The sequence below is a fragment of the Nicotiana sylvestris genome, chromosome 9 (assembly GCF_000393655.2).
Source record: "Nicotiana sylvestris chromosome 9, ASM39365v2, whole genome shotgun sequence".
NCBI classification, from domain to species: Eukaryota; Viridiplantae; Streptophyta; class Magnoliopsida; order Solanales; family Solanaceae; genus Nicotiana; species Nicotiana sylvestris.
In genome coordinates, this window is record NC_091065.1 from 136,649,608 (window position 1) to 136,721,696 (window position 72,089).

Sequence of the window (72,089 nt, forward strand, 5' to 3'; positions counted from 1 at the left end):
AAAAAATCTGCACCATTTGCAAATATTGAAACCAACATATCTCATTCATTATAAGATCAAATTGAGTGATTCAAAAGCCTAACTTGACTAGAATTTCACAAGGAATCCATTGGAGGCATAGAAAGCGAGTTTTGAGATCGTTTGGCACGAGAAACGATGCAGAATAGCTGGCAAAAAATATATAAAATTAGGGTTTGTTCATTCGGTCATATTTTGAGTTGGGGAGCTCGGATTTGGGCGATTTTGGAGGCGATTTTCACCATATGGATTGATGTAAGTAACAGTTTTAACTCTGGCTTTGAGGGTATAAACCCGGAGAATTTGATATCATGTGATTGTTTGGAGGTGATACTCATGCTAGGTGATGGGTGTGTGGGTGTATACCCCGAGGGATTGAGACTTGGACTGTGCTGTGATGCCTCATGGCCATCATCTGTGTTTACATAGTTACTTGTTGTTGAACTTGTCTGCCTTCGTGTTAGAGATCATGTTTAGGCTTTATTCATGCTCACATTATTTGTACTCACTCATAGAAATTATTGTACATGTTTACCTCAGTCTCTATTATTTGCTAATATGTTGTGATACTTGATGTGGGCTGTGTTCCCTTATTTGTTGATGATGGTGAGGCTAGTGAGGTACATGACTGAGTGAGGCTGAGGGCCTAGTTGTGAGGATATTGATACCATAGTGTGTGAGTTATTCGCGTAGCACGTGAGTTGACCGTGCGGATCCAGGTATTGATACTATAGCGCGTGAGTTGTCTACGTAGCACGTGAGTTGACCGTGCAGATTCAGGTATTGATATGGTAGCACGTGAGTTGTCCGTGCTTAGCTCTTGGGCTTTGGGAGCCCCTCCGGAGTCTGTACACACCCCAGTGGCATAGAGTATTGAGTGTTGAGTGCTGAGTGATGGAGTGACATTGCTGTAAAGTTGCATTTACTTTTGCTGTTGCTGCATTTATCTGTTAAATTTCTTTGTGGTATTTACAGAGTTATGGAATTTACCTGTTTATTCATGTTTATTTTTTTAAAAATTATGAAAATAAATAATTAGACTGTTTTACTTAGCTCGTCACTACTGCTCAGTTCCTTAGTTATTTATGTTACTATTGAGTTGGTTGTACTCATACTACACCCTGCACTTTATGTGCAGATCCAGGTGTGTTAGAGCACAACGATCGTTGATTTCAGGCCGGCTATTTGTGGAGATTGCAAGGTAGCTGCTAGCGTCCGCAGGACCTTGTTACTCCTTTTGTCATCTCTTTTTTTGGACAGTTAGATAGTTTATATTTCCTAGTTCATAGTTTTAGACGCTCATGACTTAGTGACACCCCGATGTTTGTAACTCATTTCCGTATTTTATATTATTTATATTTAGAATTGGTTTAGTTTATCAGGAATTAAATTATTAAAAATATTTTATTAAATTTTTATAATCAAATTAGTAGTAATATTTTGGGAAATAGGCTTGCCTTGTAACACGATAGGCACCATCACGACATGGTTAGATTTTGGGTCGTGACAAGTTGGTATCAGAGCCTAGGTTATCTAGGTCTCACGAGTCATGAGCGGGTTTAGTAGAGTCTTGCGGATCGATATGGAGACGTTTGTACTTATCTTCGAGAGGCTGCAGAACCTTTAGGAAAATTTCACATTCTTGAATTCTTATCGTGCAGTATTAATTCAGCTTGAAGTGTAACTCTTTGAATTTCTTCCACGCATTCGTATGCACACATGAGCGCTCGATATCATATGTGCATCGATGGATTATGATTCCCTGAATGAGGTGCGAGATGTAATTTCTGTGTGTTGATGTTGGGTCAATCTGGAGGACTTGAGGCCGGGTTTTGACTGTAGATTAAGCACTGAGGTGTTGATTGTGTGAGCGCGTGCTTGTGGACCTATATCCGGCAGTGTCCCTATTAGTAGAAATGGTGGCTGGATAGATATGTGATGAGTATGATGTGACCGCGAGATGAGTTCATATGATTTGAATGTGACGAGAAGGTATTGCTGAAGGTTTCACCTATTTGAGACTCCAGGTATGTTTCTAGACTCGTTCGAGGACGAAGGTTTGTTTAAGAGAGGGAGGATGTAACGACCCGGTCGTTCGGTCTGAGAGTTATAGCCCTGTTTCCCCTATTTATGTTCTTTGTGTGTTGTTCAGCTGTGTTGTGTTGTATCAAGTTGGTAGGTTTGGGTTCAGAATAGTTTTGGAGTAAAATGAACACTTAGTCTCTTAGTTAGAAAGCTGAGTTAAAAAGTCAACCGAAAGTTGACTTATGCGCAAAAGAATTCGGATTTGGATTTTTATGATTCGATTAGCTTCGTTGGGTGATTTTAGACTTAGGAATGTGACCGGAATATAATTTGGAGGTCCGTGGTAGAATTAGACTTGAATTGGCGAAAGTTGGAAGTTTAGAAGTTCTTAGGCTTGAATCTGAGGTTGATTTGGTGTTTTGGTTAGTGCTGTATTCTGGGTCGGGCCCGGGCCTTCGTGGGCCAAACGGGCCGGGCTTTGTGGGCCTGGGCTCTGGCGGTCTCGGGCTTCGTGGGCTCAATGGGTGGAACCGGCCCCGTGACGGGCCTAAGCCCACATGGTCCTGTGCTTAACGGGCCGGGCTCGTGGGCTTCGCGGGCCTAGCGGGGGATTTTTTTTTAAGGCAATTTCTTGTAGTATCATGGCTATATTAAAAATATATATGTAGTATATATGTAGATCTAATTATTAAAGTGCTTGACGAAAAAGAAAATAACAAAACAATAGTAAAACACTAAATTGTCATGCATAATATATTGTCTTGTAGTATATATATTGTATCTTATGTATATATATTCTCTTATATATTTTCTTGTAGTATATATATTGTATCTTATGTATATATATTCGCATAATATATTGTCTTGTAGTATATATATTGTATCTTATGTATATATATTCTCTTATATATTTTCTTGTAGTATATATATTGTATCTTATGTATATATATTCGCATAATATATTGTCTTGTAGTATATATATTGTATCTTATGTATATATATTCTCTAATATATTTTCTTGTAGTATATATATTGTATCTTATGTATATATATTCTCTTATATATTTTCTTGTAGTATATATATTGTATCTTAAGTATATATATTCTCTTATATATTTTCTTGTAATATATATATTGTATCTTATATATATATATTCGCATAATATATTGTCTTGTAGTATATATATTGTATCTTATATATATATATTCTCTAATATATTTTCTTGTAGTATATATATTGTATCTTATGTATATATATTCTCTTATATATTTTCTTGTAGTATATATATTGTATCTTATGTATATATTGTAGCTTATATATTTTCTTGTAGTATATATATTGTATCTTATGTATATATATTCGCATAATATATTTTCTTGTAGTATATATATATTGTATCTTATGTATATATATTCGCATAATATATTGTCTTGTAGTATATATATTGTATCTTATGTATATATATTCTCTAATATATTTTCTTGTAGTATATATATTGTATCTTATGTATATATATTCTCTTATATATTTTCTTGTAGTATATATATTGTATCTTATGTATATATTGTAGCTTATAAATAATTCTAAGTAAAGACAAAGAAATATTGCGAAAAGATATTCAAGGGTAGAAGCAATAAATTTTATTACCAAAAATGGCATATCTTTCTTAGTCATCCTTCCCCCAATGGAATGAGCACAACAAGGTACTAATACCACCATTAGAAGGAAAAAAAACTAAGGAAGATGTGCCAAAATACAAGTTACATATTAGTCTATGTATTATCTCTAACAAATCTCATAAATCCTTCAAGGTTCGGAGGAGGTTGCGTTGGTGGTGGTGGAAAAGAAGCTTGTTCATCACCACTTCCGGGCGAAGCCGAATCCTCCGCAAGTTCCGCTATCATTTCTTCATAAGCTTCATCTATCGCCGGTTGTGCTTCTGCAATTCCAAAGTTTCTTCTTTCCGAGCGGATCCAATCTCTAAACAGTACTGATTTTTCCAAGCTATCCCTCATAGACGCTCTATGATCACCTATTTGCAGTCTTGCTTGACTGAAAGCGCTCTCTGATGCAACAGTTGAAGCTTGAATTGATAAAATATCCCGAGCCATCCTTGCAAGAACCGGAAAATATTTTTCCCTTGCCTTCCACCATTCCAAAAGATCAAAAGAGCCGTCTGGATTCTCCTTTTCAAGTCCCTGAGACAAATAAACTTGAAGCTCATTTAGATGTGAAGTTTCATCATAATTATCACCTTGAGAACCCCTGAACTCCGTCCAAGATTTAAGAGCTTTTAAGCCCGCAACTCTTTTAGACGATTGTGAGCTAGACGAAGTAGGGGTTGGAATAGTTGGCCTAGCATGCTCTAAGGCAAGTTGATAAGCATTATAAACTGTTTGAGCATTAATTTTAATTGAAGCTTTTGCATCTGCAAGTGTAGCAATTTCCTCATTTGAAAGATCTAAAGCCTTATAAATATTTGAATACCAAAAATGAGGACCTCCCAATTTCATTGTAGGATTTAGCATTGCAGCAAGACCATAAATAGGAGGGATAGGAAAAAAATATTTTTTAAACTTTTGTTTCATTTCATTTATAGCAAGTTCATAAATGTCCCCACCCTCACCAAATTCAACAAACAAATCAGATAGTGCTGCAATATAAACTAAACAGTTTGAAATAGTAGGATAATATTGCCCAGAAAATGCATTTGTAGCAATTTGAAAATGTTCTAAAAAATCTAAAAGAATTTTAACATTCGTCCAATCTTGAGTAGTAAGCATTTCATCATCATCCTCACCACCTACCCGAGAATTAAACGTTGCATTAATTGGGTTTCTATATTCATAGGCAACTACTAAACTTTCGTACATACAATTCCATCTAGTCGGGCAAGGTTTAGGAACCTTTCTTTCTCTAAGGCCATATTCATCACATTTTTTAAAATACTCTCTAAGTCTACTTCTACGGTTTGAATAAAAAAGCCAATTAAGAGCCATTCTAACCTTTTCAATTTCTATGTTTAAAATTCGCATACCATCACCGACAATTAAATGATAAATATGACAAATACATCTAACATGGAAAATATTAGTAAATGCAGGATTTAGTGTTGTTGTAAGCATGCCTATAGCACTAGTGTTACTAGAAGCATTATCCATAGAAATTGCCATTATTTTATCGCTAAAGCAAAAATATCTACAAATATCTGCAACAGTGTTAGCTATAAACTTACCTGTGTGACGCGAATTAATTATTCTATATGCAATTATGCGTTTTTGCATTATCCATTCCTCATCTATCCAATGACTTGTAACAGTTAGATAATCACAATCATTACCACTTCTACCAATATCAGTAGTAATAGAAATCCGATTAGGTATATGAGTAAATAAATACCGCAAATATTGTTCATATTCATGTTTGAATTTATAAATATCACTCTTAACTGTTGCGCGAGGCCAACCTTTATAAGTAGGATTAAAAACTCTTCTAATATAATGAACCCAATTAGGATTAGAAGCAAAAGTATAAGGTAAGCACATAACAGTAATCATCTTTGCTAATTCTTCACGATCTCTATTTGGATCGTAATATAAAATACCTCCGGTGACAGTGTTAATTCCTGGTTGAACTAGATTTGAACCTGTACTAGGGTTAACCGCAGAATCTACACTTGTCCCCTCTAGTTGCGCTTTCATTTGAAAAAATCTAGCCTTATCTCTAGGGTGTGTTTTTATGTGCCTAGTCAAACTACCCGTGCCGCTACGGTCTCCAGTATATTTATGCACCATTAATTTCCCACAAGTTTTACACTTAGCCTTATTTTGTTCTCTTACTTGAGTAAAAAAATTCCAAACTAATGATGTTTCTAGGCGTTTAGCAGGTTCTCTATTAAAAGTAGGAGTTTCTACAGGTGGGTCGACCGGTGCATCAGTTGGGTTATTAAGAGGACTAGTAGGTGTATCATCTAAATCCGGTGCTTGGGTTTCATCATCATCCTCATTTTCCTCAATATTTTCTAAGATGGTTTCATTAGGATAAAGAGCATTCATAATTTCATCATCTAATCTTTCACCTGGTGCAACATTATGGTAAAATTCACTATCGGTAAATTGAAAACAAGGGTGATCACTATCAAGAATTAAAGAAGGAGGAGGACGTCTAGGTTGACGACTACTTTCAACTTGCTTATCTTTTCTAGGTCGGGGAGCCGGGGGAAGGGTAGTTGGTTGGCCACTACTTTCACCGGTTTTATCTTTTCCTTTACCAAACATTTTTTCAAAGAAAATGCCATATTAATTATAATTATGCAATCTAAGCCACACAAAAATATATTCTTAAAACGTAAGAGTTGAAACGAGTTTACCGGATTGCCGAACAACTTCTTGAAAATTGAAAATCGTTGAACACTTGAAAACTTCAATTCAACAACTTCACAATTTTTCACGAAATTTCAACAATAGATTAAGAAATTGTAGTAGAGAGATTGAGAGAGATTGAGAGATATTGATGAATTGGTGAATAAAAATGAAAGAATGAGGGGGTATTTATAGTTGAGAAATGGGGAAAAGTGTTATTATATAAAGTTTGGGGTTAAAATAAAGTTTGGGGGCCAAATGACCATTTTCTAAAATACCAAACGGTCAAAAAAAGCCCCAAACGGCTACTTTTTAAATATGGCCGTTGGGCTGTTTTTTTTTAAAAAAAAAAAAAATTAAATTATAGTTGTTAGGCCCCTGGGCCCGGACCAAGCCCGCCAGCTGGTCCCGGGCTAAACGGTCCCGGGCTCGTGGGCTTACCAAACAAGACCAGCCCGCCACGGGCTTAAAGAGACCACCAGGACCGGCCCACCGGGACCGGCCCACCAGGCCCGTTAAGACCGCGGGACCGGCCCACAGTGCAGCATTAGTTTTGGTGTTGGTTTGGGTGTTCGGGAGGTTCAACTAAGTTCAGGTAGTGATATATGACTTGTTGGAATTATTGGTTGAGGTTCCGAGGGCCTCGAGTGAGTTTCAGATAGGTTTGGGTTGTGTTGCGCTCGTTTTTCTTATGTTTCGACGCCGTTTCTTCAAGCATAAATGATATCATATTGAATAAATGAGCTCCAATTTCTTTTTTGATTGAAGCATTAGATCCGTATCGTAATTACGGACCCGTAGCAAAAAGAATCGTCGAATGTGGACATCGTATGTGAATTTTATGGTCATTTTACTACGAAATAGGTTGGCAGATTTTTCAGAGTAATTACGAAATTGCCACTGACGGCGTATTTAAAAATCTTCACTATTTGCAAATATTGAAACCAATATATCTCATTCATTATAAGGTCAAATTGAGTGATTCAAAAGCCTAACTTGACTAGAATTTCACCGATAATCCATTGGAGGCATAAAAAGTAAGTTTCGAGATCGTTTGACACAAGAAACGAGGTAGAATAGCTGGCAGAAAAATATATAAAATTAGGGTTTGTTCATTCGGTCATATTTTGAGTTGGGGAGCTCGGATTTGGGTGATTTTGGAGGCGATTTTCACTATATGGATTGAGGTAAGTGTTCTCTACTCGATTTTGGTTATATTTCATGAATACATCATCGTTTGTGGGATTTGATTTATGATTTCAAAGTGAAATTGAGGGAGTTAGAGTTTGAGTTTTAAGGGACCAAACGGAGTCCGATTTTGACGAATTTTATATGGTTAGACTCGGGAGAGAACGAGGATTATTATTCTGCCATTTTTGCCTGATTTCGAAACGTGGGCCCGAGGGCCGAATTTTGGCCGATTTCGAATTTTGGCCGATTTCGAATTTTTGGCATATTTTATAGTTTTTATTGTGGAATTTGATTCTTTAGCACATGTTGATGGTATTAATCTGATTATGGTTAGATTCGGAGATTTTGGAGACCGAGCCCAAAGACGAGGGCATCTCGAAGTAGAATTTTATGCTGTTGAGGTAAGTAACAGTTTTAACTCTGGCTTTGAGGGTATAAACCCGGAGAATATGATATTATGTGAATGTTTGGAGGTGATACTCATGCTAGGTGACGAGCGTGTGGGTGTATGCCCTGAGGGATTGAGACTTGGTCCGTCTCGTGAGGCCTTATGGCCATCATCTGTGTTTACGTAGTTACTTGTTGTTGAACTTGTCTGCCTTCATGTTAGAAATCATGCTTAGGCTTTATTCAAGCTCACATTATTTGTACTCAGTCGTAGAAATTATTGTACATGTTTACCTCAGTCTCTATTATTTGCTAATATGTTGTGATACTTGATGTGGGCTGTATTCCCTTATTTGTTGATGATGGTGAGGCTAGTGAAGTACATGACTGAGTGAGGCCGAGGGCCTAGTTGTGAGGATATTGATACCATAGCGCATGAGTTGTCCGCGTAGCACGTGAGTTGACCGTGCGGATCCAGGTATTGATACCATAGCGCGTGAGTTGTCTGCGTAGCACGTGAGTTGATCGTGCGGATCCAGGTATTGATATGGTAGCACGTGAGTTGTCCGTGCTTAGCGCTTGGGCTTTGGGAGCCCCTCCGGAGTCTGTACACACCCCCAGTGAGCGCAAAGTGTTGAGTGTATTGAGTGTTGAGTGCGAGTGATGAGTGATGGAGTGACATTGCTGTAAAATTGCATTTACTTTTGTTGTTGCTGCATTTATCTATTAAATTTCTTTGTGGTAATTACAGAGTTATGGAATTTACCTGTTTATTCATGTTTATTTTTTAAAAAATTATGAAAATAAATAATTGGACTGTTTTACTTAGCTCGTCACTACTGCTCAGTTCCTTAGTTATTTCTGTTACTATTGAATACTACACCCTGCACTTTATGTGCAGATCCAAGTGTGTTAGAGCGCAGCGATCGTTGATTTCAGGCCGGCTATTTGTGGAGATTGCAAGGTAGTTGCCAGCGTCCGCAGGACCTTGTTCTCCTTTTGTCATCTCTTATTTTGGACAGTTAGATAATTTATATTTCTTAGTTCATAGTTTTAGACGCTCATGACTTAGTGACACAAAAATATTTTTATAGCTTTACCACTTAATTCGAGAGAATTCAACTATGTGCTTCATTTACAGAGATGTTAATTGGTTTTTGGTGAAAAACGTTACTCCTATAAGACTAATTTATCATGCTTCTACTCAGTGATCAACATGTTTACTATTGATAGCACTTCATATAAAAATGTAGTTAAGCTACATTGAGAAACATGTCTACTATGTTAGACAGGGAATGGATGGAAAGAAGAATACAACTAATAAGAATATATATTTTGGCCCTAGCCCCCAAATCCCTTCTATGCAATCACGAGACATAGCTCCGAGATCGTGATGAACTGCTGTGCACCAGCAAACCAGCCATCCAAACTTAACTCAAAATGATTCGAAACCACCCTAAAACTCATCTGAACCTCCCAGGACCGTCTAATCCCCCTAACAAGTTCGTATACCATATACAAACTTCAAATGCTTAAAACACTATAAACAACATTCAAACCAAGAATCAAACATCTCAAACTTTCTTAAGTTCAAAATCCAACTTTCAACTATTAGTGTGGGCCACCCGAGCCCCAAGAACATACGTACAAATCCAAAATCATCATACGAAACCTATTAGAATCTTCAAATTAGCAATCCGATGTTGTTTACCCATAATGTTGACTTTGGTCAACACTTCCAATTTATGCCTCTAGTTAGCAACTATATTGTCCCAAATCACTCCCGAACCCTTCGAAAACCGAACCATCTATCCCCACAAGTCATAAACGTCAAAGCAACCTATGCAAAGAATCAAATACGGAAATGGGGTTCTAGAACTTAAAACAACCGGGCGGTTAGTTATATTCTCCATCTCCTAAACAAATTACTATATATTGATAATCCACCATGAAATAATAAGAAAAGTCACTCACACATGATAATATTTCTCAATAATTTCATCTCTAATTCTATCACACAACACCTCATTAGTAGAAGACTTGCCTTGCATTTCTAAAGGAATACCAAAAGGCCCATCTCCTTCCTCAATCTCTACAGCAATGTTTTCATTAACATAATAGTTTAATTCCTTATCGGTAGAACAATGTCATCAGATGAAATTATGTATAGCCATGGTAGCTGTAACAAGATGATTCCGAATGTCAAACTTGAAAGATGGCATTGAGCGTAAAATAGAAATAATTTTAAATATATATAAAAAATTATTATTTTCGTAAAAAAATAGTTAAGTATGTTTAAATTAAAGATAAAAAAGAGTAACTAATTATTAACAACACATAGTGCATATTTAATTTTTTAAAAATTCAAATTAAAAAATAAACTAATTATTATTACCTAACCTAACTAACTTTCTCCCAAATTGCAAAGTGACCTATGGTGAGACTGTCACTTGGCTTAATGTGGAGGCATTTTTAAAAAAAAATAATATATAGATTATGCGATGCAATTATAAATTTGTTACCTATTTGTAGGTAATTTTCACAAATTGGATTTGCTAACTATTTTAATGATTCGGGAAGTAATAGCCTATAACAGCAGAAATTATAAATGATTATTTGTAAGAAGAGAATTGATAATCCAAAGAAGGATGTAGATAATTTGCTTTCGTGTGAAAAAAAGAAGATAATTTGGAAAGTAACAAGACATGACACAAATAAAAAAATCAAAAACAAAAAAAGTCAAACAAGAATTTGGAAAGTTACAATATATTCATATATATGATATCTTTAATTTTAAAAGAATGATAAAAACTAGAAACAAAAAGAAAAGAAAAAAACTTAAATTAGTAAGGAATAATTTGAAAAATATAAATTTATGGTGAGGATAGTTAATGTCTTGAATAAATTAAATTTCTGCTTCTGCTTCTTGGAAGAAGCTAGAATTTTTTTCTTCTTCCCAAAAGCAGAAAAACTGCTTCTGCTGCTGGCCAAAAGTACTTCTCCGTCTTGGCCAAATAGGTTAATTTTTTTAAAAAGGACTTTTTTGGAGGAAGAATATACTTTTAACCTCCCAAAAGCTTGGCCAAACATGCTGTAAATCCACTTGCAGAGAAAATTATTGTATACTTTTTTCTTTTTGAAATGGTAATAATTGTATTCATGATAAGCACAAAAGCAGTGCCGGAGTTTCTGAACAAGTGAGCAGAAAAAAAAAGAAAAGAAAAAGCCAAAATCATAGCCCTCTTCTAATCCTAGAGGGACTCGATGAAAGAGTAAAATTTCTACCTCATTTACATATTCCTTTTCACATCAAAAGTGAAATAACTAAGATTCAGGGTGTGTTTTGGTACGAAGGAAAATGTTTTCCTAGAAAATATTTTCATGAAAAATGAGTGATTTTATCACTTATTTTTCCTTGTTTGGTTGGTGAGTAGAAAATTTTTTTCGGAAAATATTTTCTAGTGTTTGATCAGAGAGTAGAAAATATTTTTTTATGTTACTCTCCTCACTTCCCGTTCCCCAAGTTCTCATGTTTCCTTACCCCCCCCCCCCCAATAACCCAACGTTTTCAGGACTTTTTTTTTTCAAGAATTAAATTATTCTTCTAAAAAGTCACACAAACTCAAATGAACTAATGTACTGCTTTATTGTTTTACACAAAAATAACGTTGAAAATTGTGCTTCATAATTAAAAAGAATATACTCTTTTTTTGGTTGAAAAAGAAAGTATTCTTTCTACAGCATGAAAATAAAGTACTCATATTATTAAAATAAGAAAATGCTTTTTCTACTTCATGAAAAGAATATACTTTTTTGTTAAAATAAAAAAATTATTTTTTTATATCATGAAAAGAAAATACTCATTTGTTGAAATGAAAAAAAAAATTCTATCTATAACATGAAAAGAAAGTACTATTAATAATATTTTTATTTAGGGTGGGGGTGGGGGTAAGGGGGTGCGTGGGGGGGGTAGGAGTAGGGTGAGTAGGTGGGTGTGTGGGGGGTGGGTTGGTGGGGATGGAGAATATGGTGGGGAAGGTTGAAAAAGAGTTTTGGAAAATGGTTTCCCTTCTCTTGATAGGGAAAACATTTTCCTCCAATTGGAGAAAAATAAATTAACAAGAAAAATATTTTCCAAAACATTTAAGCAAACCAAACATGGGAAAACATAACATACCAAAGTCCAAACACATCCTCAATCTAACTTAATCGTCTGGACTGATTTTTGCTTCTCTTCAAAACATCTTGTGTTTCCGTTCTATCCAAATCACTGATTAGGCACAAGTTGGAATCGTGTACCACCAGCAATTTCAAGCTTTATCCAATTAAGGACAGAATTGCAAGACACGTATCCCGTGAAAGATGCATTCCAGACAGGAAAAGAGGTCAAAAGATAAAAAACAAGTAATGTTACTGAATAAGCCAATGCCAGTGATGAAGTTGTATATGAGATTTTGGCTTACATGATCGTTTACAGCAAATCACCCCTTGTCACTCTATGCATAATGGCCTCTTGCAAAAATTCATGTGTCTGGCTCCCGGTTCTGCGCTGCACTCCTTGAGATGCCCCAAAGAGATATCCTTGGTAGGGGTTTCTCATGAAACTTCTTCCAACCGATATTGAATGGATATAAACAATTTTACTATCAGTATCAAAATAATGAAGTGCAACAGCAGGATATACCAGGCTCCATATAATAAGAAGCAAGTTAGAAGAAAAAGCAAATAACTACAACACCAGAAACGCACCCTTTCCAGCAAGAGGATTAGGAAGCAGAGGGACCAATCACTAAAAGATACCTGCAGAGCATAATGCATGCCACTTCATCAATGCAGTTTCCGAAGATGGACCCTCCATGATTAAACCGCAACCACTGCTTTTATATCCACAGTAAAGCTTTTATGTGCAATCATTCCAATCTTCAATCTGCTGCCAATATACTCTCTAGATGCTCTAGTGCACTTCCATAACCCATCTTGCTAAACAAATGACGGACTAGAACATTCCACGTAGATATCTTGGGTGGAATGCCATCATTTATCATCCTTTGAAGGCAACCGATTGCCGCTTCCAAACCAATCCAACTGCACAGTCCATCTATCAGACAAGTATAGGATATGAAATCTGGACGCAAGCCCACTGGACTCATAGCATTCAGAAGTTGTTTTCCAGATTCAACTTTACCACCCTTACAGTATGCATTCATAAGTATGTTGAACGTGAGAACATCAGGCTTAATTCCCCTAACCAGCATTTTTGCCACAACTTCTTCAGCTTCCTCAAGCATCCCCATATGGCAGAGACCAGATGCTATAGTGTTGTATGTAACTAAATTAAACTCAATATCGTTTTCCTCCATCTCCCTAACAAGTTCAAGTGCTACCGTAAGGTTGTTACATTTGAATAAGCCATCCAACAACTCATTATATGTGGCAGTATTACCTGAGCAGCCAAATCTTTCCATTTGATTATATAGCACCATTGCCCATTCAACTCTACCACTAAAACACAAACCTTTAATAAATTTATTAAAAGTAATGGTATTTGGTGGGATATCTTCTATTATCATGTTATCTAGAAGACTATAAGCTTGTTCAAACATGAAATTTTTGCAGAGTACATCAACCATACATGTATATACCACAACATTTGGACGACAACCAAGAGTTATCATCCTATTCCATATCTCAGATGCTTTAATCACATCTCCAGATTTAGCAAAGCCATTAATGAGGGTGCTGTAGGTTGTCGAATTAGGATGGCAATCACTTCTCTCCATCGCATTACAAACAGACAGAGCCATATTCATATTACCAGCCAAACACAGACCATGGAGAAGTGCATTATATGCTACAACTTTGGGCGAAATTCCCTCTTTGATCATACCATCCCACACGTAAAGAGCTTCATGCCATTTGCCCCTCAATGAAATTCCCTTAATCAAACAAGTAAATGAGTGAACATTTGGAGAACAGCCACTAACAAACATCTTGCTCAACATGGCAAAAGAAAGACCAATATCTCCTTGGTCAGCAAATGCATTTAAAATCGTGGTGTACGTGATGACATTAGGATCAACCCCCTTGTCAGCCATCTCATCCAACAAATCAACTGCCTCCTTTGTACTATATATCTTACAAAGCCCATTTATTAGAGCATTATAAATAGGAGCAGAAGGAGTAAATCTCATCGCTACTTCTCTAGCTTCTTTTACTTTACCAAGCTTACACAAGGAAGAAACAATTGTTGTATAGCTCACTTCATCAGGAGAGCACCCCCTGTTTGACATTTCCACAAGTAACTTCTGAGCGCCGTCAATCCTATCGTTCTTGCACAATGCTTTCAGAAGAATGTTATAGGTATACACATTGGGAACAACACCATCTTTCTTCATGTTACTGTAAATAGGATTAATCATGTGAAACCTATTCTCGCTGAGCAATGCATCCAAGAGATGGTTATATATCCTGACCGTAGGCTTACACCCAAAATCCTGTATCCTATAGAAAGTCTTTAACGCTTGCTCTGGCGCATTTGCTCTCCTATACGAATCGATCACATTGATAAATATATGCTCGGAACAACTAATACCCTCCAATTTCATCTGTTGTAAAAGGTACTGAACACTATCCATCTCCTTGTGCTGCCCGAGTTTTTCCATCATTATTTTATATGTTAAAGGGGTGTGCTTGAAAGATGTTGAATTGGCAACCCATTTGAAATACTCCAAAGCAGTGGAAATATTTTCTTCATATTTCAGTCTCTTCAACACATCAGATTCCTTGAGCTCAACTGGGATTTTACCATTAAGTTTATCAACAGTGAGGATTAAAGGAACGGACTTTTTGTGGACTTTTAACAGCAATGAACATCCTTCTTTCAAGTACATAGTACAATCAAACACAATTTTTTATCAATATTAAATGCAAGAAGAAACCAAAGTAGGGCAACTGGGTATTGAAAAAGAATCCGAGTGACTCAAATCAGGTTATCAAAAGCACAACATAATCAGGAGAGTAATTTAAAGAAGAAGAAATTGATACTGAGTTTTTCGGTAGAGAAAAAGAAATTAAGATCAAATTACTGATTTTCACGTTTTCCAGCAGTTAGGGGAATGCCGGACCGTCCGTTAAGAGTCGGAACCCGAATATGCTAAGGCCTAAATAAGGGTGAGAACCGATTGGCCCAATGCAGACCCAGAAATCTATACCCATTTTTAATTTTTTTTTTTAACATATATCCAGTTTTTAAACAACTCCAGCCCATTTCTCCTCCTCATTCTCTTACTTCGTTTTCTTCTTCTTCTTCTTCTATTAACAACTGAAAGGCACTATGATTAATTCTTTAATACTACCACCATTCCATATGTTTGACCAATTACAAAATTACAAGTTAACAGTTGACTATGACAAGACTTATTTGCTTCGAATGGTGAACACTGTAATGAATAATCAATGTTCTTCTCTGTGGCAAATCATCAAATTACAGTAGTAAGATAAGATGCTGCCTATTTAAAGCCATTTAAAACTGATTATATCATAATTTCCCCTGGACAGATCATTGATCTATTACTTGAAGCAAATCAACACCTTAGCCACTATTACATGGCTTCAAGAGCTTATAGTAGCAATCCTGGAATTGGATACGATAACACAACCACCACAAGACTCATTTTCTCTCAAGTCTCACAAGATGTTAGGAGCTGTAGACAATGCACCCACAGATATCCAATAGTATGTCTTCTTAACTATCGAAAAAGTGAAAGAAACAAATACCTATGAAGAAGGGGAGAATTACACTCATGGTGTAAATAGGTTAAAACCAGTTACAAACAAAAACTTCGCCAATTACAAAACAAAAATTTCAGCTCTAGAGCTGAACTTCAGGCCCGGCTACTAGAATGCTAAAGTTTTGCGTGATTGCCTTTGCTACTTCAGTCCCATATGCTGAAGTTATGCGAAAAAGCGGGTACGCTTGCAATTTTTTTTTGCAAAGCAGGCACAAGTTAAAACGTGACACAAAAAGCGGATATAGATGCAAATGCCCCAGAAACGGCCTTTATTTTTTGACCCCAATGATGGGATTAGGCATATGGATTTTGTAAGCAACTTTTACCTCTATCCTTTGTTTTAAACATACTAGTTAATCGGGCCGGGCTGATCCATTTTCAACCCGTTTCACCCCGGTTCAGCCTGTTACTGTAGTATATTAGGGCGGGCTGGGACGGATTGGACGGGGAGCGAATTTTAGACGAACAAATTTTGGATACCGGTGCACCAAAACCCGCTAAGCCCGCTAGCCCGTTAACGGGCTGCAGCCCGGTTCAGCCCGTTATCCTCACATTTTTTTATTTTTTTTTTAATTTTGTGGACTGTTGCCAACGGTCAAATTCAAAAATGACCGTTGGGCAATGGCCAGATTTTGCACAAATGGCCATTTCGGCCTCCCCCATTAAGAAAATAGCCCTCCCACCCCTAATAATTGATAAATTACAATTTAATTCTTCAAAGTTTGCAAATATTTAAGTATGAATAACATTGAATGAGAAAAACAAAATTTATATAAAAAAAAAGCTCGATCCGGCCCATTTAAGCTCGAACTCGTACGTGCCCAATAAAACTACAAAAATACAACCCACTAACAGCCCGGAACGATAACCGTACGGGTTGATTTTTTTTGTATACATCCCGTCTCAGCCTGCCCGTTAAACACCTCTAGTTTTAAAAGGCAGAATTGGGACTCGCCCGGAGCTCGCCCTGAAACGGAGCACTCGTAAAACGTTCCTGGCTTTTGTGTGGGGCTTAGTTCTGTGAGACTTATGCCTCGGACGCCGAGGCTTACGCCCCGGACATGCCCAACGCATGACGTACTGAGCTCACCTAATAGAACTTTATGCAATTGTGTGCATCTAACCTTGTAAATCCTCAAATTTTCTTAATAAATCGTTAACTATTCAAAATTACTTTTTTCTTAATCATAAATCATTAAGTTGAGAATATTTTATGTCATAATTAAAATAAAAATTATTGCATGTTATCCACTAAAACTGCTATGATAGTAAATTTGAAATAAATCATTTATTTAAAAGTATTTTATTTATTAACTTTTGTTATGTCTTTATTGTATAATAATCCATAATTTATTTTTATAATTATTTTTTAAAATATTATTTTTTTCACGTTTACGAGATACAATACTTATTAATTTAATAGCTCGGTATTAGCTTGTAACTATTTACAAATAATTAGGTATCATGGTATAGTATGGTGAATTATGTTACACTTATTAACTTGTTGAAACTTAAAAATAAATGAAGCTAGAGAATCATATTTAAATTGTGAATTATGTTTTTTTATATAAATTCTCTTTCAAATAGAAAGTATATTAAATAAAAGAAGTATTTTTAATAAAATATCAAATTATAATATTGAAATTCTTTCAAGATTCATTACTCCTTAAGAGACATATAAGATTTCGCATCGAATATATAACTTTTGATGTTTGAGTTGTAACAACGTTGCACCTAATTTGCATATTATGATATATGTCATACTTTTCGTATTACTCGTAGTTGAATTATAATTTATAAATATTTTAAATAAATTATTTATTATAGTTTTGTGATTTTAACGTAATTTTTATAATTATTTTTTATTTTATACTATCTTAAAATTCTTGAAATTAGTAAAATTTAAAGATCCGTGAGACTTACGCCCCATGTCTCAGGGCTTATGCCTCGCCTCGTTAGAGTTAAAATGCCCCGCCTCACGCTCCCGCCTTTTAAAACATTGCTCCTATCAATACTATATTATCAATTTATTTATCTCTTTTAGAGAGATTGTCATTTTATTACATTAGTTTATATATTTATTACTATATAACAAAATATATATTAGATTCTAGTCTTACCCATTTTAGACTTTATTCTTTTCTATTTCTCCCCCTCCCCCTCTCTCTCTCCAACTACAAGTACTCTCTATCTTCGTATCATTGCTTTTCTTCATTAGTAGTTTATTTGTTTCAGCTTTTATTTGTTTTTGATTTTTGGGTTTCTGATTGCAGTTCTTTGATCGTATTTGTTGAGAATTTAAGCTGACAGAGCGATTCAAGCGGGTGATATGGATTTTTAATTAAGTTCTTTTTGATTTTTTTTTGTGCATTCAGTTTGCAACTAGTTTTATCTTCTTTTACTTTTTGTTGGTTAGAGGTAGCTGCTTGTATGTCAATGTTGTCAATAATTGATCACGACTAGGGAATGATGAAACGTGAAGACATGAGTTTAAATTATATTGACGGTCATCAAAATGTTTTGAAGTTTTGAATTCGAAAATTGAATTTTGTAAAGTTGTTATTTGTTTGAGTTGAGTGTTGTTGCAAATAATTTAGAATATTTTTTGTAATCTATATCTCAATTTTAAAAAAAAGATTCGCGTTGATTTTTGTTGGAATTTCATATTGAAACTCAAATAAGAAGATATAAATAATTGTATATATTTTGTATGTCGGGTGTATAAATGACATACAAAATACAACTAATATAATTATATGCAAATTGTATATAAGTTATATGTAAATTCTAGGTTTTTTCACGCAATTCTATACAAAAAATTATATATTAGTTGTATATAATTTGTATATTAGTTGTAGCTTTTGACCTGATTCTGAAAAAAAAAAATTATATTCAAGTTATATATATATTAATTATAGCTTTTGATCGAATTTGTAAATATTTTTATCAAAAAATTGGTTACTTTTTTAAATAGAAAAATATAGCTAAATGAGGTAAATATTATCCTAATGTTATCTATAATAAAAAAAATCCTTTTTGTAACGTGTTAGTACAAGATTGTCCTAGGTTAGAACTATCCCCATTTTGTAATTTTCAAAAATAGCATTTTGCTCCAGACGATAGAAAGTGTGATATTTTTTTTTTTCGGTCATGAAAGACAAACATTGCATTAAACAGCAAAAAAGTTACATAAAGTGTGATTATATCATGTTTCCTTGCCGTGTTTTACATTTTAATTTTTTTCTAGAAATTTTGAAATAGCTTTAATCTTCCTTTTTCACAAAAGGCCTACATTAAATTAACTTATTTCACTAAGATAATTTTATATTTTGACATAGAATTTTTTTAACGGAAATCATTATATTACAACAACAACAACAACAACAACAACCCAGTATAATCCCACACGTGGGGTCATTATATTAGTGAGCTCCAAATTGGTGGCAGTTGGTATTTTTTTTAACCGAAACTAGTATCAGTACCCGCGCGATGCGCGGACAAATTATTTCGAATTGCGATGTAAGTTGTTTGAATCATGTACAAATAACCTTAAAATATAAACCTCTCAGATAAAAATTATATAACATGAAAATTTAATTATGAAACATGATATGAAATTATTGTTCAAATCTCGTACTGAACAACCAATCTTTTTAATATATATATTTGTAGCAACCTAACCCCTTGATTTTGGTACTTGTATTTCGTTCCACTGTCGATATTAAAGAATACTAAACATGCCATATTGTGATCTATCTTGTTTGAGCACATTAGATCATATTATCTTAACAAAATTCTTATTATCACTTTATTTTTATCTAGAAGTCATATATATCTTATTCATCACATCACTTTTACATAAATTCTTTTTTTTTGTTCTTTTCTTATAGTTATTGTATTATTTAATATTTAATATTATTATACTATCATATAATTTGTTTATTAGCTTATAATTAAATTAATGTCTTACTTTTTATCCTTTTAATAGAATTTAATAAAAATAAATATTTTATTCTTGAAATTTGGTATATTTTTATGCTTTTATCCTCTTATTCATAATATTTTAATCATTTAAATTTATCAGTAATATTTTTAAATATAACTAATTATTTTATTTTATCTATTTTTAAATTAATTTAAAGTATAAGTATCCTCACATTACCTCTATTTTTTTTATGTACATTCTCTTCCTATTACAAATGTTAATTAGTTTTTATATTAATATTTTACCTAGAGCCAAATAATATCATATTTTGTTTTAAATTGTAACTTTTAATTAGTCTAAAATATTAATACATAAGTTATTTGATTATCATGTTCCAAATGTATTGAGTTCTCTTATAATTAATTTTGTATTAGATGCAGTTAAATTTTCTTCCTTTTTTAGCTATAAGATACAATTTAATTTTTAATTTTCATTAGTAAGATTACTAATATTAGAATTTATTTTTTATTTTTAAAATTTTATTTAATCATAGAAAAAAATTTCTTAATTGTTTGAACACATTATTTCTAAATATTGTAGTAATATTTTTTCTGTCATTTTAGTTCTTTACATAATATTTTAAAAACCAAAAAATAATCTCATCTCAAATTCAAATAATTCTTATCATTCTATTTTCTAAAATGGACCGCATTTTTAAAAATTTATGCTATGCATTCAAACTCAAACTAACTGTAGTTGATTCAGATATTAATCATAGAAAAATATTTTCGTAATTGTTTGAACATATCTAAATGTTGTAATAATATTTTCACTGTCATTTTATTTCTTTACATAAATTTTCTTTCTTTTTTAGTTTTAAGATATAAATTTAATATTTGTAAAAATACTTATAATAGAAATTTATTTTGTCATTTAAAAATTTTAATTTTTATTATTATTATTTTATTTTTCATAAGTAAGACTTCAATTTCGTGGTATTATCCATAATTTGAGCATTCACATCATAGTTTTAAGAACTTTCTAATCTCAAATTCAAATAGTCTTTTCTTTTAATTTATAATAGTAAATTTCTAATAATTTAACATAATTTTGCTATTTTTTTAATGTAATATATAGTCTTATTACATTTTATGTGGCTTTTCATTAACTTATAAATTTATTTAATATCATTATCAACTACTTTTTTTCAATAATATAAGATAAATATATAATTTTTTTAATTATGAACTAAATATTTATTTTGTTTTAAAAACATTGCTCGAATTTTTTTTAAGTATTGTATATTTATTTTATTTTATTTTCTAAAATTATGATTTATAAATGTCCTTACATTATCTCTAATTTATTTTTATTGTTCAATTTTTTTAGTTTTTGATTTTAACTATTAGACTTGAGTTATGTGGACATATATTATGACTTTTCTAAGTATAATATAAAAAACTTTCTCATCTGAAATTTAAATAAGTTTGACTCTTTTTCCTATGATAAACTACTCTCCTTTTAATATAATATAGATTGGCAAGTCATTTTCCAGAACCTATTCTCTTAACAACAGTTATTAAGTAGATGCTTGTTAAATTAATATAATCTTAACTTTTAAAATTTGTTTAACCTAATATAATCTTAACTTTTAAAATTTGTATTGCACAAGTGTCACTCATTCAAATGTCTACTTGAAGAAATATAGAGAAAGTGTAGTGCAAAAGAGCCAGAACCCTAATCTAGCAACTGATGGACTGACCATCCGACTTTAGATGCCAAGTCATTTCGGAGCTTGGACAAGTTGATATTGGATCGAAGGTCATCTAAATGATTTTATGACTTTTCACATCAAAGTTAATAGGACAACGGGAAAATCAAACTAGGTTATTAGTGGAGTTGCAGTTCTAATTGCAATGACCACTTGCATGCTCACTAGACTATTTGTATGGGTAAAATTGGTTAGTGAAAGTTGGGCGAATGACGAAATGACACGTAAAATAAAAGATACGTGGGATGTGAGTCAGCAAACAGTTGGCACCGGATACAAATATGTGACTGAGGTTGAATGAATCCCAAAGACAGAGTAGCCGATAACAAAGGTTCAAAATATTGACACCGGATTGCATTCAATGAAGAGAATATTTGCATTTATAGCCAACCGTTATGCAGTCATCAATGACGATTTTATTCGCATTTAAGAGGAGCTTGATTTAGGGATCTTGTCTCCCTAAATAAGGCTGTAAATAGGGGAATTAGCGTCATTGGTAGAAAAAAATTATTCTGTACGAAAAAAGCTATAATCTGCCATCATTATATAGAATTGCTTTATTTATTTTATTATTTATTTTGTTCTTGCCACTTCTATAGAGAAGCTAAACACTTATCCATGCTTGTGTTTTCTTTTATTTTATCGCATCAACTTATTTCTATTCTTATTTATTTCGTATTTTTGGGTCAAATTGATTTACTTGTTTATAAACCGCATTACAAATTTAACTATATCATTTTATGGGTAAATAGTTTAGCGCCCACCATGGGGCATAGACAATTGTGTAATTGCTTTGATACATGTTACTAACAAAATTTTATTCCTTCCTTTGTAAGAGAAAAATTAGGTATGGCAGCTAATGATATCAATAATGTCTGCTGATAGGTTACAAGTACTTTGGTCATAAGTACTTTACGTTATGTTTTAATGATCTAACAAACTTACCATCCAGAACCAGATAGGGAACCTATAACACATTTACAAGACCTTAAGATCGCAAGGTTCCAGGTTGGGATTCAGCGTGGGATATGATTCAACTCTTCAGAGTGGAAGGAACAGCCGAGGGAACAGGTCCCTACAAGTTACCGATGAGACTATACGAAGTCAACTCTCTAGCTGGAAAGTTGCTGCCTGCACACGCTACAGTGTAGGATCAGTGCAACAGTCAATTTTCTGTGGAAGACTTTTTTACCTACCTTGCTTACATCATTGTAAGTGATATCACACATGTATATGTACAATCAAGGAAGGTAAAACACATTCACTTGAACACTTAGAGATTTTACTCAAGCTCACTCACATGACCATCCAACAAATAAGTTTCAAGTGCTTCAAGAACAAAGAACAAAGTAACTACGGACCAGTTCCCACATCGAATCATTATATATCCTTAGATAAGTTGTAACTTTGTAATATTTCTTCAATTGTAATTCCTACCTAGCTTGTTTAGAAGCATTATGTAGGAAACTCTTTGTAAACCTTAAACATGTGTGTTTGAGTCTTGGCTCGAGTTAGTCATGTTGTAAAGTCTTTGTAATAGAGTTATTACAAAGTGTCTTGTAATAGAATATTACAAGTTAGTGAGGGATTAAGAGGTTAATTTCTAGGTTGCATAGGTTGAAATCTAAAAGTTGCTCAGTAGTGAAGTTGAAATCCTACAAGGGTAGATCGTGGTTTTTAATCCCGTTGAGCTGGGAATTTTCCACTTAAAATTCCTCTTATCATTTATTTATTACCGTGTGTGTGTACTATTGAATATGATAGAGAACCTGGTTCTATATAGAGTTTGTGGACCCTTATATTCTATTAATTGTTATAAGAGCAGGTTCTTTCTATCAAGTAAACACCTAGAAAAGATCCTTATGGCTGCTTCTCCAAACTTTGAAGAAGGCAGTCTACTTACAGACCTCTTAGGTTCAATGGATAGTATTATGGATGGTGGAAAACTAGAATGCATGACTTCATCATGGCTGAAGATTCGAAAATATGGGATGTCATATGTGATGGACCCTTTGTCCCTACCAAAAATCTTGGCGACCCACCTGTACCCATTCCCAAGACAAGGAAAGAATTCAATGATGCAGATAGAAAGGCCATAGAGAAGAACTTTCATGCAAAGAAAATTCTGATGTGTGGTATTGATCTCGATGAATACAACAGGATATCAGCATGTTAGTCAGCCAAAGAAATCTGGGAAGCCCTTCAGACAGCTCACGAAGGAACAACACAGGTCAAGCAATCCAAAATTGACATGCTCACAACTGAATACGAGCTCTTCAAGATGCAAGACGATGAATCTGTCCAAGAAATGCATACTGGTTCACCTCCATTATTAATAAGCTTCACTCCTTTGGTAAAACTATTCGAAGAAATTAGCTGGTTAGAAAAATCCTCAGTGTGTTGCCTAGTTCTTAGGAAAGCAAAGTGAACGCCATTACAGAGGCGAAGGACTTGCAGGAGCTAACTATTGATGATCTTCTTGACAATCTAAAAACATATGAATTAAAGAAGAAGAAGGACAGTGAACGAAGAGAGCCCAAGAGGAAGAAGAACCTGTCCCTCAAGACAGAAAGCAATGACTCAAGTGGTGAGGATGGTGATATGGCATACTTCACAAGAAGATTCCAGAAGATGGTTCACAGGAATAGAGGCATTCCAAAAAAAGGAAGTTATAGCAAGCCAAAGAATTATGACCTCTGTCATAAATGTGGCAAGTCAGGACATTTAATCAAGGATTGCCCTCTCCTAAAGCAGGATCAGTACAAGAACAACTCTAATAAAGCAGCCAAAAGGAACCCGGTTCCTGATTGACTTTTCAACAGAAAAAATATTGCTGACAATGTCGTGAGACAAACTCTTGTTGCAGGGGGAGATTCATCAAGTGAATCTGGAGAAATGATGAACCAATTAACAACTCTATGATGGTAGTAGACAGTGAAGCAACCGAGTATGATTCAATTTGCTTTGATAGCCCAGTCTGATGATTAAGATGACGATGAAGATGAGGTAAATTTTTCTGGATGTTCAGAGAAATATGAAATCTTATTCTCCTAAGAAACTCATGTCTTTGGCAAATGTGCTAATCAACGCTTATCATAGTCTTATAAATGACAGAGATGTCGTAACAGTTGAACTATGAAAAGCAGAATAGTCTAGAGATGACCTAGTAATAGTTGTAGTTGATTTAAGAGAGTCAATTGAGAACCTAAAGAAAGAAAGAAATGTCTTAGATAAAAAGATTACCAATGTAGAACAAGAAAGAGATGAGCTTCTAGTGGTGGTAACGGATTTGAAGGAAACAATTGGGAAACCTAAAAAGGAGAGTAGGACTGAAAATTATCAAAAAGGACAGGAAGTTGCAAGCGAGGCACACATTAAGCTTGAAAGTGAGCTAAATTCAGTGAAGTTTAGTATGTGTGCTGAGCTTGAGAAAAACAAAGAACTTCAGGAAGAACTAGGTAGAGTGACGAGTGATCTTGAAAATCACTCAAGTGGACCTGGTCCTCTGATTCTATCATTGCCATGTACACCAATAATGGGGGAAACAGATAGGGGATTGGGTTTCAAAGGAAAAAGGTTCCCTACAACCCTCATAGCAAGTATGTTACTGTACCCGACAATTAGCTTTGCACTCACTGCGGTAACAATGGGCACCTTAAAGAAAACTGTAAGGCCAGATTTCTGTCATAGAAGAAAACAAATCCTTTGCTGAAAAATTAACTACTAATAGAGAACCTGGTCCCCCATTTAAAAAACGTATAATGCCTGGATGGACCAAAAGATCCCTGATTCACCCCTTTCCTCATTACAAGGGACCCAAATTAGTTTGGGTTCCTAAAGCTAAATCCTAATTTTTCTTATGCAGGGAACAGTAAAAAGAAGCAACCTACAATGGTAATGGACAGTGGCTGCTCAAAGCACATCACTGGAAGTACAAATAATTTTCTTTCACTTAAGGCCCTACAAGGAGGGAGTGTATCCTTTGGAAATGGCAAAAAGGGATACATACTAGGAGTCAGAAGGATTGTGAAGTCTTTTTCTCACTCAATCAAAAATGTGTATTACGTGAACGGGTTGAAGTACAACTTGATAAGCATTTCCCAAATCTGGGACAAGGGAAACAAAGTGGAATTTGTGTCAAAAACCTGTACAATTACAAACCTAGTGACTAGTGAGGTGGTGCTAGTGGCAAAAAGATACAAGAATATCTATATAATTGATTTTGAGTCTCTGAAGAATGGTGATCTAAGCTGTCTAAGCACTGTTGATGATGATACTGAATTATGGCACATAAGGCTAGGTCATGCAAGCTTCACGTTGTTAAACAAATTAGTCAGGAAGGACCTGATTCGTGGTCTGCCAAAGTCAAGCTTCAAGGATCACAAAGTATGTGATGCATGTATAAAAGGGAAGCAAGTAAGATCCTCATTCAAGCCCAAAAAGGAAGTCAGCACCGCAAGGCCACTTGATCTCCTTCACATGGATCTATGTGGACCTATGAGGGTGCCAAGCAGAGGAGGAAAGAAGTACATCTTTGTGATAGTTGATGGCTATTCCAGATTCACCTGGACTTTATTCCTCAGGACCAAGGATAAAACCTTTGAAGTGTTTGTTGCTTTTGTCAAGAAGATTCAAGTGAAGATAGGTAATAAAGTAGCATGCATTAGGTCTGATCATGGGATGGAGGTTGACAAAGTCAAATTCGATGAGTTCTGCACTGAAAATGGCATCACTCACAATTTTTCAGCTCCAAGAACACCTCAATAAAATGGTGTTGTGGAGAGAAAGAATCGAACTCTTGAAGACATGGCAAGAACAATGCTAATTGATAGTGGGATCGCAAAGTATTTCTGGGCAGAAGCTGTCAATACTGCGTGCTACTTGGTAAACAAGTGCATGATCATGTACCTTTTGAACAAACTCCATATGAACTGCTAAATGGAAGGAAGCCTAAGTTGACACATCTAAGAACTTTTGGGTGTAAATGCTTTGTTCATAACAATGGAAAAGAAGCTCTTGGAAAGTTTGATGCTAAAAGTGATGAAAGAATTTTTCTGGGATACTCATCTCCAAGCAAAGCTTACAAGGTATACAACAATAGGACTCAATGTGTCGAAGAAAGCATACGTGTGATCTTTTATGAAGCTCACCTCTCCTGTGAGAAGGACAGACATATTGATCAAGATGGAGAGCCCTTACCTGTTTCAGGTGAAGTAATTGACATGGCAAATAGAAAGGCAGATATGATGAGCCATGTCAAGGAATCTAGTGAAGAATATGCAAATACATCTCCATCCATTGGAGAGGAACCTGGTCCCCCGATTACAACAACTGAAGATGAAAATAGAGTTGTTGATGCAGTCCAAGGAACACCACTTTGTGAAGTAAGAAGAGCTCAAGAACCCCAGTCAGATATACCTGGTTCCTCTACCAATGAGACTCAAGCACCAAATTAGAGGTTCAAAAGTTCACATCCTCTTGACAACATAATCACTCCTCTTGACTCAGGAGTTCAAACCAGATTCGAAAGCAAGAAACTCACTTGCCTTCTCCGACTTTCTTTCCCAAATAAAGCCCAAAAATATAAAAGAAGTGTTGAAAGATGTAGACTGGATCACAACCATTCAATAGGTGCTGCATCAATTTGAAAGGAACAAGGTATGACACATGGTTCCTCGACCTGCAGATCGAACCATTATAGGAACTAGGTGGGTATTTAGGAACAAACTTGACGAGTTGGAAATACAACAAGAAACAAAGCAATGCTTGTGGTTCAAGGCTACAATCAGGAAGAAAGGATTGATTATGATGAAACATTCGCTCCCGTAGCTCGAATGGAAGCCATTAGAATTATGATTGCCTTTGCATCTCATATGGAGTTCACACTGTTCCAAATAGATGTCAAAAGTGCATTTCTAAATGGCTATCTGAAAGAAGATGTCTATGTCAAGTAGCCTCCTAGCTTTGAGTGTCACGAGCACCCTAATCGTGTGTTTAAACTGGATAAGGCATTGTACGGCTTAAAACAGGCTCCCAGGTCTTCGTATGAGAGGTTGTCAAAATTCCTTCTAGAAAATGGCTTTACAAGAGAGAAGGTTGAGAACACTCTTTTTCTAGAGAAACGAGGGAGGAACCTACTCATTGTTCAGGTCTGTGTTGATGATATTATTTTTGGAGCCACAGTTGACTCTCTCTGCGAAGAATTTGCAAAACTCATGGGGAGTGAATTCAAGATGAGTATGATGGGAGAACTGAATTTCTTCATAGGACTTCAAGTGAAACAATCTAAGAAGGGAACATTGATAAGTCAGCAGAAGTACATTAAGGAGCTGCTGAAAATATTTGATATGAAAGCATCAAAAGTCATCGACACGCCATTGCCATAGCTACCCGTCTAGACATGGATGAACCTGGTTTCCCTATAAATCAAACCATTTATAGAGGGATCATAGGGTCGCTCTTGTATCTCACTGCAAGTATGCCATATATTGTTTTTATCGTGGGTATCTGTGCAAGGTTTCAATTCAATCCAAAGGAATCTCATCTGAAGTCTACCAAGAGAATACTGAGATATCCCAAGGGAACGCAGGACCTGGTCCTCTATTATCCCTCACAAGACAGCTTTGATCTTATTAGGTATGCTGACGCTGATTATGCAGGATATCTGGTCGATAGGAAAAGCACGTCTGGAATGACACATTTCCTAGGTTCTTGCTTAATCACATGGGGTACAAGGAAGCAGAACTCTGTGGCACTTTCAACTGTAGAAGCTGAATATGTACCAGCTGCCTCTTGCTGTGCTCAACGTCTGTGGATCAAGCAATAATTGGAAGATTTTGGAGTACTCTCAGGCTGTGTGCCTCTCCTATATGATAATACGAGTGCACTCAACATGGTAAAAAATCCAGTTCAACATAAGAGGACCAAGCACATTGATGTACGTCATCACTTCCTTAGAGACAATGTTGAAAAAGGACTTATATGTATGAAATTCTACAGTACTGAAGATCAAATTGCAGATATATTTACCAATACCTGAGTAGAGAATACTTTGAGCAAAATCGTCTGGCATTGGGGATGATAAAACCCAATTGAGAACCTGGTCCCTTAATGATTGGCTATGAAAGAAAGGTTCAGGTAAACTTAACTAAAAGGTGTTTTCTAGCAAAGTCTAACTTATCTCTATACCATTATAGGTAGACACACTTGATGATTACAGAGCAAATAAGCAATTTAGGGTGTATACACGGGTAAAAAAGGCAAAGCTTGTAGATAAGAGATCAGTCATGGAACCTGGTTTGCCTAACATCGGTTAGTAGTTTCTCTGTTCTCTCATGCATAATTCTGAACAATTAAAACAAGTGCCACATCATCAGCATGTCAGTTTTTAGTTTTGTGTCTTTTGAACCCAAACGTCTCACTGGTTATTAATCGACCCATCTCCCTAAAACCTGTCACCCTTTCTAACTGATCCCTCTGTTATCATAAATACATCTATCTCTGTCATCACACTCTATACATCCACACTTCCAAACCTGTTTCCTATTATTTCTCTCTTCAGTTCACCAAATCTTCTCTCTTCTTCTTACCGCGGCTAAAAATCAAATAATTTCTAGTATCATCGAGTCCTCACCGGTTGAAACACCAACGCCCGACTCCCCTCCTCACACTACTGATAACCAAAACCCTAGAACATAGTCACCCCCACACTCCTTCTCCTCTCTTACCCATTCGAGTTCCAGGTCAAGAGGTGTTGCCCAGAGCTCTTCTCTTACCTCGACAGAAAAGAGGGATGAAACGAGTATTGCTGAAAAAGAAGAAAATCGGGAAATTTCAAGTTCTCCTATAGAAGAAGGGTCAAAGGTAGACAAGACTGAGGGAAATGAAATCGTTAACTCAACAGAGACTGCTCCTGATCCTTTGTCCACAGGTACCGCTCCTACTTCTCCTAAGTCTCTCATAGATCTACAAGAAAAGGAAGCCATAGAAATATGATGTACATCGTCAATGAAGGGTTTTTGTCGAAGGAAGCGAGGATGGCCTTAAGACTCAGGGGGAAGCATCTGAGCCTATTGGAGAGGATAATGAACTTGTGTTGAACCTTTAGCATAGGAAGGTGTTACTAGGGAACCTGCTGGAGGACCTAATCCACCTTCTGAGGATCCAACTCCGGGTCTTTCTCAAGAACCCCAGGTCAGTTTTGATCATGCTTCCTCTCCTCATTTGGATGTTGAGCCTCTAAGTGTGATTATGCCTGAGACAAGCCTTGTGTCTGAAGAACAAAAGGAGGATAGTGAAGAAGATTTTGATGATTTACCAATTGCCAGTTTGCCTAGGCATAGAGTAGCTATTGGTGAAGAACCAACTCCTAAGTGACCCACAACAAGGTTGCAAAAGAAAGAGGCTCTTGAGTCTGCTCTTAAGAACAGTCAAGCTAAGTCAAAGAGAAGAAAATTAGTGAAAGATGGCAAATTTGTAAATGAGAAGATAGTGCTTGTTGTGAATGTGGATAAAGAAGAAGCAGAGGAACCTAGTACGTTGACTAGGAAGTTATCACAAAAGCATGGTCTTCTCAAGCCAAAAGGGGGATCTTCTATGTATGCTAAACGTCTGACTAGGTCTGATGATGCTGTTACTACTGAGAATGTGGAAAAAGAATCAGGTGAAAAATCTGTAAAGTCTAATAAGAAAGAGAAAGGTGTTCCCAAGCCTGCTAAGAGAAAGGTTGATACTAATAAGGAAACTGGTTCCTCAAAGAAGGCCAAAGTTGGTAATTCAGGGAGTGCTGAGAAACAGAAATTGAGAAGTTAAAAGGTACTATGGGGATGCACATGTGCCTCTGATGTCTTAGAGGAAGTTGGTATGAGATAGTTGGTTGAGATATGTGATTTCCAACAATGGACACACTTGTTCACAAGTGATGCTGTTAGGGTATATGAGGAAGAAGTTCAAAGTTTTTATGCCAACTTGTACAAGGTTGAAGATGTTCATATTTGTGCCTTAGTGAATGAGGTTGATATGATAATGGAATCCTCCTTACTGGGATCTATTCTTGGTGTGCTTATTGAAGGGCTGTCTAGTGTTCAGGGAGCTTCTTGAAGGACAAAGCAGTTCAATAGGGGGAACGGGTTCAAAAGAAGGCCCTCCTTCATGTTTACCAACTGCTATTTGAGATTGTAAAAAAAGTGCTGCTGCCTCGAGCTGAGCGAAGATCCATCACCTCTCGTGCAGACCTGTTCCTAATGGAAGCACTGGGCAACTTCATTACCTTCAATCTGCATGGGATCATAATAGAGCACATGAATAAAATGGCATACTTTAAAGATTGTAATCATGGGCTGCCATATGGGTTCCTTCTTACCAAGGTCTTTGAGCACTTCAAGGTTCCTCTCGGACAGTTAAAGGGGGCACCAAGAAGCAAACTCTTTCAAAAGGCGCTCTTGAAGAATGTGAGTGTATAGAGAAATTTGGAGGGGTTGCAAACACTTCTACCATATCTCAGTTAATAAATGCTCAAAACAGTTCTACTACTGAGATAAGGCAATTGAAATCAAGGAATGCTATCCTAGAGACTCAGATAAATCAGTTGCAAGAGGCACCTTGTTCCAGTCGCTCTCAAATCGAAGAGGTCACTCGCCTGACAAAGGAGAATGTTGAGCTCAGGAAACATGTGGAGGACTTGAAAGACAGACTGCTCAACGAGCAAATGTTAGCAAATGCTCGAATGGATTTAGTCACCCAAACAATTTCCTCTACCTCTAAACCTTCTCCTCCCAGTGCATCTAAAATTATGTCCCCCCAATCTAGTTTCTGGTCCCATCTCTCAGTGTCAGTCTTATGATGATAACATGTGGTATTTTTGTTGATTGTTCTAATTTGTGTATGTAGTAGTAACACTAACTCTACTGTAAGCTTTTATCTTGTTGCTATTTATACCTTTCTTTTATGCTCTATTTTTAATCATGGCTATGTGCACATAAGTGGCATGATATAACTTAAAACTAGACTTCCTTCTTGCTTAATTGCCTGCAACAGATCTTTTTATGATGCCAAAAGGGGGGAAAATAATTGTACTAATTAAGGGGGAATGTAGAGATTCAGGGGGAAACTTAAGGTCTTTCTGGTTCACAGTCTGGTTCTATGTGACTTTTTCTGGGATTTTCAATTATGAGTTTATCATCATAAAAAAGGGGGAAATTGATAGGTTACAAGTACTTTGGTCATAAGTAATTTACTTTATGTTTTGATGATCTAACAAACTTACCATCCAGAACCAAATAAGGAACCTATTACACATTTACAAGACCTTAAGATCACTAGGTTCCCGGTTGGGATTCAGCGTGGGATATGATTCAACTCTTCAGAGGGGAAGAAACAACAAAAGGGAACAGGTCCCTACTGGTTCCCGAGGAGACTGTATGAAGTCAACTCTCCGGTTGGAAAGTTGCTGCCTGCACACGCTACAGTGTAGGAACAATGCAATAATCAACTTTCTATGGAAGACTTTTTTACCTACCTTGCTTACATCATTGTAAGTGATGTTACACATGTATATATACAATCAAGGAAGGTAAAAAATATTCACTCGAACACTTAGAGATTTTACTCAAGCTCACTCACATGACCATCCAGCAAACAAGTTTCAAGTGCTCCAAGAACAAAGAACAAAGTAACTACGGACTAGTTCCCACATTGAGTCATTATATGTCCTTAGTTGAGTAACTTTTTAATAGTTCTTCAATTGTAATTTCTACCTAGCTTGTTTAGAAGCATTCTATAGGAAACTCTTTGTAAACCTTAAACCTGTGTGTTTGAGTCTTGGCTAAAGTTAGTCATGTTGTAAAGTCTTTGTAATAGAATTATTACAAAGTGGCTTGTAATAGAGTATTACAAGTTAGTGAGGGATTAAGAGGTTAATTCCCAGGTTGCATAGGTTGTAATCTAAAAGTTTCTCAGTAGTAAAGTTGAAATCCTACAAGGGTATGTCGTGGTTTTTAATCCCGTTGAGATGGGAATTTTCCATGTAAAATTCCTCTTGTCATTTATTTACTGCCGTGTGTATGTATTGTTGAATATGATAGAGAACCTAGTTCTCTATAAAGTTTGGTGGACCCTTATATTCTATCATCATCAATGTTGGAGCACACAATGAATAAGAAGATGTGTTCCAGCATGATGATTCAACCAGCGAAACCCGCAACGAAGGAGATGAAACAACCCTAATTCGCGAAGGCTAGTATCCTCAACATATGAGGGGCACAACTCCTAAGGATGCAGATGAAGAACACATTGTTGAAAAGGTCAAAATCTTGAGAGAACAACAAAAAGCGATTATGGACACCTCTCAAGGCAAGATCAAGTGTTGATAGAATTGAAGTACACGCTATCGGGTGCTTCCAATAATTCTAATGGAAGGGCTCTGATTCCTCCCAACGTTCTCACAAATGAGATAGTTCAAAGCATCGACAACGACACTCCAAGGGAGGAGATCGATTTCGACAAGGCAGAAGGTACCGGTAGTGGATCTGGGAACAACAACTTTAATGACCCTTTCAAAACCGAGCTCATGAGATTCATAAGAGAAATAAATGAAAGAATGGATCAGAATGCAAAGAATTTCATGCTCGGATGGATTATATCTAGGAGTATCGCCGGTGTTAAAGGGACTGGATTCCAAGAAGTAACACAATTGTCATTTAAATTGAGTATGGCTCCAGAGTTGATCCCAAAGAGGTTTAAGATGCCAGATATACAAAAACACGATGGGACTTCAGATCCACAGGAACATATCATGACCTACACTACAACAGTAAAGGGAAATGATGTTGTGGCCAAACGAACACGCAAGTATACGTGGTCGTCAAGTAACAAAGTGATTCGAAAGTCGGATGTCGAACCCACAAATACTTAGATCAATTGTTAACTAAGCAAACTAAATCAAATAACTGTCCAAAATAACCGAGAGTGATGTTTTTCTATTAAACTACGATTGCAGAAATTGTACAAGTAACAACTAATTTATCAAGAATGAAAATGTGTAATATGAGATTTTAATTCAGAGGAGATTAAAATTCTAGGGTTGTGGTTGGTTTATCAATCCTATTAAGTTCAATAATCATACTCGTTAATCCAGATTATTTCTGGTTGCTAATTAACCGGATCGTTTATATGAATAGCATGTTCCCACAATACTACTCGCCTGTCCACAATATATCAATCGTATATTCCTATGGTATTGAGTCTATCATGAACGAATATATTATGGTTTTTTAAATAAACAAGAATATTAGGTATATTCTTATCCTAAACCGCGAAACCTTTTCCCGAGCCATGGGTTCAGAAACAAGCTCTCTTTAATTCTACTCTAATCTAAATACGGTTTTCCAAGCATAGCACAGATAGTATGGTGAATTGGTAGATACAACAATTCACAAGTTAAAACTAGAATTAAAAAAACAACCACAAGACGATAATCCGAATTAACGAAGATGTAATTAATAAACGTTAATAATCATGTCAACCATAACCCTAGAAACTAGAGTTCTTAGCCATTCATGTTCATAGTAACAACTTTTCAAGTATTTTGCATAAAAAAATTACAAAAAAAAAGATGAAGGAATGAAGAACTCGATGATTTTCTCCTCCAACCAATGTTCCCAACGTCTTCTCTTCTTTCAAAATATTCACCTTAGGTTAGGTTTAATGTATGTCAAAAGTCCCAAAAATAATGTTTTTACATGTATTTATACCAAGTAGGGTTGGGCCCAAATGAAAATACCTTTTCCTATGCAAACTAGGATAATAACTCTGTAATAACTGCACAGGCGCGCCACATGGGGTGATGCGCCAGGCACGACAGTAGTGGACTTTATTAGAGAGCGTACAAAATCAACTAGCAGCAAAAGGGCAGCCGCGGTGCCCTACATGCCGCCCCATGCGCCGCGACTATGGACTTTTCTCAGAGTGAACCTTTTTGCTTCGTTTTTGATGTCCAGACGTGGTTCTCAACCCCCGAATGCGATCTCGGCTTAATCCATTGGGCTTTTACTCAAACTTCAAAGCTCCAAATAGCTCGATTTCATTCCGTAACATCAACATAGCTCGAAATCATTCCTACAAGGCATAAAACACATAATTAGGGCGAAACACTAGCGATTAAAGTTCAAACTCAATTAAAGTGTAGTAAATTAGAGTACGATAAGCGACTAAAATACGCAATTATAGGCCCGAAATTTATCGAACGCCCACACTACAACAAGCAACTCCTTTTCTGTTACAGTATAATTTATTTGAAGAGGAGTAAGAGTCTTGCTTGCATAGTAAATGGAGTGAAATATTTTGCTCCTCCTCTAGCCCAATACAGTCTCAATTGCACTATCACTAACGTCACACATCAGCTCAAATAGCTCGTTCTAGTCAAGAGCCTCTATGATTGGTGCACTCACTAACTTCTTTTTCAGCTCCTCAAATGCTTTCAAACAAGCATCGTCAAACTTGAATGACACATCCTTCTCTAACAACCTGCACAAAGGAGAGGAAATTTTTGAGAAATCCTTTGTAAATCAGCGATAAAACCTGCATGTCCCAGAGAACTCTTAACTCTTTTCACTGAAATCGGTGGTGGAAACTTTTCAATTGCTTCCACCTTAACCTTGTTAACTTCCAGTCCAACTTTGGACACCTTGTGCCCCAACACTATACCTTCACGTACCATAAAATGGCACTTTTCCCAATTTAGTACCGGATTAGTCTCTTCGCACCTAGCAAGCACTTTAGCAAGATAGATCAAACATTCATCAAAAGAAGGACCAAACACAGAAAAATTATCCATAAAGACCTCCACAAACCATTCCACCATATCAGTAAAAATAACCATCACACACCTTTGAAAAGTCGCAGATGCATTACACAACCCGAATAGCGTTCTCTTAAATGCATAAGTGCCATAAGGTAATGTTAAATTGGTCTTTTCTTGATCTTTCGGGGCAATGGCAATATGATTATACCCCGAATAGACTTCAATGAAACAATAGTATTCCTGTCCGGCTAACCTGTCAAGCATTTGATCAATGAAGGGAGAGGGAAGTGATCTTTTCGTGTAGCATTATTCAACTTCCTATAATTTATGCATATTCGCCAATCAATCACAGTCCTAGTTGGGATTAATTCATTTTGTTCATTCACTACAACAGACATACCCCCTTTTTAGGTACATATTGAATAGGGCTTACCCACTTACTGTCGGAGATAGGAAATGCTATACATGCGTCGAGCCACTTAATCAATTCTTTTCTTACCACCTCTTTCATAATTGGATTTGGGCGGCATTGATGTTCCACGCTAGGCTAGTGTCCCTCCTCCATGAGTATTTTGTGCATGCAGAATACAGGGCTAATACCTTTTATGTCAGACATTTCCAACAATTGGTATGCTTGTGCTCTAAATATGCATAATGAAGATGAGATGGTAAGGGTTTAAGTTCCAGTTTTGGGGCCTCCTCAAATGAGGGTTTAAGGGGCGGGCCGATTGGCTTCTCTATAGGCTCAAATTGGGATCTTTCTATTATGTATTCACAAGATGCATCTAGAATTTGCAGCATCTCCTCAACCTCTTCTTCAAGTTCCAAGCGATTGAACAACATCAATGCCTTTTCTAGTGCATCTTCTTTAAATGCACTTGGCTCTAAGGTTGGTTTGTTTATCTCCACCACAGAAATCATGGCCAAGTCCTCGTAATGATGAGGTAACTGAATGGCTTGATATGCATTGAAGACTGCTTCTTCATTTTCCACCCTCATGATCATCTTAGCTTCTCGAACTTTGATAATTGCTTCTCCAGTGGCCAAGAGAGGTCATCCCAAGATGATAGGGACTAACTCATTATCCTTGTAGTCCAGGATGATAAAATCTATAGGGAAAATAAACATTCCAATCTACAGCAAGACATCCTCAATTACCCTCTCAGGATAAACATAAGATCTGTCAGCTAACTGTAGCATCACCGTGGTAGGTCTCGGAGCTCCTAAGCCTAATTGTTTGAACACTGACAATGGCATCAGATTGATACTTGCACCCAAATCACACAAAGCTCTTCCCACATCAATTTCACCAATCCTCATGGGGATGGTAAAACTACCAGGATCCTTAAGGTTTTGTGGAAGCTTCTGTTGAATCATGGAAGTGCACTCCTCAGTAAGTGCGACAGACTCAAACTCAGTTAACCTCCTTTTATTTGCCACTTTATCCTTAATATATTTTGCATATTTTTGGACATCACAGAGTATGTCCACCTAAGGGATGTTCAAGTGTATCTGCTTCAGCATATCTAGAAATTTATGAAACATGTGGTCATCATTCTTCTTTTTCAATCTTTAAGGAAAAAGGGGTGGCATCCTCTCTGATATATGCTCAGACTCTACTTTGTTTCTCTCATCTACCTCTAAAGGTTTTGACACTCTTTCTTCTTCGAGCCCAAACTGCTCCTTTTTTTTCTTAGGCACTTCTACCAACTCTCTCCCATTTCTCAACGTCACTTCATTAACTTGAGGATTTTTCTCTGTATCACTTGTGTCACGACCCAGATTTTCCACCCTCGGGATTCGTGATGGCGCATACTCATGAAAGCTAGGCAAACCGAGTATTATAGATTCATTAACCTTTTCACTTAACCTTTTTAACAGTTCAATATAACAGGTGATCAACAACGAAAATATTATAATAAATAGAAATGCGGAGATGAAAACTAATAGTTTAACCATCAACTAGTGCAGAATCCAACATACAACTCTACCCAGAATTTGGTGTCACAATGTCACAGACTATCTACGAATACTACAAATAGTGGTCTGAAAGATAAATACAAAGCTGTCTCTGAAATACATAAAAGAAACAGAATGGAAAGATAGAAGGAGACGCCAAGGCCTGGGGACGCCTGCAAGACTACATCGGGTCTCTGCCACTGGACTGAAGGTAGAACCTCACTGTGATCCAAAAGCTGTAGCACCGGGATCTACACACAATGTAGAGTGTAGTATCAGCACAACCGACCCCATGTGCTAGTAAGTGTCTAGCCTAACCTCGGCAAAGTAATGACGAAACTAGGACAAGACTATCAAATAAACTTGTGCAGTTATATCATATACATCAAGTAATAATGACAGAAACTAACAGTTAAAGATGGGAAGGGAAAACATGCTGCGGGGAATATCATGTACAAACAAAATTTCAGTAAAAAAGTGAAAGGAACACGAAAATTCAACTGTAAGCAAGAATAAGGAAATCAATGACAAGTGCACGACATCACCCTTCGTGCTTTTACCTCATATAATCATGGCACAGAATTATCCTTCGTGCATTATAACTCATATCATGGCACGACATTGTACATCGTGCGGCACGACATCACCCTTCATGCTTTTACCTCACAATATCGGCACGACATCACCCTTCGTGCATTAACACTCTCTCACAAATATCATGCACGACATCACCCTTCGTGCTTTTACACTCTTCCTTACCCAAGCAACGATCACAAAGAAATACGGGCAAGGGAATCAATAAAATCGTAATAGAATCTCGGCAAGGGAACAATGGCATAACAACAATATCCCGGCGAGGGAAACAATATCATGAGTAATAATATCCCAACAAGGGAGATAATATCAAAAGCAATAACATCCCGGCAAGGGAGACAATATCATAACCCTCTTCTTTCTTCTACAATTACTTCACAACTCAAGTCTCAACTTGAGCCAATGCTCTACAATGTTCAATTACCAATAATACTTCCACAAGCCTTGTTCAACAATAGAAATCATCATATAGAGCATGAACAATACGAAACAGAGTCACATCAATCATAGTATAAGACTCATGAGCATGCTTGACACCGATGTATAGATACTCGTCACCACACCTATACGTCGTACTCAACAATTAACACATAGCAAATAAGACACAACTCCTAATCCCTCAAGCTAAGGTTAGACCAAACACTTACATCAATGCCACGAACACAATTCAAGCCTCAACTATCGCTTTACCTCTTGTTTCCACCACCAATTCGCTTGTATCTAGCCATAATTTACTTAATGATATCAATAAATACTAAATGAATCAACTCTAATGCATGAAATAGGTTTTCTAAAGATTTCCCCAAAAATCAAAAATCGACCCCAGGCCCACATGGTCAAAACTCGAGGTTCGAACCAAAACCCGATTACCCATTCACCCACGAACTCAAATATATAATTTGTTTTGAAATCGGACCTTAAATCGAGGTCCAAATCCCCAAAATTTGAAAATCCTAAGTTCTACCCAAAACACCCAATTTCCCCCATGAAAACCCTTGATTTTGAATTGAGATCATGTGAAAAGATGTTATAGATTGGAGAAAATGAGTTAGAAACAACTTACAATTAATTTGGAGAAGAACCTTTCTTTAGAAAATTGCCCAAGAGAGCTTAGGATTTGAGGGAGTTTGAAAAATGAAGAATTTTCGTCTAAGTTATGATTTACACAGGTGCAGATATCACAATTGCGACCAGGGTTCGCAATTACGAACCCCTTTGGAACCTGTTGTCTTTGCAAATGTGAAGAATCTATCACATTTGCGACCATGGAAAAATCCTTTCTCCCTCGCAATTGCGAAAGAAACATCGCATTTGCGATTGGGAGGGCTTCGCAATTTCCACCTGGTGTTCTCATTTGCGAAAAAGGCCTGCCCAGGCTTGGTTCGCATTTGCGACACTGGGGTCGTATTTATCAAGCCTGTCCACTTTGCAATTGCAAAGCCTGATCTCGGAATTGCGAGATCATAGTCCTGGGCAAAAATACCAGATACGAGCACTTGCTCCTAAGTCCAATTTCACTCCATGGCCTATCCAAAACTCACCCGAGCCCTTGGGGCTCCAAACCAAACATGCATGCAAGTCCAAAAATATCATATGGACTCGTTCGTACGATCAAATCATCAAAATAACATCAACAACTATGAATTAAACCTCAAATTCATGAAATCACTCAAGAACATCAAAATTACTATTTTCTCAAATAAGGGTCCGACTTATACTAAACGAACTCCGATTCTTACCAAACTTCACAGATTCAACTTAATTATTATATAAGACCTATGCCGGGCTCCAGAACCAAAATACGGGCCCGATACCATAAATTTCAAACCTCTTTTTATTTCCAAAAACTCTTATAATTTCAGTTCAACAATTTCTTTCAAAAATTCATTTCTCGGGCTTGGGACCTCAGAATTCGATTCAGCAGAAACGCCCAAATCTCATATTTTACTACGGACCCTACGAGACCATCGGATCATGGGTCCGGGTCCGTTTACCTAGAATGTTGACCAAAGTCAACTTTAATTAATTTTAAAAGCCAATTGCCTTATTTTTACTTAGTTTTCACATAAAAGCTTTCCGAAAACATGCCCGGACCATGCTCGCAAATTGAGGTGAGAGAAAAAAGAGGTCTTTAGGCCTCAGAACACAGAATTTACTTTCGAAATGAGTGATGACCTTTTGGGTCATCACATTCTCCACCTCTAAAACAACCGTTCGTCCTCGAACGGACATAAGAAAAGTACATGAGTCTAAGAAATGATGGGGATATTAGCTTCGCATATCAGACTCAGACTCCCAAGTAGCTTCCTTGGCAGGCTGACCTCTCCACTGAACATGAACAGAAGGAAACTCTTTGATCTCAACTAACAAACCTGTTGGTCTAGAATAGCTACTGGCTCCTCCTCATAGGATAAGTCCTTGTCCAACTGGACAGTGCTGAAGTCTAACACGTGGGATGGATCACCGTGATACTTCCGAAGCATGGACATATGAAACACTAGATGCACGACTGATAAACTCGGCGGAAACGCAAATCTGTAAGCCACCTCTCCCACTCGATCAAGAATTTCAAACAGGCCAATGAATCTAGGGTTTAGCTTGCCCTTCTTTCCAAATCTCATCACGCCTTTCATAGGTGACACCCGAAACAACACCCGCTCACCGACCATGAATGCCACATCATGAACCTGATGGTCGGCATAACTCTTTTGCCTGGACTGAGCTGTACGAAGCCTATCCTGAATAATCTTAGCCTTGTCCAAGGCATCCTGTACTAGATCCGTAGCCAACAACCGAATCTCACCCGACTCAAACCACCCAACTGGAGACCGACACCGCTTACCATATAAAGCCTCATACAGAGCCATCTAGATACTCGACTGGTAGCTGTTGTTGTAAGCAAACTGCATTAAAGGCAAGAACTAATCCCACGAGCCTCCAAAGTCAATGACACAAGATCAGAGCATATCCTCCAAAATCTGAATAGTACGCTCGGACTGGCCATCCATTTGAGGATGAAATGTTGTGCTCAACTCAACCCGTGTGCCCAACTCACGCTGAACTGCCCTCCAGAAATATGAGGTAAACTACGTACATTGGTCATAAATGATAGATATGGGCACACCATGAAGACGGACAATCTCTCGGATATAGATCTCTGCCAACTGCTCAGAAGAATAGGAAACCGCCACAGGAATGAAATGTGCTAACTTGGTTAGCCTATCAACAATAACCCACACTGCATCGAACTTCCTCTGAGTCCATGGGAGTCTAACAACGAAGTCCATAGTGATATGCTCCCACTTCCACTCAGGAATCTCAATCTTCTAGAACAGACTACCAGGTCTCTGATGCTCGTACTTTACCTGCTAACAATTCAAACACCGGGCCACATATGCAACAATATCCTTCTTCATCCTCCTCCACCAATCATACTGCTGCAAATCCTGATACATCTTAGTGGCGTCCGGATGAATATAGTACCAGGAACTACGGGCCTCCTCTAGAATCAACTCTCGAAGTCCATCTACATCGGCACACAAACTTGACCCTACATCTTCAAAACTCCATCATCTCCCAATGTAACCTACTTGGAACCACCATGCAGCACTGTGTCCTTAAGGACACGCAAATGAGGATCATCATACTGCCGATCTCGGATACGCTCAAATAATGAAGAACGAGCGACTGTATATTCTAACACACGACTGGGCTCAGAAACGTCCAACCTCACGAACTGATTAGCTAAAGCCTGAACATCCAAAGCAAGCGGCCTCTCACTGACCGGAATATACGCAAGACTACCCTTACTGGCTGACTTTCTACTCAAAGCATCGGCCACCACATTGGCCATCCCCAAATGATATAAGATGGTGATATCATAGTCTTTCAATAGCTCCAACCACCTCCTCTGCCTCAAATTTAGCTCCTTCTGCTAGAACAAATAGTGTAGACTCTTGTGATCTGTGAACACCTTACATGACACGCCATATAAATTGTGCCTCCAAATCTTCAACGCATGAACAATGATTGCTAACTCCAAATCATGAACTGGATAATTCGTCTTATGAATCTTTAACTGTCGCGAAGCATAAGCAATAAACTTGCCATCCTGCATCAACACCGTACCAAGTCCAATACGAGATGCGTCACAATAAACTGTGTATGGCCCTGAACCTGTAGGCAATACCAACACCGGCGTCGTAGTCAAAGCTGTCTTGAGCTTCTGAAAGCTCGCCTCACACTTGTCCAACCACCTGAACTGGGCACCCTTCTGGGTCAATCTGGTCATCGGGTCTGCAATAGATGAAACCCCCTCCACAAACCAACAGTAATAGCCTGCCAAACCCAAGAAACTCCAGATCTTTGTAGTTGATGCAGGTCTAGGCCAGTTCTTGACTGCCTCTATCTTCTTCGGATCTACCTAATACCCTCTGCTGATACCACATGACCCAAGAATGCAACCGAACTCAACCAGAACTCACACTTTGAAAACTTAGCATACAACTGACTATCTCTTAAAGTCTAAAGAACAACTCTCAGATGCTGCTCATACTCCTCCCGTCTGCGGGAATAGATCAAAATATCATCAATGAAGACTATAACAAATGGATCTAAATAAGGCTTGAACACTCAGTTCATCAAATCCATGAAAGCTGCTGGGGCATTTGTCAACCTAAATGACATCACCAAGAACTCATAATGCCCGTACCGAGTGCGGAAAGTTTTCGAAGGGACATCGGATGCCCTAATCCTCAACTGATGGTATCCAGATCTCAAATTAATCTTCGAAAATACCTTGGCACCCTGAAGCTGATCAAACAAATCATCAATCCTCGGCAATGGATACTTATTCTTGATTGTAACCTTGTTCAACTGCCAATAATCTATACACATCCTCATCGATCCGTCCTTCTTCTTAACAAACAACAACGGCGCACCCCAAGGCAAGACACTAGGTCTAATAAAGCCCTTATCAAGCAAGTCTTGCAACTGCTCCTTCAATTCTTTCCACTCAGGCGAGGCCATATTATACGGCGAAATAGAAATGGGCTGAGTGCCCAGAGCCAGATCAATGCAAAAGTCAATATCCTTGTCGGGTGGCATAGTCGACAGGACTAAAGGAAATACCTCAGGAAACTCACGAACAACATGCACAGAATCCATAGAAAGAACCTTGGCACTAGAATCACGAACATATGCCAAATAGGCTAAACATCCCTTATTAACCATCGAGCCTTCATATATGAGATAACCCTACAGGTAGAATGAACATGAGTCCTTCTCTACTATAAACGAGGTAAACCTGGCAAGGCTAAGGTCATAGTCTTGGCATGACAGTCCAAGATAGTGTGGTAAGGTGATAACCAGTCCATCCCCAATATGACATCAAAATCAACCATATCCAAAAGTAACAAATCTACTTGAGTCTCAAGACCCCCCAATCACAACTATACATGAACGATGGACATGATCTACCAAATAGAATCACCCATTGGTGTAGACACATATACAGGAGCACTCAAAGAATCACTAGGCATGACCAGATACGGTGCAAAATAAGATGACACATAGGAGTATGTAGATCCTGGATCAACTAGAACTGAAGCATCTCTACTACAAACCAGAATAGTACCTGTGATAACTACATCGGAGGTCTCAGCCTTATGCCTAGCTGGAAGAGCATAACATCGGGGCTGGGCCCCATCACTCTAAACTACCTCTCTAGGACGGCCTCCTACTGGCTGTCCTCCACCTCTAATACCTCTACCTCTACCTCTATCCGGCTGAGTAGGCGGTGGAACACTCGGTGCCTGAACTATGTCATGGGAACCCTGATGCTGAGAGCTACTTAGTGTGCGAGGGAAATATCTAGCAATATGCCTCGTTTCACCACAAGTATAACAAGCCCTCCGGCTGCTGAGACTCCTAACCCTAACAGCCTGAATAACAACTCTAAAAACTTTGGAGCGGAGGTGCACTAATAGGAGCTGGCGGTGCACTATAGGGCAGCTGATCAGAATACTGCATATGAGAACCACAACCACCTGGAGCACCGTGAGAAGCCTAAAGTACTGAATGAAATAGCCTGGAAGAATGGCCCCTACCAAAAGAATCTCTGCCTTTAGATGAGGCACCACTAAACCTGCCTAAATGACGAGGCCTCTTGTCAGACCCCTGACTACTCCCCTGTGATAGAACCATCTCAACTCTCCTGGCCACATTGGCCGCATCCTGAAAATAATCTCGCTCTCCGTCTCCTTAACCATCTACAATCGAATAGGCTGAACGAGTCCCTCAATGAACCTCCTCACTCTCTCTCTCTCAATGGGAAGTATAAGGAGAGCATGATGGGCCAAGTCAATAAATCTGGTCTCGTACTGAGTAACAGTCATACAACCCTACTAGAGTTGCTCAAACTGCCTCTGATAGTTCTCCCTTTGAGTGATAGGAAGAAACTTCTCCAGAAATAGCTGAGAAAACTGATCCCAAGTCAAAACCAGTGACCCAACTAGTCTAACCAAACAATAATCCCTCCACCAAGTCTTGGCAGATCCAGACAGTTGAAAAGCAGCAAAGTCGACCCTATTGGTCTCCACTATCCCATGTTCCATAGAACCTCATGACAACTATCCAAATAATCCCAGGGATCCTCAAAAGAAGTACCACCAAAAGTAGTAGTGAAAAGTTTGGGGAACCTGTCCAATCTCCACAAGAAATTAGCAGACATAACTGGCCCTTCTCTGGTCTGTGCCACAACACTAGGCTGAACTACCCCAATTAGCTGAGCTACTGGAATCTGAAACTGGGGAGCCATCTGCTCCAAAGTATGAGTAGCAGGAGTCTGGGCTTCTCCTCCAGCTTGAGAGACGGCTGGTACTACAGGAAGCAAGCCTGCCTGGGCGACACTCTCCATAAGGACCACTAGACGGACCAAAGCATCCTGAAGTACCGAGGTGGCGATGAACCCCTCTGGGACTTGAGCTGGTCCTGCTGGAACTGCCTGGGCTGGAACCTCATCGTCAAACTCAACCTGAGGCTACGCTACTGGTGTTGTTGCTCGAGCTCTAGGCTGAGCCCTGCCTCTGGCTCGACCTCTGCCGCTCGCAGGAGCTGCTACTGGGGGCTTGGGCTGCTGGTCAGCTGATGAAGCGGTACGTGTTCTCACCATCTGTGAAAGAATAGAGTGGAAGTTCAATTAGATGTGAAGTTTTTCCTAACTCTGTAGCCTCTAGGGGATAAATACAGACGTCTCCGTATCGATCCCTCAAACTCTACTAAGCTTGTACGTGAATTGTGAGACCTAAGCAACCTAGAGCTCTGATACCAACTTGTCACGACCCAGATTTCCCACCCTCGGGAGTCGTGATGGTGCCTACTCATGAAAGCTAGGCAAGCTGAGTATTATAGATTCATTAACCTTTTCACTTAACCTTTTTAACAGTTCAATATAATAGGTGATCAACAGCGAAAATATTATAATAAACAGAAATGCGGAAGACGAAAACTAATAGTTTAACCTTTAAATAGTGTAGAATCCAACATACAACTCTACCCAGAATTTGGTGTCACAAGGTCACGGACTATCTAAGAATACTACAATCAGTGGTCTGAAAGATAAATACAAAGCTGTCTCTGAAATATATAAAAGAAATAGAATGGAAAGATAGAAGGAGACGCCAAGGCCTGCGGACACCTGCAAGACTACCTCGGGTCTCCGCCAGTGGAATGAAGGAAACAACCTCACTGTGGGCCAAAAGCTGTAACATCGGGATCTACACACAGTGTAGAGTGTAGTATCAGTACAACCGACCCCATGTACTGGTAAGTGTCTAGCCTAACCTCGGCGAAGTAGTGATGAAGCTAAGACAAGACTACCAAATAAACCTGTGCAGTTATATCATATACAGAAAGTAATAATGACAGAAACTAGCAGTTAAAGATGGGAAGGGGAAACATGTTGCGGGGAATATCACGTACAAACAAAATTTCAGTAAAGAAGTTAAAGGAACATGAAAATTCAACTGTAAGCAAGAATTAGGAAATCAATCAAAAGTGCACGGCATCACCCTTCGTGCTTTTACTCTCGTCCTCACCATAAGAATCAATATAATCGGCACGGCATCACCCTTCGTGCTTTTACCTCACATAATCATGGCACAGAATTATCCTTCATGCATTATCACTCATATCATGGCACGACGTTGTACATCGTGCGGCATGACATCACCCTTCATGCTTTTACCTTACAATATAGGCAAGGCATCGCCCTTCGTGCACTAACACTCTTTCACAAATATCATGCACGACTTCACCCTTCGTACTTTTACACTCTTCCTTACTCAAGCAACAATGACAAAGCAATACGGGCAAAGGAATCAATAAAATCACAATAGAATCCCGGCAAGGGAACAATAGGATAACAACAATATCCCGACAAGGGAAATAATATCATGAGTAATAACATCCCGGAAAGGGAGATAATATTAAAAGCAATAACATCGCGGCAAGGGAGACAATGTCATAAACCTCTTATATTTTCCACAATTACTTCACAACTCAATTCTCAACTTGAGCCAACACTCTACAATGTTCAATTACCAATAATACTTCCACAAGCCTTGTTCAACAATAAAAATCATCATATAGAGCATGAACAATACGAAACAGAGTCACATCAATCATAATATAAGACTCACGGGCATGCTTGACACCGACATATAGATACTCGTCACCACACCTATACGTCGTACTCAACAATTAACACATAACAAATAAGACACAACTTCTAATCCCTTAAGCTAAGGTTAGACCAAACACTTACCTCAATGCCACGAACACAATTCAAGCCTCAACTACCGCTTTACCTCTTGTTTCCACTACCAATTTGCTTGTATCTAGCCACAATTTACTTAATGATATCAATAAATGCTAAATGAAACAACTCTAATGCATGAAAATAGTTTTTTTAAAGATTTCCCCAAAAAGTCAAAAATCGACCCCGGGCCCACATGGTCAAAATCCGAGGTTCGAACTAAAACCCGATTACCCATTCACCCACGAACTCAAATATATAATTTGTTTTGAAATCAAACCTCAAATCGAGGTCCAAATCCCCAAAATTTTAAAATCCTAAGCTCTACCCAAAACACCCAATTTCCCCCATGAAAACCCTTGATTTTGAATTGAAATCATGTGAATTGATGTTATAGATTGGAGAAACTGAGTTAGAAATGACTTAAAATTGATTTGGAGAAGAACCTTTCTTTAGAAAATCGCCCAAGAGAGCTTAGGGTTTGAGGGAGTTTGAAAAATGAAGAATTTTCATCTAAGTTATGATTTACATAGGTGCAAATGTCGTAATTGCGACCAGGGTTCACAATTGCGAACCCCTTTGTAACCTGTTGTCTTTGCACATGCGAAGAATCTGTCGCATTTACGACCATGGGAAAATCCTGTCACCTTCCCAATTGCAAAGGAAATATCGCATTTACGATTGGGAGGGCTTCACAATTCCCACCCAGCGTTCTCATTTGCGAAAAAGGGCCTGCCCAGGCTTGGTTCGCATTTGCGACACTGGGGTCGCATTTACCAAGCCTGTCCACTTTGCAATTGCGAAGCCTAATCTCGCAATTGCGAGATCAGAGGCCTGGGCAAAAATACCAGATACCAACACTTGCTCCTAAGTCCAATTTCACTTCGTGGCCTATCCAAAACTCATCCGAGTCCTCGATGCTCCAAACCAAATATGCATGCAAGTCCAAAAATATCATACAGACTTTCTCGTGTGATAAAATCATCAAAATAACATCAACAACTATGAATTAAATCTCAAATTCATGAAATCATTCAAGAACATCAAAATTACTATTTTCTCAAATAAGGGTCCACTTATACTATACGAACTCCAATTCTTACCAAACTTCACAGATTTAACTTAATTATTATATAAGACCTGTACCGGACTCTGGAAAAAATATGGGCCCGATTCGGACCTCTTTTCATTTCCAAAACTCTTATAATTTTAGTTCAATAATAACTTTAAAAAATTCATTTCTAGGGAGTGGGACCTCGGAATTCGATTCCGGGCATACGCCCAAGTCTCATATTTTACTACGGACCCTACGAGATCATTGGATCATGGTTCCGGATCCGTTTACCAAGAATGTTGACCAAAGTCAACTTTAATTAATTTTAAAAGCCAATTGCCTATTTTTACTTAGTTTTCACATAAAAGCTATCCAGAAACGCACACGGACTGTTCACACAAATCGAGGTAAGATAAAAAGAGGTTTTTAAGGCCTCGGAATACAGAATTTACTTTCAAAACGAGTGATAACCTTTTGGGTCATCACAACTTGGGAGAGCTCCAACAAGTCTAAATATTCTGATTGTTAGCCGTTTGCCTAAACTGTCTATCTAAATTTCTGAAATCTGTGTGCAATTATTGATTCTTAGCCCTAACTTGTTGATTCTCAACCATAACTTTCTGATTGTCTATCAAGAGATTTTTTATCATGTCAGTCAAACTCTCTTCTACTTGCTGTGGGGGTTTAGGTGGCTAATTGTAATTAGTTTGAGGCCTGTTATTCCAATTTCCACCCCACGAGAACTTAGGATGATTCCTCTAGTTCAGATTGTATGTGTTACCATATTGAGCATTTTGATTCATCGGCCCTCTAGCTTGTTGCCCCACATAGTAGAATCAGGATTCACGGGGCATATGTCACTTGTGTAACCTTCACCACATAACTCGTAGCAAGCAGACATCTTTTGCACATGCTGCATCTGTTGTGCTTGTTATATTGTCATTTTATTCATCTGATTTGCTAATCCCACTATAGATGCCCTCATTGCTTAGAAATCATCAAGGTCAATTACACCTGCTGCCTTTTGTTTAAGTGCTATTCGTGGTTCCCCATCTCCTTGCATATTATTTTCATTAGCAGTGAAATCATTTAGTAGGATCTGGATTTCACTATACGGTCTTGCCGTACAATTACCCCCACATGCTAAGTCAAGATTCATCTTTGATGTCTCGTCCAACCCATCAATGAAAGTGTGACACAACACCTCATCAGTCTGGCAATGATGTGGGCAGTCTCTGAGTAGCGTCTTATATCTTTCCCAAGCTTGACAAAGAATCTCACCATCTCGTTGTTGAAACCCAAGAATCTGGCTCCTCAACGACTTTGTCTTCGTAGTGGGAAAAAACTTGATTAAGAATTTTCGGCTAGATCATCCCATGTCGAACTTGCTGTTGGTACTTTGAATATGAAGGGAAAGGACAACATAACAATCGAAAGTTGTACTTGTTGTTGTTATTAGATTGTTGGGCTATTTGAGGGTGAATTATGAGATGAATAGGAGGTTAGAAGTCCTCCCATTGTACTTAATATCATGATGGCTATGTTGTTAAGTTAATGAATGAATGACTTTGGGGTTAAAGTGTTCAAAGGAGATTCAATCTGAGCTTGCCGTTTGTCGTGTTAAATAGTAGTTTTGTTGGTGATGTTTATGCACTTGTTGTTGTTTATCTTGATTTGTGTGGCGGTGCTTAAAGTATATACGTGAAGGTTGTATGGGTTAATGTTGGTTGATGGACTTGGTAAATCAAGGAAAACATGGGAGATGCTTCCCGTTTTAATATAAAATAAGCTTGTAGTTTGTTGTATGATATTTGCATCTTTCGTAGCTTACCGATTGGTTTATTATCGTTACTATAAATTGAAGTGCGACGAGAGGAGTTCAACATGGTTATTTGATAGATTGTGATAAGGTATGTTAAGGCTATCCCTTATTTCCTTTGGTATAATCCATATGATACAAACGAAACAAGCAAACACGGAACTTTGACAAATGATTCTATTCTTAGAAGTACTAGGGGTGTCTATGTTCTCGATTCACCATGTATCCTATTATTATATCAGTTGTTCATAAATTTTAGAAAATAAGTAAGTTGATAAAGTTTATTTCATGATATTAACCGAAGGCATATTGATCTTATGACATCCCGAAAGATCTTATTGACTTACTTCTTATGCATTGCATTCATTTATACATGTACATCAACCCATGACCAGATAACATTATATACACGTATGTTATATGTATATGGGGTATGGAGAAAGGTTATGGCGCAAAATATGCACCACTACCTGATCAACTGGTATACATTGATAATTTCGCCCACAGAGGCCGCGATGATATGATGGGATGCCCTAAAAGGTTTAATGATGTTATGTACGCATATACCTAGGCATAACATGACATTTTTATGCATATGCATGATATTATAAATGTTTATGATTCACAAAGCTATTCAAACTTATAGGTAGAGTTCTTTGCTCCATGTTTCTTTTATGTCTTTTATATTTAGCTTTTCATGCCTTACATACTATGTACTTTATTCGTATTGATATCCCTTCTGCCTGCGGATACTGCATTTCATGCCTGCAGATCCTGATAGATAGGTTGGCAGTCCTCCTAGTAGGCTATCAGCTCAGCGGAAGGTGTTGGTGTACTCCACTTGCTCTAGAGTTGCCTATTTGGTCAGTATGATTTGGAAATGTATTGATTTGTATAGCGGGGCCTTGCCCCGACCTTTATGATGGTTAAGTACTCTTAGAGGCTTGTAGACATATGCCATATATATGGATACTTGTATGGCCTTGTTGGCCTATGGTTTGAGTGTACAAATGATCATGTCGGCCTTATAGGGTTGTATGTCACATGTATAAGTTTCTACATCATATTGGGTCATCATATATCTAGTATTCTCTTATGTTTTATTCTAGTTATATTATGATGGCTCTTTTGGCCCATTTACCTATGATGGTGAGATAAGAAATATATGTTACGTAGGTACTCGGTTGAGTAAGGCATTGGGTGCCCCTCGTGTCTCTCAGATTTAGGTCGTGACATTAGACATGAACCGGGATTGCCGCTCGACGTATTATTATGCTGGTTGTGTTCCATATAGCTACTGGTTATTTTTTGGATTGTTGCTTCCATATAGGACGTTGGTAGGACGTGGGAAATGTAACAAAATTAGGGGAGATGCTGCCCGTTTTAATATAGAATGAGCTGGACGTTCGTTGTATGTTAGTTATACTTTTCATGGCTGTAGATTAAGGTGCAACTAGTTGAGTTCAACATGGTTATGAAGCAGGTTGCTATAGGTATGTTAAGGCCAAACCTTTCCTTCATTTTGGCATGATCCCATATGTACATGCATTTGATAACGAGACATAAAGAGAAGTTCATATTCCTCAACTTATGTACATTATCCTTGTCTCATAAGTTACATTATTCTCCCTTATTGGGACTTTATATTTAAATAGAACATATGGTCTATGTGTATATATAGAATTACAGTATTTTCACAATCATCGAGCTATAATCGGTGGGCATGCCCCTATTGGGCAGCCTATGATAAGATGGTAAGTTATATACTGAGCTTACTATGGCCAAGCGCCTATAAGCAAACCAGAATGGCCGAGATATCGAGCCTAGTATGGCTGAGCGCCTATGAGCGAGCCTACTACGATAGATCAGTTACATATATTGAGCCTTATAGGGCCGGACAACTATTTTACTTACTATGTTGAGAGAGTTAAGTGAGTATCAGTAGGTAAGCATATCTTAAGATCACCTTTGACTCCTAGTTACTTTTAGTTATTATATTATTAGTTCAGTTTCAGGTTTCAATTATTCTATTGCCTTACAAACTCAGTAAAGTCTTTTGTACTAACATCTCTTTTGTCGGGGATGTTGCATTTCATGTCTGCAGATCCTGATAGACACCTGGATAGACCTTCCTAGTAGACAGAGTCAAACATCATCTTGGTTGGTAAGCTCCACTTCGTCGGAGTTACCAAGTCTAGATTGGAGTCCATTATATATATATATATATATGTTTGATGGGTAGGTCAAGGCCCTCTCCCAACCATGATACAATTCAGTTATCTCTAGAGGCTTGTAGATGAGTCTTGTATATTCTGTATATCAGTATTGTGGCCTTGCCAACCCTGTGTACTTATTAGTTTGGTATTGGTGGTTGTAGAAATTCATGGTGGCCTCATCGTTCTTAATTGGCTGACAACTCGTAGGTAGGCCTCGTTGGTCTAAATTGAGAGTTACCCCTCTAGGGTTCACAGTTACAGAGTGGTACATTCGGGCCAAATATGGCATTTGTGCCGACCACTCCTCCCTTTTTGGGGCGTGACTAGGCCCGGGGTTGAAATTTTGGGTTGGCTTTTTTTATTTTGATAAGGATCGAAGCTTTATTGTTTGAAGTTTTTTCCTATGGCATTATTTGATGATATTAAGTTGTTTGTGACTAGATTCGAGTTGTTCGAAGGCCGATTCGCGTGGGAAGGGTTTTTTGGAGTATTGTTTGTGCGTTTTGAGGTAAGTAACGTATCTAAACTTATATTTGAGGGTAATTATTACTGGGAACTATGTTATATGTTATTTATTGGGGTGACACACATGCTAGGTGATGAGCGTGTGTGCATGTACCAGAGTAATCCTAATCCGAGTTGACTTTTTTAACTATTTTGGTATCATACCTTGTTATATCTCTGATTTTCCTACTTGTTGGATTATCAGAGTTGTGATTTATGTTAGAAATCATGTTTAGGCTATGTGGTTATTTAGTTGAGACCTAATGAGGCTATTTCTGTTGTTTTGAGCTATCTGACTTAACTGTAGTTATACAGTCAGTCATGATTCTTCTTTTGCATATCATATCTTTGTCTCTGTACGTTATTAATTGTTACATCACATGATGTTATTGTTTTTCCATATGTGATACTTTTTGGGCTGAGTGGCATGCGATTGTGAGAAATTGAGACTTGAGAGGTTGATGACTGAGGTGGGCGTTAGAGCCATGTTGAGAGTGATATTTTAAATGGGTTGCACATCGCAACAAGCCATATTGGCTTTTGATAAGCGCTTGGGCAGGATCTGCACCTACGGAGTTTGACATGCCAACACTGAGTGCAGGCATACTAATATATACATGTGCTTTGGTGAGGCCTATTGATGCTCGACGCACATACAATACTGACTGATTGTGTGTGTGTGATGAAGTGGGCATTTGAGTCTGGTACCTTGAGTGTGCTGAGAGTGAGAGTACTTGATGATATCATTGTGAAATCATTTACTTGACTTGCATATTTGACTTGTAGCCATAGAGATGTAGTTTCCTCATGCTAGTTGGTAAAAGAAATGTTCTTATCCGTGTTGGGATGTAACTGTTATACTTGGAAGCATGTCTAAATTTCTGTAATCTAAACGAGCTGAATATGATAATTCCTTTGAGATATTTACTGTTACTGGAAACATTATATCATGCGTAGCTATTGATATTGGTCTCTGAGTGTTTCATCAGAGCTCTTCACTACTTTCAACCTAAGGTTAGGTTTATTACTTATTGAGTACATGGGGTCGGTTGTACTCATACTACACTCTACACTTCGAGTGCAGATCTAGGTACTTATGGACGTGGTGATTTCTAGAGCTGTATTGGTACAAGTACTTGAGAGACTATAAGGTAGCTGCTATTACGTCCACAGACCTTGAAGTTCTCTTTCCTTATTTCTTTTATTACTGTTCTGCTATTCAAACAGTTGTATTGAGGATTTGGTCTTGTATTTTGATACTCAGTAGTGCTCATGTACTCGTTGGCACAACATCTTTGGAATGATTGTAGCAGTATTGTTGTCGAGTTCATAAGTTATTTCAGAATATTTCCGTTCTAAGTTTATTAGATCATGTTTATTAAAACTCTTTGTTATTGTGTGATTTTTGGCTTGCCTAGCGAGTATGTTAGGCGCCATCGCGACTCCGCTGGGAGTTGGGTGATGATCGTTATTAAGCCATTTTTTGTAAGATTTGAGCTAAAAAGAGGTGAATTTTGAGAGGAAAAGCATTTTTAGAGCATTCATTGAGGGTTTTTGAGGTAAGTAGCTTGCCTAACTTTGTGTGGGAGAAACTACTCCATAGGATTTAGTTTAATTGCACTATTTGAATTATGTGAAAGACGTGTACACGAGGTGACAAGTGTGTACATAGCCTTATATGTGGAAATTGATCGGTTTAGACTCTTAGGTTTCTGATATGCATTTTGATTAAAGTTGTCATATCATATTATATCTTTTATTGTCAAGTTTACTCTTTGATGCTTTAATTGAAGTTGTTATTACATGTTCTATCTTACATAGTTAAGTTTATCCTTACACATATAATTGGAGTTGTAGTTGTTGAGAGCTATTAACATATTTTAATTGAAGTTGTTATTTTGTAGAATATCTTTCATTATTGAGTTATTTCCATTTCATTGTGTTGTTGTTGAGACTTTTGTATACATTATTGTTAACCCATGGGCTATGCGTTGTTGTGATATTTGTATTGTTGTTTTGGAAATGATGTGGCATATGGGCACGTGTGGTGCGAGTTGTTATGATGTGTTGATTGTGACTTTGGCACATGTGGAATTGTTGAGAGAATTGTCGGGGTATTTGCATGAGGTTTGGCCATGCTATTGTTATTATTAATATTTGCACATATGGCGAGACAAGAAAGGCTAAATATTTATATCGGGTTTGCGCATGTGGCGAGATAAGGCAGGATAAATGTTGAGGCGTGTATGATGAGATAAGGCGGACATTTACTTTATTATTATACACACGGCAAGACAAGGAAGACTATGTCAGGGATGATATGTGTTGGCCTGGGGGCATATTATTGATGATATTCATGTGGTGGTGTGATTTATTTGTGTGTGTATCATGCATATTGTGTAACTTGTTTTGTTGTTTTCCAATATGCTATTCGGTGTCTCTAATATTACTTGTTGATTTGAGTTGTGATCATACACTTGCACATGCATACACCGTAACATGTCATCTGTACCGGTCCAAGAGTATGAATCTTGATGTTCAATGATCGTGTGCATGTATTCTTGTATGTACTTCTATGTGTGGATTGGACTGGTAGCACATGAGTTGTCCTTGGGGATTTGAGATATTGTTGTTATTGGCACGTGAGTTGTCCGTGCAACACGTGAGTTGTCCGTGCAGTTGTGATCATTAATGAGGGCACCAGAAACCATGTGTATATGATTCATGATTTGGGACTCGTGATCAGTGATAGTAGAGGTCTTGTACCTCGGGGTGATTGTTTACCATGGAAATGGTAACAACAATTAAATTTGTAAATAGGATTCTATAAATACGTGATCTATTCTCGAGCTAGTCATTTAGGGCAATTGATGCTAATATGAAGTTTAATGATGAAATGCAAGCTAGGAACAGGGTAATAACCAAACCTAAAGGCTTACTATCCGAGCGCGTTATATCATAGGGATACGGGCTAAAATGGGGGATTGGACGAACTGAGAAACCTACTGCCCGGATGTAAGACTGGTCGATGGGGGACCTCGGGGTCGATCTCAGGGTCGAGCTTGAGGTATTGTGGATAGTCGGGAATGGGGTAACAATTAGATTATGATCAAGCAAAGCTCTATATGGACAATACCAAGCGATAAATAAAGAACAAGTAAGAAGGTAATAAATGCTAAATGGCCTCGAGCCAGTGAGGGCAGGCGAGTTAGAGAGAAGAAAGAGAGACAGATATTATTGCAATTGAGTAGAATAGTTGGAGCTCTGGCTTTACAGGGTGTTAGCGACTCCCCTTTTATAGAAAAGGGGAGCCCAAACTTTGTACAAGATACGTTGTGTGATAAAAGAAATGGGATGGGACAACTGGCTAGCTTTATGACGTACACGTGGGCCGATGTTGAGCCGCTCGAATAGACCTAATCGACCCCGGATGCATTCCTCAAGAGATTCCTGCATTCGTCGGGATTTTGGTTGGCATTATCTTTGGCAGGGCACCAACCAATTTTGAGGGGAGTGACCCGCTCGAGATCCCGGGCTTCCGGGATCACCCTTCAAAGCATTTTGTCAAGGAAAAATCGGCCTCCCAGATTTCACCGCACACAGATAGTCTCCACGTTTCTTAGAGGGAAGTGATAATAAATGATTTTGACACCTCACTTCTCGGTCTCTCATGACGACGCCAAGCTGATGGTGCAGCCTCCCTTTTACAAGTGCCGAGGCGTTTCATCTTTCTGCTTCTCCAGGATCACCCGAAGTTTCGCGACCCTTCGTTTTTCGGAGTTACGTTACTGCTATCGTTTTAGCTTCTACGAATCCATTGATTGCGCCTACTATTACGCTTTTCGGGGGCGGTAATGATGCCGTCGGTTATTTTGCCCTCCCTATAAATGGGGCTTCTTGTGGTTGGCTCCCTTTGTTCCCTATCCTTTCTTCCTTTCTTGCTATCTTGAGTCTTTGCCATCTTGTCATGTTTGAGGCCCGTGACCTCAAGATATTATGCCATATGCGCCTTGGCCCAACTCTCGATCCCTTTTTGGTTAGATGAAGTTGTGCCACTGTGATGCTGTTGTCATTGTTGTTGTTGTTGCAGTCGCCGTTGGCTCGGGGCGATGAGGTAGAGGGCAGATTTCTTCCAACCTTGGGAGATACTTTGGATTATACACCACTGCTCAAGAGGGGTCTCGAATTATACAACGCTGCTCACCCTCCCCCCCCAGCTCGTTGCGTTACACCCCTTTTGGATTCTTGGGGGGGTGTACTCGTGGTCCCTGCTGGCTGTTGCCTCCCGGGCCGAGGCAATGTCTCAAGAAGTGGCTTCAAAATGGTAGTACTGGTGGAGTTCGTACTAGCCAAAATTTTCACCTAGCCACTTCTTGTCTTCTTCCGGCTTCTCCTTCGTCATTTTGCTCTTCTCCCCCGCCTCCCTCTTCTATACCCTTCCTTTTGAAGATGCCATTCCTGGAGTATTAGGATAAGGTCCCGAGGGGATTGAACTTGGAAGATATTGTCTTTGAGGTCATACGTCTGAGAGGATGATGACAGAGATGCAGCATTTTAGGGAATAGGCTAGATCCTTAGGCTCTTGTTGTATGCGTATCATTTGTACTTCCTTATCTTTACGTAAGCGTCCCCCTACGGGCTTTTGTAATCATATGTAAAGACCCCTCGAGGGCTGTTGTACATGGATTTTTATGAATATGAATATGCCTTATTGACTTCTGGTTTTGGTTCTTGCCTTATAATTGCATGCCCTCATGCCCTTCGAGTTGTAGGGAGATAATATGTCGAGTTTCAGAGCTTTTGAGAATGTTATCCTGAATGAAGGTCAGTTTTGGGTACCTGGGGGTCCCTTTTGATCTTGATGTAGATAGCTTTTTAAGGCGTATGGGATAGACTTATGTTGAGGAGTTGCCTGTACTCAGGCGCTGCCTCGAGCCTTCGTGGAGACTTCGTGATCAGAGCTTCGTGTGCTTATTTTTTAGAAAAGGAGAACATGAGACCGGGTACAGCCTTGAGTCAAGCGATGGCGTTGAAAGCTTCCCGAAGCTCGGCTTCTTCTTTGGCGGAGGTCCTCGGGGTCGGATGCTGCCTCGAAACTGGAGATAATACAGCCGACTCCTTAAGTCGTGGCTTCTCGTCCAGGGATGCCTCTGGGATTGGGTATTACCCTATCGATCTGTATCATGGCTGTTGGCTTCCCGGGGCTCGCTCCGGGTAGGCGAGTTGTCGCTATTTCTCGCATATATGTGGGGTGGCTTTGTCTTCTTCAAAAGAGGTCACTATTTTAGATAGCTGTCCTCCCGCTTTGGCATAGGGTTCTTCATTTCTTTAGGCGCAAAAAGTGTTGGCGCACGTCCTTGCTCTGATTTGTCAATTTTACCATAGTCATGGAAACTACTTCGGGGCCGTCCCGACAGGGAGTGGGGAGTGCCTCTCCCGGCGCTCAGGGAATGTGGGAGTTTGCTCTGAAGACCGTGTATTTGATAAGAGAGGAACATCTGGAGATGGTGAGGAGATACTGTGGATGGATCGAGAGGATAACGCGGTAGGTGCTTTCCCCGGACGAGAGTATTACAGACTCCGATGATAGATTCTTGAGCGTGTACCTATATCCTTTCGCATTTGGCCCCCTTGATAGGGTCGTGCTTGATTTTTGCTTCGGGTTACTTTGGCGCAGATACATCTGACATTTTGGCGAGTGGTGCTGATGATGAGGTCCTTTGCGGAGAGGGCTGGGCTTGAATTCATGCTTAGCCACCTCGTCAGGCTATACTGGCCCTTTCATCACCAAGGCGTGCTAACCCTGAGGTGTCGTTTGTCCACGTCCTTTGTCGTTGATGGTGAAGAAGATAGAGGTCGAGAGTGGGCCAGTTAGTTCATCCTGATTCGACGACCGACATTATCCCTGTGGAGCTTTTGCCATTTCCCGAGGGATGGAATTATGCGCGTGAGTGGAGCGTTTGGTGCTTTTTCAGATTTTTGCTTATAGCAAAAATCAGTTGAGTAATTGTGTTTTTTTTCTTTTTGCAGTAACATCATGGACGCCGGGCGAAGTTCTTGACCTGCCCGGCTAGGTCCGGAGGCTGGTGACCCATTCGACCTGCGATGAGCGTAGGTGGCGAGCTGTATTTTGCATTAGATGGGGAGCGAAATACCAAGGTATGCGCGCATGCTGCCTTTGCCTTGGCCTTCATATATTTGAGATGACATTTTCCCCTTTCTTTTGTACTGGCTTTGCCGTTTGTAGATATCAAGTGGTTTCTTGGGATGAGGTAGTGCTCTTCAAAGAGGGGAAGGAGGCGTCAGCCTCCGAGCTAAGGGACGATGGCGATAGATGGGATTGACACCCGCAGTGTGATGGAGCTTTTAGTGGCGCTGAACGGGCCCGTGTCTTCGAGGAGAGGGCATCGTCCGAGCCTCTATTCCTGGGGTATCTGATTCTCGGACGGTGGTTCCTCCGAGTGAATATGCTTCGCTCGAGGTTGGTTCTCCTGGGGCCGAGGAGGCAGGATCAATAGGAGTGTGCTCTGACTTCGAGAAAGTCTGCCGGCTTCACTTCATGGTGAGTGTAGGCATAGTTTTTCTGCATTGCGCGTCCTCCAATCTTCATCGAGTTTTCCTTTTGTAGGCCTATGATAGGCTCAGGTCTGAGCTACTTCGTCAAGGAGCCAGGCTTTGGAAAGTTCTGGACGAGGGCGAGTCCCTTAGGCTCCTTAGTGAGGAGAAGGAGGTTGAGTTGCTGCATTGGCGATATGAGGCGCACCGGAGCTCGAATTATGAGAGCTATCTGATGGAGCATGTAACCTTTTATAGCATATGCTTCGCTCCTTTCGGACCTTAAGGCTAACCCCTTTTTTGTTATATTAGCTGTAGAAAAAGACGGAGGCCTTGGAGTACCTCAAGGGCGACATCGACCGTGTTAGAAATGCTTGTGGTGAGCTAAGGGCTCAGGTGTGAGCTCAAGCTCTAGAGGAGATAGGTGCCCTGGACAAGGTCCCTGCCTTTGAAGCCCAACTCTGCTTGGCCCGTGACAACGCTATAGTTTAAGCAGATATGATAGGGAAAATCGAGCCTGATCTCTCGAAGATTAGGGCTAAGATAATCGGTGTCCGGGCTGAAGTGGCATTAAGCCGAACCAAGGCTGATCAGGAGATGGCAATTCGTATGAAAAACGCTGCTGATGCCAAAGCCGAGTTGAAGCGGGCCCTCATCTAGGAGAAGAGGATCGAGGAATACGTTCGTTGCAGGTCCCGAAGAGAGGTACTCAAAGAGATCGGCGCTAGGGGCTTCGTTCTCTCGGAGGAATTGGATCGAGCAAGGGCAGATGAGCGTGACACCCGATCACTTATTGCTGACATTGCAGAGAGTGAATCTGACAAGCTGTAGTCCTTTGGAGCGGAGTGTAGATTCCACTGTTTTTGTACTTTGTATTTGATACCTGTAGAGCATGTTTGTAGATGGAGAGTGTGCCTTTTTTGTGTATATAATAGATGAAACTTGAAGCTTTATTTCTTCTTCATCTCTTTCTGTGTTGCTTTTGACCAGGCTGGCTGGCTTCGTATTTGGAGGGAGCCCTATAGGTCTGGAACTAATTAGGCAGGCCTGGAGGCTTTTAAGTACGATCTTTGATGTGAGCAGGCATTGGGGCCTCTGTGCTTTGCCCGGCTGTTTAGGCTCACTCTCCAATTCAGGCCTTGACTCGAGCTTGTTTGACCTTCGGTCTTCTATGCCCGTGCGGGCGGATGATGATTGTTCTCATTTCTTGCCCTTGGGCATTCGTTGTTTCAACTATTTTGGGTCCAGTCTCCGAGTCGCGTTGCAATTTGAGCTTTAATTGAACCTTAAGTTCTTTCCTGCCTGCATGAGCGGACAACGATGGCCTTTATTTCTCGCCCTTGGGAATTTGTTGTTTCAACTATTTCGGGTCCAGTCTCCGAGTCGCGTTGCGATCTGAGCTTTAATTGACCCTTAAGTTCTTTCGATTTTCAGACCGGCAATAGTGCCTCTTACGCTATTTTGGTTGTTGAGACCTTTTAATATGTGGCCCGGAGTCTTGTATAGTTAACTATTTTGGATCCGGTCTCCTAATCGGGTTACGATTCGAGGTCACTTTAATCCTCAAGTTGTTAATTTTCAAGCTGGAGACAATGGCTCTTACGCTGTTTAGTTGTAGAGACCTTTTAGTGTGCGGCCCGAAGGCTCGTTTAGCTGGTGATAATGGCTCTTATGCTGTTTTTCTCGTGGGCTTTTTGTCGGCGTTGTTTTCCGCCCGTTAAGGTCTTTTGAAATAATTTTGCCTTACCCGTCGTCGGTTACGGAAGAACCTCGATTTCAAGCCATTATAGGCGATGTTTGAGCACCTTGGAAGGTTCATAGCTCGTAGGCTGAGTAGGTCAAAGCCTTGTGATTTTGAGCTAACAGGGTCGAAGCTTTTGCCTATTGAGGGAAGCCTGTTTTAACCGGTTCTTTACGAAGTATATTCGAAGTAGTAGCCTGTGATTTTGTTTAGCGACAGTCGGGCGTCCTTGAGTCGCGTTAATTTGGATGTATCATCCATTTTGACCATAGTCATATGTGTTTGTCCGGAGCCATTTTTTGATCCCGAGTGATAGTTTAGGCATCTACACCGAGGGTATGCCCTTTCTGGATTCTTACAAATGCGACGTATAGCCTAAACTTCGGGATTTTCATGCATGTTGAGGTCTTACAGTTTTATCATGCCTGTTGAGGTCTTACAGTTTTATCATGCCTGTTGAGGTCTTACAATTTGTGTTTCTTTGTAGAATAGATCTGGTTACACTGAGTCTGCCTGCTCGGGGTCTTACAGTTTCAGATTTTCCAGTGCATGTCGATTGGCGACAGTCTCCGAGTCATTGATTTTGCTTAGGCTCGAGGGACATTATTCGTGAGCTCAAAGTTACCTTGCGGGAGTTTTATGAGCCCAAAGTTCCGACCCTGGGGTCGTGCGGGTGCCGAATTGTTGACGCTAAGTCCCCGAGTATTTCAGGATGCATTCGGTGGAAGGGTTCCTACCAAGAATGCACTGCGATTTCCTTGTTTGGAGAATGAGATGCTAAAAGATACCCTTTTATTGCTTGGCATGAACACATATTGTTTCATTGTTATGAGCTTGGCCCGCGGGGGCGCGACTCCTCGGACCATTCGGTCCGGTACATGATTTCCTATTGAAACTCAGTCTATCGTTCCCTGATCCTTCCGAGGGGATGGCGCCCTCGAAAGAAGATCATCGCTTGTCGTTTGACTGTAGAAGAAGGCCTGTGATCTCATCGGATCCTCCTTTGGGGGTACGTTGCTCCGCTAATAATCTTTGCTGGCGAGACCCTCTTTGGGGCGGAAGTCTGATTTGAGGGAAAAGAGCGCGACATGCCCTGTTAAAGCCTTATGATTCCCGGGTGGAGTTAGAATTTCCAAATGTCCTGGCCGGTTGTCTGCATATAGGTTAGTAAAAAAATAACAAAGGAGTGAAGCGGTTCTTCCTTACCGCGAGATGCATAGGCGATGCTCCTAGATTTGGTATGTTCTTGCCCTTTTGAGGCGTGAGCCCTAATACAACCCTCCGCTGTGTTTAATCAGGCTCGGCTGAAGATGTGGTTTGCTTACCCTTTGATCCTTCCAAGATTGGAGGCATTGATGCCGGAGATGCATTATATAGCGAGGAATTTCTCCTCGTCGCGTATTGCTCCCTGTCGACCATTTTAATTCCGCCCCTTGCGTTGGATTTCATTCTTTTAGTGAAATGGGGCCGATGCTGTGTCTGAGTGGCGTGCTCATTGCCGTCTGAGTAAGACGTCTGTACCTTGCACCTTCTTTGGTGGTACAGAGCTCGGCGTCCCAGCTCGAGCTTAGATGGGATGTATTGAGAGAGTGATCTTCCTGCTTGTTGTGGTGATTATCGTTTGGAATTCGTCAAAGATTCGAGGTGCTGAAGTGATTTGGTTCGTTAGTCTGAACCGCCCCATCAACTTTGGTCTGACATCGTTGGTATGATTGTTCTAACCACCTGAATTCATGAACACATGTTTTATTTGAAATAGATCAAATGAGGGAGAGGGTTACCAATGTGTTAGTGTGAGGCCGAGGCGAAGTCTCGGTCTCCTTTTCTCTGGATGTAAGGGTGTCCTCTGGAATATATCCCTGGACCCATTTTTTCCTAGAGACAAACATTTTTATTCTCCATTTTATGAGTCCTTGGAGGGTGTCGCCGCTCCTCCACTGTTGTGGTAATACGTCGCAATTTGTTTGCTTCATTCTTCCCGGTTGCCTTCCTCCCTTGGGGATGGATTCAAGCCTGATCCCTAGACGGTACTCGGTGGCGATTTTTGTTGAGTAGAACGGCTGTTGTCCTCCTGAGATGGTGGCCATTTTTTACCCCGTGGCCGCGCGCGCCCTGCAGTTCCCGTGCTAGGTTGCGGTTCTTCGGAGGGGTCTTGATCGAATAGGTCTGAATCGTTCGGTGTCGTTGATTTCGCTTATGGTGATCATGATGTTTGGTATAGCAGTGCTGAAATCGTATTCTACTGGGCGGGGTGCTTTTTCCGGCCATGCCTCGTTGAATCTGGTTCTGCTTAAGATTCCTCGAGGATGTTGCCCTCGAGCCACTTCCCGATCGTTGTGAGTTAGGTTGCATCTTGTGACGTTCCTCCTATCCGCGGCGCATGGATGGTACCTCTATCTGTTTGGCATTAGTTTCTTTACTGGAATCCTACTTGGGTATACCGAGCCCGAGGAGGCTCCCAGATGGTCGTCCACGGCCCTGATTCGTGGTTGGTGTCAGGTACGGGCATTTGACCAGATCTCGGCTAGGTGTCTGATCAAGCTTTGTTTGAAATGTCCTGGAGTTGTCGGGCATGGTTCGTTTAGGCTTTGGCGAAGGCCCGTGTTTGCCCAGTCATACGAAACCGGGGGAGATCTTATTCGCTCTATCAGGGAATGAGGCGTGACTTCCTATGGCATTTCATTCTATCTTTGTTCGGACTCATATGTGTCGGGCTCTCCCATTGCTGCTTCGATGGCATCGGCGTGTGCTTCTGTGGAGGAATCTGCTGGTACGGTAAGCGAGTTTATGAGGTCAGGCGCTAGGCTAAGACGCCACATCATGGTTCCTTTTGAGAGTGTTTCCCCAAACTTCTTCAATGAGACGAGCTCGAATCCATCATCCTGAAGGTCACTACCTTTTCCTGTGCACGTGTAAGCGGTGGTGCGCTCATTGAGATTCGAGGTCCTGTCGTACTTAGGGAGTTTCGACATTCTGGATTTCCGTGAAATAGGTTCCGGGACCGCTTCCTTGGGGTACAACTGTTGTATGAACTTCCACGAACCTGACTCGATCCTCTTAGAGAGATCCCCAAGCATCTTCGCTATGGCAGGGTCTGTTATCGATCTATTGTTGCATGATCTCTGGGGTACTCGATCGGCACAAGGAGCTATTTCCAGCGCTACTGTGCTGGGAGTCTTCGGATGGTTCTACAATTGAGCGACAACCAACTACTGTGCCTGCAACATTTCAAAAATATCATGAAGACTAACTTCTTGTGTTTCCTGAGCTGGGGTTCGTTGGGCTTCCTGTTGGTCGATATGCTGTATGCTCCCATCGGTGTACGAGGCTTCGTCGACCTGTTGCATGCCTTGCGAACCCGCATCCTCTAGAATCGGCCCAGATGCATTATCGAGATTCTGCGGCGTTGCACCAACCACTAGAACAGCCACACACTTTCCGCCATGATTTTCGGGGTGGTCGTTCTCGACTCTGGTTACCGAGCCAGATATTTTGACCTGAAATCAAGAGATCTTTGGACAAGACAAAGTGTGAAAGATAACGTGTGTTTGTGCAATGAAACTAGCAAGAAAATAATCACTATTATTTTTAGCCCCACGGTGGGCGCCAAACTATTTACCGTGGAAATGGTAACAACAATTAAATTTGTAAATGGGATTCTAAAAATACGTGATCTATTCTCGAGCTAGTAGTTTAGGGCAATTGATGCTAAGAATATGAAATTTAATGATGAAATGCAAGCTAGGAACGGGGCAATAACCAAACCTAAAGGCTTACTGTCCGGACGCGTTATATCGTGGGGATACGTGCTAAAACGGGGGATTGGATGAACCGAGAAACCTGCTGCCCGGATGTAAGGCTGGTCGATGGAGGACCTCGGGGTCGATGTCAGGGTCGAGCTCGAGGTATCGGGGATAGTCGGGAATGGGGTAACAATTAGATTATAATCAAGCAAAGCTCTATATTGCCAATACCAAGCGATAAATAAAGAATAAGTAATAAGGTAATAAATGCTAAATGGCCTCAAGCCAGTGAGGGCTGGCGAGTTAGAGAGAAGAAAGAGAGAAATATTATTGCACTTGAGTAGAATAGTTGGAGCTCTGCCTTTACAGGGTGTTAGCGACTCCCCTTTTATAGAAAGGGGGAGCCCAAACTTAGTACAAGATACGTTGTGTGATAAAAGAAATGGGATAGGACAACTGGCTAGCTTTATGACGTACACGTGGGCCGATGTCGAGTCGCTCGAATAGACCTAATCGACCTCAGATGCGTTCCTCGGGAGATTCCTGCGTTCGTCGGGATTTCGGTTGGCATTATCCTTGGCATGGAACCGGCCAATTTTGAGGGGAGTGACCGGCTCGAGATCCTGGGCTTCCAGGATCACCCTTCAAAGCATTTTGTCAAGGAGAAATCGGCCTCCCAGATTTCACCGCACACGATGATTCTTGTTGTAATTCCTGTTGAGGAATGGTTTGATGATTAGAACTGTCATTGTTTTCCCTTAATTGCTTTCACTTGTATATTATATGTGTTTTGATTATTTTGCTGTTTATCACATGAATACCCTTCGTTGCCATTTTATTTACTTTGTTTTTCCGTTGTTAGCTTTATATTGATATTCTACGCAGGTTATTTGACTAATAGGTGTCTTGACTTGAACCTCGTCACTACTCCACCAAGGTTAGTCTTGATACTTATTGGATACTATTATAGTGTACTCATGCTATGCTTCTGCACATTTTTGTGCAGATCCAAGTACCTCGGAGCGTGTCAGACATTAGTTAGCTGCTTGTCATTTGCTGCAAAGACTTCAAGGTATACTTGCCATTGTGTTCGCATGCCTTGGAGTCACCTTCTGTTGTCTTTCATTACTATTATTTATTTTCATTCTGGATTATTATTGTATTTAGAGATTTTTGTGTACTTAGTAGAGCTTATGACTTCATACTACCGATTTTCGAAAAATGTATAACTATTGACCGTTTTTAGCTATGTATGTCATTTACTGGTTTATGTTTAATCATTAAATGGTTTAAATCTGTTAATAAATCAACATGTGTTAGGCTTACCTAGTTCTAGGGACTAGGTTCCATCACGATCCTTAAGGTGGGATTTTGGGTCATGACAAATATGATGAACCGGTTAGAGTCTAACATAGAATGTTGGACAAGGAAGCTTTATTGGGAGAGCTATTGGGCATGGTAGGGTATAGCAATCTGGTAGGTCATTTTGCGTATTTTATCCCTACCCTATCCCCCTATTTGATGCTCCCCGTATGTGTAGTTGTTGTTATATGACTTGCAGGGATAGTTGGTCTGGTTTCGGGAAGGTTTTGGAGTGAATTGGAACACTTAGTTCCTAGGCTGGAGGCTTGAGTCATAAGAGTTGACCGAGGTTTTTGTGTAAACGACTTCGAAAAGGTATTTTGATGGTTCCAATAGGTTCCTATTGTGATTTTGGACTTAGACGTATGTCCGTAGTTGGATTTGGAGTTTTCTAGGTCGATTTGGTTCTATTTGATGAAAGTTGAAAATTTGATGATTTGGAAGGTTCATATGTTTAACTGAGAGTTGACTTTGATATTCGGGTTCAAGTTATTTTTTTGGGGGTTATAATAGGTTCATTATCTCATTTGGGATTGCTGTGCAAAATTTGGGGTTATTCCGAGTTGGTTAGGAGTGGTTTAACGTGAGTTTTTAAAGGTTGAAGTTAATTAGTTTAATTAAGTGTGAATTGTAGTTTTGATGTTACATTGTGTGATTTGAGATCTCAAGTAGGTCCGCATTATATTTTGTGATAAATTTGTATATTTGGATGGGAACTTTGGGGGGGGGGGTCGCTCGAGAGTATTTCAGATCGATTTCAGACCATTTGGTGAAGTTTGGAACTACTGAAGTTGCTGGTGTTTGGTGTGCTTCTCCATCGCGGAGATGGTCTCGTAATCTCAAGGATATTTTGGGGCAGTGTCCTTGTGCTCATTGCATGGCGATTGGAAGGTTTCGTTTGCAAGCTTTGTGAGCAGTGAACTTCGCATTTGCCACATAGACATCGCATTCGCATATGAGGATAGAAGGCTAGGGCAAGCTAGAGCTAAGCCTCGCATTCAGGGGAGGCTCGTTGCGCTCGCGTAATTTAGGGGGAGCTTATTGATAACTAGGGATTCTAGTCTAGTTTATGCTCCTTTTTGCTTGAGTTTTGGACTAAAATGTGTACAATTATTTCCCAAAATCTTTGTTGTTGTGCTTGCTTGCAGTGTTTGGTCAAAAAGGGACAAGGATTTCATAACCAACTCAAAAAGGAGTGAAACCTGCACAAGTTCAAAACCAAGTCAAATCAGCGCTACAACATAAAATCCACCGCAGCCGCAGAAGACTCACCGCGACCGCGGTCCTTTAATCGCGGTACGTGGTGGCAAAGATTCAGAGAGTTGGCATTTCTGGAATTCAAGCTACCCCGGTCCGCGGTGATTTTATGCGACCGCGGTGCCTCCACCGCGACAGCGGTCAGCTTATCGCGGTCCACTGAGAAGAAGTTCAGAGAACCTGCAGTTGAGCCAAATGCAGAAGACCACGGTCCGTGGTTGATTTACCACAGTCGCGATAGCCTCACCACTACAACGGTCCATTTTCTGCTGTCAGCGTTACCTCCGTCGGGGGCATTTTTATCCGGAAATTTTAGCTGTGTACAAATACTTTCTTTTCAAATTTTACGTCATCTGATCAGTAGTGAGCACGTGAACGATGACTTTTTCCCATTTTGAGTAATTTTGTAGCTTACTTAGCAATTAGTCTTAGTATCTTATCTTGTAATTACAATTTATGGATTATTCTTCATCTCAATCTATGATTTCTTCTTTAATTATAAGTAGCTAAACCCATTAGCTAGGGTTGTGGCTCAACCCTAGTGTGGGTATTAAATTGGTCTTTTATTGTAGGGCTTAGATGTTTATGGGTGATCGTTATTTGGCCTGATTTATGCTTTCGTTGAATTAGTGGTTGCAAACACTAATTTGTGCCTTTTTGACTTAGGCTCTTCTTGAGAAAGAGAGACTAAGTCTAGGAATTTCAGGCCAACAAGGAATTGGGGTTTATTCAAGAGATTGATAGCTCCAATTAAAGGGTTAAACCTAGAGATAGTAATACCCGACTTGAACCAACATTGCTTGCACAAATTGAACACCCAATTGGTCTTGAGAAAGCCAATTGGGTAAAGTCACTCTTACTACCGAGAGGTGTAGAGTGAGTAGTTTCGTGCATTAGCTATAGCATGATCCCAACTATAACATTATTTCCCTAAGCTCTAGATCCCGGTAGATACTCATCTAGGAGTAAGTCACTTACCTAGTGCCTCTTTACTCATTTAGAAAACCCTACAAACATATATACTTAGCTTAATTTCGCACATTCTTAGTATAAAATTAGAAGTAACAAACAAACATGATTGGAAGTTCAATCAAGAGCACTACACACTGCTAGTTTAGATAGGAATTCAACTCCAAACACTGTATTAACTCCCTGTGGATTCGATCCCAACCTTCTCAGGTAAAAGCTGCATCGACTGCTCTCGCCACTCTGTAGTGGTGTAGGGTTGGACCCGATCACTTATACATGGCGTTTGCAGGGTAAGGACTGCGTTCACGAAGTATATTTTTCAGACAGTGTAATTTTGTGCTTCCAAACGCGAAACATGTACCGTGTTCGCGAAGGGTATAACTAGGTAGAGTAATAAGTTGTCATTTTCGGGACTATGAGCTCATTTTATCATATTATAATATTGGGCGCTCAGATTGTGGCAGAAGTTTAGGAGATTTTCACCCACATGGATTGGGTAAGATTTTTTGACTTGAATTTGATTATTACTCATGATTTTATCTTTGATTTTAGCATTTGGTAGGTGAATCTACGATGGAAAAATTGGGGATTTTGGCAAAGTTTTTCTAAAGTAAAAAAAGGAGATTTGTACCCCTATTTGGAGTCGATTTTGGATGAAACTTGTATATTTGGACTCGTAATCGAATGGGTAGTCTAGATTTGTAACTTTTTTTCGGGTTTTGCAAAGCGGGACCCAAGTTGAATTTTTGCTGATTGATAAAGGTTGGACCTTCATTACTTTGAATTGATTCCTATAGTTTTGTTTTATGTTATTGAGTTGTTTTTAGCAAGATTCGACCTGTTCATAGGTTGATTCCTGTGGGAAGGTATTTTTAGAGTATGGATTTGGCTTAGTTGAATTAAGTATCTTACCTAATCTTGTGTGAGGGAATAACCCTGAGGCTTGTACAATATTTGTCTAATTGTGACGTTGTAATGCGATGTATATGCAAGGTGACGAGCGCATATACATGTGCTATGTATTAAAAATCGCCGGATTAGACTCTAGGTTTTTAATATGCCTTGATTTGATTTTTTTACTCTCTTAGATACATGTATAATTCATTGTATGACTATGCAAGCATACCCTTTTCATGGTAGAGATCATATTTTAGGACTATCATTTCCTAGATTGGACAAGTTTGGAATTTATGGGATCTTTGCTAAATTGATTTAGCCGTAGTCATGCTTTAAATGTTGATCCCTCATCCACATTTATTTATTTCTATGTCCTTGCGCATTTTGTTGATAAATTGTGAGCGTACATTTTTATAATGATTTGGCTTATTACATTGTTAAAATTATAGCACAGGTGGACAAATTGGGCGGATTATTTGGGTGTTGGCACGAGGTTTTGGCCATGCAATTGTGATTAATATTGTTATGATTGCCATGGTACAAAGCGATAAGGGTGGATATTGCAATTGTATCAGGTGTGGAGCGTTAAGAGTAGATATTTCTGTTGTGTTGGGTGCGAAGTGATAAGGGTGGATACTATTATCGTGACAAAAATTTGGGTACGAGGTGTCATATGGTAGTATTTCTATTTGATGACTTGTTGTCAAATCTGAACCTTTACTTGGGTTGAGTTATTCTCACATATTATAAAGAGATTATTGATATTGTTTTCCGTTATATATTCTGTTGCTAGATATCGATATATTGCACTTGTTATTTGACTAGCGAGTATTATAATACTTGAACCTCATCACTACTTTACCAACGATAGTTTTGATACTTACTTAGTACCGATTGCAGAGCACTCATACTATACTTCTGCATGTTTTTGCAGATCCAGATGTTGAAGGCAATGGACAAATGGAGTGAGAGCATATATTGACCGCGAGGATTAAAAGTGTTGCATGACCGTCGTGGTCCCTTGGAGTCCCATCATTATAGTGATACTGTTGTTTTCTCATATTCGAACATTATTGTATTTTGAGACATCCTTATGTGTGCAGATAGAGCTCGTGACTCTATACTACCTAATTCTGGGAAGTTGTATTGCGTTTGCATATCTTTGGGCTTATGTTATCATTACTCTCGTTACATTAAATTTTGTCATATTATATCATGTTTTGCTGATTTAATGATGGTAAGTGATTGGCTTACTTACTCTTAGAGATTATATACCATCACGACCCCTATGGTAGGATTTGGGTCGTGACCTAAGGATTATCAAGATAGAAACTTAAATAATGCTTATGGTTATGGTTATGATGGAAATGTTTGTAATGAAGAACATGGTAGAAGATGGGGAGATAAAGACCGGGGTCTTAACAACATCAAGACTTCACTTCCTACATTGAAGGGAAGTAATGACCCCGAGGAATTTTTAGAATGAGAAATACAAATGAAAAGGATATTTGATCCTAACAATGTATCCGATGGAAAGAGATTCAAGCACACCATTTCTAAACTTGGTGGTTATGCTTGTTTTTGGTGGGAGAAAGAGAACAACATAGAAATAGAAATAGAGATATAGTCATTATTCATGGGGTTTTCTTAGAGTGGTTATGACAACAAGATTTGTAATCGAAGAGTATGTGAATGACTTGCTTACGAAATTTTATAACATGAAGCAAGGAACAAGAATGTGGAGGCTTACTTTGAAGAGTTGGAGAGTGTTAGATCCAATCTTGATGATAATGGAATACTCATGATTTCTAGATTTTTGGCGGGGCTTAAGCATGAAATCTCTAGCCAAATATATTTGATCAAATTTGCTACGATACATGAGGCACTACAAGGGGATATAAAGGTTGAAAATAAACTCCAAGAATAGAAACAACTCCCAAAGAGTAAGTTCAAAAGCTACAACACTTCAAGGAGCAAAAATAAGGAAACTTGGTAATCTCTTTCAAATGAAAACAAGCCAAAAATTGACTCCATGTGGAAAAATAACAAAGGAAAACCAAGGTAGAGTCTAAAGAGGAAGGTAACTATTCTAAACCTTACTTTCAAAATCCTAATTCTAATAGGTTCTTTAATGTTAAGGTTATGGTCATAAAATAAGTGAATGTCCTAATAGAAGAACCATAATCTTTATGGAAGAAGCTTATGAAAGGGAAGAAAGTAGAGAACCATGTGAAGAAAAGGAAGCCAAATGTGAGGATGAAGTAGAATATGACACTCCTAATTTACCTTTGTATTTTGTTAGGATAGTATTGGGTACCCAAATGATAGAAGATATAAACCAAAGAGAGAACGTTTTCAATGGAAAGTGTAAGTGTTTACCATGAAAATGGTAACAACAATTAAATTTGTAAATGAGATTCTAAAAATACGTGATCTATTTTTATGCTAGTTGTTAGAGCAGTTGATGCTAAGAGTATGATGTTTAACTATGAGATACAAGCTAAAACGGGATAGTAATCAAACCAAGGGGCTTGCTACCCGATCTTTGGTCTGGTCGATGAGGGGCCTCGAGGTCGACATCCGGCTCAAGCTCAAGCTATCAGGGATAGTCGGGAATGGGATAATAGTTTGAATATAATTAAAGAGGACTTTTTATGGCCAATACCAAGCAATAAATAAAGAACAAGTATGAAGGCGATAAATGCTAAGAGGGTCCTTGGGTGAGTAAGAACGAGTAAGTTAGAGAGAAGAAAGAGAGAGAGGGATATCATTGATCTTGTGTAGGATAGTTGGAGTAACATCAGCCCCTTACAAAGTAGTGTGGATTCCCTTTATATAGGAGAGAGAATATAATATAGTATAGAATGTATTAAATGTAAAGACACGGGGATGGGACGGCTAGGCACGATGCTAGACTCTGCTGATGCTGGTTGCTTGCCTCAGGAGTTCCCCACCCTCGGAATCTTTGTTGGGTCGTGGGCGAACCTCGGGGGAGGGAGCTCGATCGTAGTCCTACAGCCTCGAGATACTGATATGACTCCCCGAATGCACCTTAGTGGCGAGAAATAGATCCCTCCAATTTCACCGTATACAAATAGTCTCCGCGTTTCCTAAAATGAAGTAATGGGAAACGATTTTGAACTGTCATCTCGAGGTCATCATTGCCGTGACGTCAATCGTTTAAGAGCATTAAATGCCATTTTCTAGAGAATAGTACAAGGCCGCCGTCAGATGCGGTAATCGAGGAACCCACGAACTGCCATTGGATCGTCCTTTCCGCTTCCCTAGCGGTTCCTATAAATGCATCAGTTGCTTGACACTTCCCACTTTTACCCCA

At 39.0% G+C, this 72,089-nt stretch overlaps 3 protein-coding genes across 7 annotated transcripts; 2 read left to right on the forward strand and 1 right to left on the reverse strand.

Moving 5' to 3' along the window:
* Positions 1–3,992: 3,992 nt before the first annotated feature.
* LOC104219992 (pentatricopeptide repeat-containing protein At3g48810) lies at positions 3,993–15,137 on the reverse strand. Of its 5 annotated transcripts, XM_070156743.1 has the most exons (3): positions 12,784–15,137; positions 12,447–12,587; positions 3,993–4,242 (listed from the first exon to the last, which is right to left on the reverse strand). In XM_070156743.1, exon 1 carries the CDS (start codon positions 14,871–14,873, stop codon positions 12,906–12,908), a length of 1,968 nt encoding a protein of 655 aa, XP_070012844.1. In that variant the 5' UTR covers positions 14,874–15,137; the 3' UTR covers positions 3,993–4,242; positions 12,447–12,587; positions 12,784–12,905. The 5 variants fall into 5 exon arrangements, with proteins under 5 accessions (XP_070012844.1, XP_009769065.1, XP_009769067.1 ...); XM_009770763.2 differs by lacking the exon at positions 3,993–4,242 and having other exon boundaries at positions 12,178–12,587; XM_009770765.2 differs by lacking the exon at positions 3,993–4,242 and having other exon boundaries at positions 12,178–12,590.
* An 8,583-nt stretch (positions 15,138–23,720) lies between these two features.
* LOC138878286 (uncharacterized) lies at positions 23,721–24,280 on the forward strand. The gene is made up of 2 exons (XM_070157953.1): positions 23,721–23,822; positions 23,885–24,280. Exons 1-2 carry the CDS (start codon positions 23,721–23,723, stop codon positions 24,278–24,280), a joined length of 498 nt encoding a protein of 165 aa, XP_070014054.1.
* A 3,589-nt stretch (positions 24,281–27,869) lies between these two features.
* On the forward strand, positions 27,870–28,295 carry LOC138878287 (secreted RxLR effector protein 161-like). The gene has a single exon (XM_070157954.1). It carries the CDS (start codon positions 27,870–27,872, stop codon positions 28,293–28,295), a length of 426 nt encoding a protein of 141 aa, XP_070014055.1.
* The last annotated feature ends 43,794 nt before the right edge of the window (positions 28,296–72,089 follow it).

Bases quoted from the DNA above. Each gene is read 5' to 3' on its own strand.
- LOC104219992 (XM_070156743.1), bottom strand. From the start codon at position 14,873: ATGTACTTGAAAGAAGGATGTTCATTGCTGTTAAAAGTCCACAAAAAG.
- LOC138878286 (XM_070157953.1), top strand. From the start codon at position 23,721: ATGCTCACAACTGAATACGAGCTCTTCAAGATGCAAGACGATGAATCT. The intron at 23,823-23,884 runs GTAAAACTATTC...CCTAGTTCTTAG, and splicing joins TAATAAGCTTCACTCCTTTG to GAAAGCAAAGTGAACGCCAT.
- LOC138878287 (XM_070157954.1), top strand. From the start codon at position 27,870: ATGGATGAACCTGGTTTCCCTATAAATCAAACCATTTATAGAGGGATC.